The 52,157-nt window shown below is 60.8% G+C and overlaps 1 pseudogene; it reads right to left on the bottom strand.

The window, feature by feature from the left end:
• Positions 1-13,694: 13,694 nt before the first annotated feature.
• On the bottom strand, positions 13,695-23,923 carry LOC100484792 (annotated as a pseudogene).
• Between the last annotated feature and the right edge of the window lie 28,234 nt (positions 23,924-52,157).

Raw genomic sequence — 52,157 nt, 5'->3', positions numbered from 1 at the left:
AAGGAGTGAGGGGAGTGAGGGGGAGGGGGGAGGGGTTGTAGGTTTTTTGGACGCCGCTGCTATAACCCGGACAGTAAGGCACAGTCCTCCCTCCCAGAGCCAAGTTTGATGGCTTCTGCCTGGACAGGCCTAGAGGGGGTTCAGGGGGCTTCTCCGCAGGGCACAGCCCCTCCCCCCCACCGGCTGCATTCCCACCAGGCACCTGCCAAAGCTGGGACTTGCCTGCCCTGGGGCCTGATTTATAGGGTGTCTTGCTCTAGGTCGTTGCTTTCTCCGAAGGCTGCAGAAATCTAATTGCTCTTTGAAGGGGAGAAAATGCTCTAAATAAAGCAGTTAATTGCAAGCACACGGCTCCTCTAATGGGCAGTGTTATCAGCCTTGAGGTGAGCACGCACGCGTGCGTGGGCCGCCGCCCAGTGGGAGGGCCAGGGAGGCCTGGCGGGAAGTGCTGCAGGTCCGCGGGAGTGGGCAGGGCAGCTGCGGGGTGACGCTGGGGTGCAGACCTCACCAGAGCGCCCCTCTGGCCAGCGGTTAATTGGAATAACAAAGTCAATACTGGGGCTGCTGTGGGACACAATCTTCATTTGATCTCTCTCCTGGGCAGATTAATTAAGTTTTATCAATTAATGGCCCCGGTTAAAGAGGACACCGTGTGAGTCACTTTCACAGGCAATATCGGGCCTCCGGGGCCTGGTGGGCAGCCAGAAATACCTTGATGCCAGACTCACTTTGCCTGAGAAAGCAGGGGTCTGAGGGCAGTGCAGGGTGCGCTGGGCAGAGAGGGAGAACCAAGCCAGGACCAGGGGCTGGGCTCAGTGATGTGGGACAATGAGGGGGACCTTAGCACCCCACCACAAACTGTCACTGGGTCCCCAGCCCCTTCGTGCTGGCCAGGGGCCTCTCCACAGGGATTAAATGTAGCTGGGTGTGCTATTAGCCCCAGACCACCAGCCTGGCCCAGGAGTCCAGGCCCTAGGAAGGACATGCCCTTCCCCTCCAATCTGTAGATGCCACTCATTGCTGAGGGCATGCGGGCCATCCCACAGGAGCAGGGCTGTGACTGAGGAGGCCCTGAGCACCCTGAGCTGCACGGGTCCTGAGCGGAGCCGGGTGGGTGCTTCCCATGGAACAGGGCAAGGCGTCCCTGCTGGGGTTGACTGGCTAAGGGGCCAGATGGTCCCGCTTTCTCCAAGTCACTGCCTCTCACCCCACCTCCAGCAGCCTCTTCCCTTGAGGTGACGCTGTCACCTTCAGCATCACTGGACACTGAACAGCATGTTAAAGCTGGGATGCTGCGATGAGGGTCTGCCGTGGGCACCACTGCTGACTCAGGGCTCTGGCTCCCAGGCCTTCCAGGGAGACTGGAGCTTGGGCGGTGAGGAGTAGGGTTGCTGGAACACAGTCTCAGGGAAGCCGTGCTCAAGGACTCAAGGATCAGGGGATCAGGCTGGGGAGGAGCCCCTCCTGACCAGCCCCACCTTTCCTACCTCTCTCTGCTGGGCCCAGCCTTGGCCATTCCCTTCCCCCTTGGGCCAAAGAGCCCTCTCAGGAAGAGGGCCGGTGGCCCTGTCCTAGGCCTTGGAGGGGATTCAGGATGCATTGGAATTAGATGTGGCCTCCAGTCTAGTCTTTGCCATTGGTTAGCTAGCTAGCGCTGAGCTGTGGCTCCTTTTGCTGAGTCCCAGTGTCCTTATTTTCAGGCATCGTTCTGATTAAGAGAACAGATGTGAAAAGTGCTATGGACCAGGAAGAAATGATGGTGGTGATGGTGGTGATCGTGGCAATGATAATGGTAGTGATAATGATGGTGGTGGTGGTGATGATGGTGATGATGATGGTGATGGTGGTGATGATGGTGGTGATGATGGTGATGGTGGTGATGATGATGATGGTGATAATGATGGTGATGATAATGGTGGTGATAATGATGGTGGTGGTGGTGATGATGGTGATGATGGTAATGATGGTGGTGATGATGGTAATGATGGTGATGATGATGGTGGTGGTAGTGGTGATGATGGTGATGATGGTGATGATGATGGTGGTGGTAGTGGTGATGATGGTGGTGATGATGGTGATGATGGTGATGGTGGTGATGATGGTAATGATGGTGGTGATGATGGTGATGATGGTGGTGGTGGTAGTGGTGATGATGGTGATGATGGTAATGATGATGGTGATGATGGTGGTGATGGTGATAATGATGGTGGTGATCATGGCGATGATAATGGTAGTGATAATGATGGTGGTGGTGGTGATGATGGTGATGATGGTGGTGATGATGGTAATGATGGTGGTGATGATGGTGATGGTGATGATGGTGATGATGGTGATGATAATGGTGGTGATAATGATGGTGATGATGGTGATGATGATGGTGATGATGGTGATGATGGTGGTGGTGATGATGGTGATGATAATGGTGGTGATAATGATGGTGATGATGGTGATGACGGTGGTGATGTTGGTGATGGAGAAAAACAAACATTAGTGTCTTACAGTTTCTGAAAGCCAGGAGTCTGACAGGGGCTTAGCTGGGTGGTTCTGGCTCAGGGTTCCTCGTGAGGCTGCACACTGTCAGCCAGGATTGTAGGCATCTCAAAGGTTGGTTGGAGTGGGTTTGTTTCCAAGATCGCTCCAGGCTTTGGCAGGCCTTGGATCCTCACTGACTGTTGGTACAACCAGGCAGCTGGCATTCCCCAGAACAAATGGTGAAAGAGAGATGGGGCAGGAAGAGAAGGGAGGACAAGGGTGAGCAACCAAGACAGAAGCCACCATCGTTTTATAACCTAATCTCAGAAGTGGCATCCTACCCCTTCTGCCACCCCACTTGGAAACAAGTCACAGGTCCAGCCCCGTAGGGAGGTTCACAGGGTGTGAACCCCAGGAGGGAGTCGGTGGCATCTTGGAGGCTGCCTGCCACAGTGATGGCAAGGCTGGGAAGAAGCAGCCCAGGGTATCTGCTGGCTTGAGTGCCCCCTGCCAGAACGAAGGCCAGAGCATGAGACCAGAGAGTGTCTGTGGATCCAGGTCTTGTATCTTCCTTACAAAGAGGAACATTTCGCATCAGGCACTGGGGTTCTTATGATTTGCCTCTTACCGCTCGGGCCAGAGTTCCTCTGAAATGTTCTATGAGTTGTGAACAAAGACCCCTCCTCCTTTTATTCTGCATAAAACCAGAGTCAGGGTATCCTGGCTGGGGGTCCCAAAGGAGCAGCAGAGGCCCTGAGAGTCCCCAGGGCCAGCTTGTGGGTGCTCGTCCTAGCCCAGGCCTCCTGACCCCAGCCCCCCAAGTCACCTTGCCCCCAGCCCCTTCACTGGGACCACCCCCCCAGGTCAGCCTGCCCCGGCTCCTCACTGGGCCCAGCCCCCTGGGGATAAATCCTCCCCTGGCACCTCCTGTGGCAGCCGGGTCTCTGAGGAATGAACACAGTGTCCCATAATTTCCCAGGCGCTTGCCCGATGGGACAGTTTGTAATAAAATTGCTTCTAAAAACATATTTGCAAGTTGCCACCACATTTTTTAAGCAGAACAATCTTTCACGGTGGCTCTTCGTCTCCATGATTAAGTAGCCGACTTTCTTACATGTATTTTGTTATATGCGTTTTAACCAGGCTGAGAAAGTGCTTTCTCTGTAAGGGCCTCCCTTAAAAAAATACTGTTTTGATGTGTGATTTACGGGGTTATCTGATGAATCCCTCCCTGGAGCTGGTGACAGGCTCAGCCTGCGTGATAAGGTGAAGGAGGGGGTGGCCTGCCTGGGCTGCTCCTCCCTGCCAGGGAGCCCAGGACTGGGGCAGAGGGGGCGGGCCACCTGGGGTGACAGTATTTCCCCAAAGCCTCCGGGGTGGGGAGGAGGCTGGGTGGGGGGCACAGTGTGCGTGGCAGTAAGACCCACAGTTCTCAGCGCCCAAGCTGGCCTCCCCTCTGCCCAGCCCCAGACCACCCAACTCAGGGAATCTGTACCTCAGTTTGGTGGTGGGGGCAGTCAGGGTCTCCCATCCAGGAGGACAGCCTGGCCCAGTGACATGCAGGCCTCAGATGGTGGCTATGACCCTGGAGCAGGACTGGAAGCAGGTCCTTCCCCGTCCGTCAGGGGGCCACCCTGAGCAGGGGCCAGCAGAGGGTGTCGGGGGGCACCTTGGCCACACCGGAGGCTGTCCTGGGCATCAGGGAGAGGTGCCCCCCAACAGGTTCACAACTTGCTGGCCCAGGGGAGTGATAACTGGGGTCCCTTAGAGGCAAGGCCACTCCCTCCAGAGCCCCAGCCAGGTTGCCAGGGACACCCCCCACCTGTAACTGGGTCACTGATCTTTCCCTCTAGTTCAGGTGGCCATGGCGAAGTGTGTCCCCTGCCCCACCCATACGATCACCTCCACTCCCTCCCTCAGCGCTCCTTCGAGACGAAGCCCGCTCCTTAAGATCAGCCCCCAAGCCCCAGCTGTGTCAGGGCTGCTTCAGAAATCGTCCTCTCTTTGCAAGGACGTGAGTGCTCTGAGATCCGTCCGGGTCTCTCAGTGTGGACTGCACGCCGGCCCCAGCCTGTCACGGAGTGGGAGGGTGGGGGTGCCCCAGGTGTGCAGGAGGCCTGCAGAGCTTCTGCAGTGTGGACACTGAGCAGGCCAGCCCACGCCTCCCCCAGGCCCCCCGACCGGCTACACAGCCCTGCCTGATGGCCTGGGCGTGCTCTGGCCGGGAAGCCGTGGCTGCAGGCGGGCTCCGGCCTCCCCAGGGCGAGGGGAGGGGCTTCACTTCTGTCTCGTCTCTGTACCCCCACGATCCCTCCAAGCCCTGCCCATGCGTGTGCATCTGCGCACGCATCCACATGCGTCCACACGGGTGCAAGCGTGTGCAGGCACTGGGAGTGTGTGCGTCCAGGTGCCAACAGACCTCGGGAGCCACGGGGTAGCCACAGGTGGAAACCAGCCTCACGTCCCTCGGCGGATGAGTGCGTGAACAACCGTGGCGGGGTGCGCACCCAACCTCACGCAGACGTGCCGGGGAAGGGCGCGCCGGCCCGTGTGACCGCAGGGACAGGCCCGAGGCCAAGACGTGGGCCGGAACAGCAGGCACAGAGGGAGCAGTGCCGCATGGTATGTCCAGAAGAGGCACATCTATGGAAGCAGCAGCTGGGCCAGTGGCGGTCAGAGCCTGGGAGGGGACCCGGGGGCGCCAGCGCGAGGGCTGACCGTGGTGACGGGCTGCCCGTCCGCACGCACTGAAGAGACAGCAGATTGCGTGCTTTAAGTGGTGTGTGAGTTATAGCTCAATAAAGCTGTTTAAATGGAAAAGAATAAAATTTGGGGCCAAAAGAAGCATTCAGGCGACAGCGTGGTGGGCCCTGGGCTTGGAGCTGGGCCAGCCCCCACCACCGCCACCCCTCCACGTGGGGCCTGGGCTCCAGCCCTCGGACACCTCCTTGCCCAGGGTTGCTGTGAAGCCTCGAGGGGACCAGGCCTGGGCTGGGGGCTGCGGCCTTCTCCACAGAGTCGGGGGTCGGTAGGGCAAGTGGCAAGCAGCCAGCCCGGGCGTCTGTGTCCTTGAGAGAGGACCGTGAAGGCAGACCTGGGTCTGCACAAACCGCAGCAGGGCCGGCCGGCAGGGGTCAGCCCTGGCTCAGCTCTGTAATCCAGCCCCAGGGCTCTCGAGCCTCCTGCGTGGACGCCTCATTCCCCCTGCTTGGCCATGGGCCAGTGGGCCTACTGGAGCACCAGGACACCCGTGGGCCTGGGGGTGGAAGCCCCTGCCCTTACCCACGCTGGGGGGCTGCCAGCCATGGGGCATGGCCTCAGGGGAGGACAAGCTGCCCACTGGAAGGAGGTGTGGTTCTCACCCCCTCAGGGGTCCTGCATGCGGGAAGGCAGCCCCACTGCCCTGCCCTCGCCCACCTGCCTGACACGGAGCCCACTGGGCAGCCACATGCCCTCAAGCCCAGGTCTGGTTGGAAGACAGTCCAGGGGTGGATCTTGAAGATGAGGGAGAAGTCCATGCAGAACCCTCCCTGAACCCCAGATGTGGACGAGGCTCCCGGACATGGAAGCAACGGGAGCCGCGACCCCAGCCCGGTGGACCTCTCCCCTGCTGCCCTTCTCCCCGGGGTAGAAATGGTTAGAGATATATTAATTATATTTCTTTCCCTAATGGGCTGCTTACTTTATGATGTGGGGACACAAAAGTAAATTTTAAAATCAATTATACAATTACATATGTAGTAATAACAGAGTACACAGCTCATCTCCACTGGGTCAGGACTGCAACCTTCCAATAATGCAGGTTTCATTAGTGGAAAGGCTGTTATTGCCAAGAGTTACAGAAATAATGGGAGTGGGTGTATTCAGCGAGAAGTAACAAATGAGGCTGCCGGTGAGATAAGACGCAGAGCCGGCTGCTCGCGGAGAGCCCGTGGAGGCCGAGGACATCCGCGGGTCACCTGCACCTGCTTCAGGAGCAAGAGTTAATTTTAGAAGTTTTCTGGGGCCTGGCAGGCAGGGGCTTCTGCCCAGGGAGCTGTGGCCATCCCTGCTGGGGGGCAAGGGGCCGGCAGTGGAGGGAGGGTCCCCGGCCCCCTTCGTCTCCGTGCCTCTGGTGCTGGCGGGTCCGTGGGTCCACGAGCCCCACGGGCGGGCAAGTTCCTGCCCCATTGTCCCCTCTCTCTGCTCTGGCTGATGGCTGCGCACTGCTGGTCCCCAAGCGGCCGGCCTCGTCCTGCTGGGCCTCTGGAGCCTTCCAGGTCCCCAGGGGCCATTTCTCACCACTGCCGGGGTCGCTGGGAACCAGGCTTCTCCCGCTCCTGCCCTGGTTTCTGACGGACAGAAAAGCAGAACCCCAGGGTGCCTAGGAACGTGTGCAGAGTAAGAATGAGACTCCGAGCGGGGGTTGGAGGGCTCTTCTCTGCCCTGTGCCCTGGCTGGGGCTGTTTGCTTGCACCCGCAGGCCCCAGAGCTCGTTTTGGGGGTGGGGGTGGGGTGGGGGTTGCCAAGAGGTGACGTGATATGTGTTAGAACAGAGAGCAGGGGCCAGAATGGCTGAAGGGGAAAGCAGGAGGGGTGGGTCCTCGGCACCTCCAGGGGGATCCCGGCCTAGGACTGCTGGCTCCCAGAAACTGAAGAGGGGATTTTACAAAGACATCCCCATTTCACCTGCAGGAGCAGAGCTGGACCATGTTGTCTGTGCAGAGAGAAAGTGAAGCCCAAGGTCACAGCCCCCAGGGGTCCCAGGGGTCCCAGGGTCTGCCAGACCAGGCTTCTCCCTGCCGCTAGGGTTTGGGGGGGCGGCGAGGCCTGGCCCCTGCGAAGGAGTGGGTCCTGCAGCCTCGGGGCCGCCGGCAGTTCTGGGAAGCGCTCTAGCAGCACGGAGGGCCCCGTGTCGAAGGCTCAGAGCTATGTTGTGTCTTGTCTTTGGAGCTGGGGAGCAGCAGCCCTGCTGTCTCCTAGTGATGTGGGCCCCGAGGCTTCCCGGTGACACCCCACAGGGGCAGGTGCAGAACTCCTGCTCAGGATGGCACAGTGCCCACTGCCAGCCTCGCGGCCTGGTTCAGGCCCTGCCCTCCATGCTGGGTGTGGCCCCCAGAGCCGGCATGGATGGCACGGGAGCAGCCACACACCTGGCTGGGACAGGAGGGCTCGGCGAAGGAGGGGCACCACCAGACTCCCGGTTCTGTCCTCCTGGATTGGGGCCTTCTAGAAGTTCTGCTTTAGGACAGAGCTGAGAGGTGGGGACTGGTAGTCACGGGCAGGACCTGGGGAGGGGACTGGACAGCAGCATGGTATTTCGGGGGAAATGGGCACCAAGCACATGCCTGGGGGTGGGGCCCGAGGGGCAAGTCTCCTGCCTGCTGACCATGCATCCTTCATGTTGAGGGCCGGGAGGACGAGGCTGGGCAGCCAAGCCCCCTGTACCTGGGTCCCATTTGACGTGGCTGTTGTGGGTCCATGGGACACTGGGAAAATCTGAATTTCACTCAGTTCAAGAGGGCTCTTTCTTCCGCCACCTGTTGGGGGGGTCCACGGGAGCCCAGCAGGGTTGGGGTGAGCCCTCTCTGTAAACGGTTCGGAACTGTTCATTCCACGTGAACTCCGGGCTGCCAAAGGCCCGTGGCCCAGCCTGGCGGTGGTGGCAGTGCCCCGCAGTGGCCGGGAGACGGGCAGGACAGGATGGCCCAAGTGCATTGAATCCCAGAGTGATTGCGGCCGTGGATTACCACGCATGCAAATGAGCTGCGCGACGCCAGGGTCGGCCTTCTCTTTCTGCGCCTGCAAATAGACTCCGATAAGGGGATCTTTGTAATTACATGGAGCTACACTGGTCAATTCTGACTTTTAAATACCACAGGGCCCTAGAAAGGAGAAGAAAGCGCTGAACACATGTTCTCCTGGGCAATAGCAGCGGCTTCCTTTTGAATCCCGCCGGCTCGCCCAGAGCCCGGCCGGCCGCGCGGCTGCCCGCCTCCTTTGTGAGCCCTATCGTTCCATCACGGCGCGAGATCATTTCCAAATTAAATTTTATGGTCCATTACTTACCGCTCCGACACTGGTCTAATGGAATCTTAAACGGAACTGACTTGATCTGTGTGGGGCTGGCCTCTCGGTTAAGATGTTATTTGGTTCTAATTATCAGATAATGAACTCGGGAAATTTAATTTTTAATATTTGTATGTCAAAAGTCCATTGTGTTTTGCCTGGAGACTTTAAATTAAAAGTTGACACGGGTCCAGCACCAGTCCCAGAGCGTGCTCCGGACGGCTGAGGTCCCCCCCGCAAAGCCCCTACTGTGCACACGGTCTGCAGCCAGAACCGACCCCGCGGGCCCAACGGGCAGGAGCGGGTGCAGGGCTGCGTGGAGCCGAGCATATGCGCAGGAGGCCCGCGGAGGCCGCCCCCACCCCTGCCGGAGCGCTTGGGCTGGAGTCACACGCGGCTGCAGGTGCCTCCCGCCCAAGCCCACGGCGGCCACTCCGGAGCCGAAGATCCAGCGACACGGTGGGTCCATGTCTGTGGCGGCTCGATGGCTCTCAGCAGCTACTAGGGCCCCAGGGTCAGCAGGAACAGACAAAATGCAGAAGCACAGCCCCCAGCCCCGTGTCCCACGCTCCTGCACGTCCCGGACTAACGGACACGGGGCTACGCACAGGGAGGAGGCAGGCCGCGCACTGTGTGTGGGTACGCGGCAGGAGAGCCTCCTCTGGGGCAGAAACGACCGGCGTCCCGACCCGGGTCAGCCGCGTTGCCCACCGGCTCCTGGTCCCTGGCTCTCCCTGACCTTCTTCACACCCCCGACGGGGACACGCAGGGGCTCTGGTGGGGGTGTGGGGCCAGCCCCTCACCGAAAGCTTTGGGCCAGGGCAGGCTGGGCTCGTGCACTCCCCCCACCCCGTGCAGGCTCGGCCCCCAGGCTGGAAGGCCCCCAACTCCGTCCTGTGCCGGGGCCCACTTGTACCTCTCGTGGGGAGCTGACGTCTGGGACACCGTTCAACCCTTTCCAGCGTTGGCCAGACACAGGGAGAGGAGGGAGCCTCCTCTCTGCTCTGAGCGAGGTGAGGCAACTAGTGGGGTAGGGTTCAGGGTGCTTCCACAGGAGACCACCAGGAGGGCTTCCTGGAGGAGGGAGTGACAGCAGGGGACCTGGAGGGTGGTGAGATTTGGCAATGGACAGGGTTGCAGATGGGGGCAGGGCATGGGATTTGGGGACAGGGTGAAAGGGAGGATGAGGTTGGGTAGGAAGCTGGCGTGGGCTGTGTGAGGAGGCTGCAGGGCTGGACCCAGGGGCCTGGGGCAGACAGGCCAGCCTGATGCCCCTGGACCCAGTGTCTGCCACTCAGACCGGCACTGGCCCAGCAGGACGCACCTCTGCTCTGGTCACAAGGTCACCTGGAGTTGCAGGGGCGGGCAGTGGGGGCTGGGCGTGGCTGGCTGCCCAGTGATGGACGGCCAGCAGCCCTCCCTGCTGAACACTGTGCGGGTCTCCCCGCCCTGGTCTGCAGTGAAAAATGACAGCCAGGCACCGTGTTCATCACCAGGTTGTCTTGCCCAAGGGGTTGGGCTGTGAGTGTGTGCCTGAGCTATCTCTCGGCAGCCCCTCCTGCACCACCTGGGGGGCCCTCAGCCGTGTCAGGCTCACGCATGCGGGGCAGGGACGATACTGTCTGTCTGTGGTCCTCAGCACCGGGAGGCAGGCCTTCCCCAGCAGCTAGGGAGCCGCACCCAAAACCCTTAGCGTCCGTTCTGCCCGAGAACCCGCACTATGGGCGGGGACAAGCCGGCAGCCGTCCCGGCTCCTCTTGGTGCCCCTGGGTGGACGGAGGGCTGTGGCTACAGTCGCTGGAGGCCCTTGGCGCAGTGCCAGGGGTTCACGCTGGGCTGGGACCTCGGCGGCGCGTGGCCTGTGCGTGGCCTGTGCGTGGCCTGCACTCCTCCTAGCACGGTGCCTGGTTCCGGGCCCGCGACCAGCGGAGAGCCCCGAGGGTGTTGAATCACCTTTTATGACCCGGGCTAGCGAGTCAGCCCGCCCTCCTGCCCCATCGTTCAGGGGAGGGAGTCACGCCACCGCTGATGGGGAAAGGTTAAGGACGTGGGCTGGTGGTTTCCGCTGCCCATGGCTGGGTCACATGCAAACTGTCTTCACGCAGCATGCAGTGGGCTTCCTCTCAGCAGGCAGAGCCCTGCCCCCAGCCCCCCCAGGCCCCCACAGCCTCCTCCCTGCTGCGCCTCCCCTCAAGCTGCACTGTGCCCCCCATGGCCCCATGTCGCTCCTCAGGGGACTCCCGGAGCAGGCGCTTAGCCCACGTCCTTGCAGCAGATGCCTGAAGCCAGTTCTCAAAGGGGCTTGGAGCCCCTGGATGTGGGGGGTCCCTGCGCACTCCCGCCTGCCCCGCACCGCCAGCCGAGCGGCTGGTTTTGGCCGTCTGTCCTGACAGCCGTCTGGCTGGCCCCCACCCACCCCACGCCCTCCATGACCTGAAAGTCTGGTGTCCCCACGTTCCACCCTGTTTTCAAATTTATGTTTCCCAACACAGATTTCTCTCATCATTGAAGTCAAGTGCAGAAGAATAACTCTTATCCTTTTGAGTAAGAGGCGGCCACGCTGGGGAGTGACCAGGTAGGCCCTGGGCTGACCCACTGGCCCCTCCAGCACCGTGCTTCTGGGTCATACTCTGAACCACGAGATGGCGTGTCCCCAGGCCAGGGCTCTGACTTACACGGGAGGCATTGCCTTGTTCATCCACCAGCCAGCTGCAGATTGTGCCACCTGCCGCGTGGCCCTGCGCCAGTCGCCCGTCCGCTCATTCGCTCAGAGGTAGGCACGTCTTGTGCTTCCTTCCTGCCCCGCTGGCGTGAAGATTTTCTCCCCCTTAACATGGGAACCAGCCCCCGAAGCCCTCCCACCCTCACCTGTATCTCTGTGCAGCCCACCTGCGGCGCCTGTGAGTGACCACCTGCTCCCCGCCATGCCCGTCACAGAGCCCGGCCGGCCCTGAGACCCCAGGCCAGGTCTGACCCAGCCAGACCAGGGCCGAGCAGCCCCCTCCCTCAGCCCGAGGACACCAGAGCTCCTTCCCTCTTACAGTTACTCCTTTTCGACGCTGGTCATTCTGCACGTTAAACTTCCCGGTTTGACGCTGGGCGGTGCTGTCTCCTGGCTGGACCCAGACCGATAGACTCTCTTCTCGTTTGTTTTCATCTTTCTTCATCGTGGTGAAATGGACATGCCATAGAACTTAGCAAAGGTGCTAAGACGCCGTTCACATGTTCAGTTCAGCGGTGTTAGGTAGGCTCACATTGTTGGGCGCCACTCCGTCATCCCCAGAATCTGAAACTCGGTCCCCACTAAACACCAGCCCCCCCAGCCCCATCTTCACCCTTTCCTTCATCCTCTGTGAATCTGACTACTCTGGATACTTCATTGGAGTAGAATGGCATGGGATTTGTGTTTCTGCAACTGGCTCATTTCACGGAGCATTGTGTCCTCAAGATTCATCCCTGGGGAGGCAGGTGGCAGGATGTCCTTCCTTGTAGGGCTGAATGACATTCCCTTGCATGGATGGACCACATTTTGCTTACCATTCATCCACTGATGGACACTTGGGTTGCTTCCACATTTTAACTGTTGAGGCTAATGCTGCTGTGAACGTGGGATGGAGGCAGCTCTTCAATTCTTCTGGAGGTACCCAGACATGGAATAGCGGGGTCATATGGTCATTCTCTCTTTAGCTTTGCAAGGAAACCCCACGCTGTTTCCACAGCAGCGGCACCAGTTTGCACTCCCCCCGACAGTGCACAGAATTCTGGTTTTCCCCACATCCTCGCCAGCACGTGGTATTTTGGTGTTTTGTTTTGTTTGATAGTAGCCATGTTGATGGCTGGTGGTATCTGATTGTGGTTTTGATTTGCATTTCTCTGACGCTTAGTGGTGTGAGCATCTTCTCCCGGCTTGTTGGCCATCTGTAAATAATCCTTGAAGAAATGCCTGTTCAAGTTCTTTGACCATTTTTAATCAGGTTGGTCTTTTTTTGTTGTTTGTTTGTTGTTTCATTATTGTAGAGTTTTAGGAGTTCTCTACATACTCTGGATATTAGTCCCTTATCAGATAAATAATTTACAAATCTTTTCTCCTCCTCGATGGGCTGCCTTTCCACTCTGTGGGCCACGTCCTTTGATGCACACAAGTTTTTGATCTTGATTAAGTCCAACTTATTTTTTTCTTGCATGTGCTTTTGATGTCATATCAAAGAAATCATTGCCAAATCCAAAATCATGAAGTTTTCCCCCATGTTTACCTCTAACAGTTTTATAGTTTAGCTCTTACTTTAGGTTTTTGATCTATTTTGAGTTAGCGTTTGTGTATGTCATACTTTTGCATGGGGTTGCACAGTTTCCCCAGCACCATTTGTAGGGAGACTGTCCTTTCCTTTTCCCTTGTTGACAGTCATTTGACCACATGTATGAGGGTTTATACCCAGGCTCTCTACTCTAGTCCATTAGTCTTCATGTCTGTCTTTATGCCAGTACCACACTATTTTGATTAGTGTGGCTTTGTAGTCAGTTTTGAATTTAGGAACTCTGAGTCTTCCTGCTTTGTTCTCTTTCTCGAGATTGTTTTGGCTACTGAGATTCCATATAAATTTTAGGATGGATTGTTCTATTTCTGCCAAATGCCTTGTTGAGATTTTCATACAGATTGCATTTAATCTGTACATTGCTTTTGGTAGTGTTGTCGTCTCAGTGATATTACATCTTCCAGTTCATGAACACGGGATGTCTTTCCGTTATGTCTTTGTTAATTTCTTTCAGCAATGATTTGTTATTTTCAATGCATAAATCTTTCACTTCCTTGGTTAAGTTTATTCCTAAGTATTTTATTCATTTTGCTGTTGTTACAAATGGGATTGTTTTCTTAATTTCTTTTTTGGATTCTTCTTTTTTAGTGTATAAAAATCTTCATGATTTTTCACATGCTTTAAAATCGAACCATAGTCCACATGCAGAAAGGGGCATAGAACATGAACGTACCACCCAACTATCACAAAAGGAAATTTGTGTGTCAAGAAATAAGGGTCTCCCCAGCCCACCTGGTGCCACCTCCCAGGCACTTCTCTTCCCCCCAGAGGTAATCATTATCCTCATTTCTTCCTTCTTTTTTTTTTTTTGGACTGTCCTAAATTGTTTATTAGGTAGGAACTTTACAAACATTACTTATATTAGTGGTAAGGGTAGAGCTGGAGGAGAGCATTGCGTCTTCTCCACGCCACATGCAAAAACCACCAATAGTGTGGTGGAACTTGTGACCCTTTCCAAGGCCATGTTCTCACCGCCTGCAGATGTTGGTCTTCGCATCTCCCTGTGCTTGTGTGGTTTGGTGATCCATTGGGTGCCAGGATTTCTTCTGATAGCTTTATGGAATGGATCAATATAACCTCAAAGAATTTGTACGTGGAATCTTTGCCAACCCAGTAATAATTCAAGACTCTCAGAGCCCCACAGTGGCTTCCGGCTGGCTCCTCTGCCACAGACTGTGGGCTCTGGTCACACTTGAGCCAGTTAGCGCCATGATGGACAGGCTTGTTGTAGGTCACACCCTTAGGAACTGGGTGTTTGCAACCACCACGACACACATGAATCTGATATATGACATAACCTGGCTTGGCCTTGTGCTCCAGTCTGTGCACTTTATTAGGGTGGGCTGGGCAGGGGGCTCATGGAGCCCAGAGAGCTGGCGGTCCTGCCAGCGTGCGCCCTGAGAAGAGAGCACGTCACACTGGACTGCTTCTGCCTCCACAGCTCCTGGATGTACCTGTTTGAGTACCTTTCAGCTGATGGCTGCCGCTGGATGGAAGGGCCCTTTAACCCGATTTCTAACTCCACAAATTCATCCTGCCTGTTTGGAACTTCACATAGAGGAATCACGCAGCTGAGCATCTGTGTCTGACTGCCCTGATCAACACTGTGTGCAGAAAGGTCATTCGTGGTGCTGGGTGAAGCGGTGGGCTCTTTGTCTCCTCTGTAGACTGTGTCATTGCGTGGATAGACAACCCCCCGTCGTTGGTGGCCATCTGGGTATTTTCTAGTTTGGTGCTGTTCCAGCTAGCACTGCTAATGACAGTCTCGTACATACCTTTTGGTGAACATATGTGTGTGTTTCTGTTTGGGGATGCACCTGGGGGTGGAATTTCGAGGAGTGCCATATGTTTAGCTTTTGTAGATATTGCCAAATCATTTTCCAGCACACCTCTGCCAATTCACACAGCCGCTAGCCACGTGTGGGAGTCCTGGCTTCCCGAAGTGGTGGCTGGGGCTGGCTCACAGAGGCTCGCAGAGCTCCTTGCACACATCTTTCTCCGCTCTGCTGGTAGCAAGTGACGCAGCACCTTGCCATCAGCCACATGGGGGTTATTTACACCACTGCAACGGGCCGGCGGTGCAGGTCAGGGTTCCTGGCACTCTGGAAAGGGGCTCCTTGAACGTTGACCAGCATGTCTCTGCTCCACTCCTTGCCACCTGGTGTCCCCCGTCTTCTGTGCAGCCCCCCCATGGGTGTGTAACGCTATCTCATGAGGCTTTTATGGGCCAGTCCGGCTCACAAATGACGCACCGAGCACTTTTTGTGTGTTTATGGGCCATTAGTGTCCACTTCTGTGAAATGCCTATTCAAGGTTTCTTGTAGGCTTTTAACTATGTTTTATGTGTTGTGATTGCACAGCCGTGTGATGATGACTTGAGGGCAAATATCTTTTCCTGCAGTCTGAGTGGTGTTTTTGATGAATAAAAGCCTTGAATTTCTAAAAACTGTTTACTGTTAGTCCATAATGTTGTACTATTTAAGAGATATTTTCTTATCCTGAGACCATGAAGAGTTTTTTGCATGGGGTCAACTTTGGCTTTTTCCATAGAGATATCAGTTTACTGAGCACCGAGTACCTATTGAAAATATCATTAAAAATATGCCTAATTTTAAGTACTTTTATTATTAGTAATTTCACCTGGGATGAAAAGTTTGCTTCCTCTCTCTCTCATATATATATTTTCTCCGCTCTGAGTCATTTGAGAGGAAGTTGCAGACATATTGTCCCCTACGTCCTTCAGAGGTAATTCCTGAAACAAGGACAGTCTCTTATGTCACTACAATACAGTCGTCAAAGTCAGGAAATTCCGTCTAACCTACGGACATTCAGATTTTGTCACTTGCCCCACTAATGTTCTTTATGAGTGTGTGAGTTTGCACACACACTCACGCACACACACAGCTCCTAGACTGTACACTGCCACTCACAGAGTCCATGCTACCCGCACAGCAACAGGCACCCATGGCCCGCAGACCTGGGCTCTAAACCCTGCCCCAGAGCCGGAGAAGTGGCAGCTTCCAGGGCTCAGCAGGGAGGTCAAAGAGGAGTAAGACAAGCTACAAACGGGTAACACGGAGAGGGAGAACTATTTCATTTTACAAAAAATCGTGATTAGCAGTAAAAATTTAGGGAGCCCTGCTTTGGAGGGTTCCTGTTTCTCAGGCACACAAGTCCCACAGTCGTGCTCCGTGTCACCATTGCCACGAGCCCAGGACACTCTCCGTCCTCGACCTGGACGTTGCCGTCCACTGACCATCTTTTTCCTCCCTTGAGATTGGGTTGAGATTGGTTGTGTCTCTGTCTGCTCCCGGGCGGGTCTCGGTGAAGAGCTCACGTCTTGATGTGAGCTATGTTCCTCAGTGTTCTCCTTCGTGGTTACTGCTTCTGGGATCTTATTTAAGACATGGGGGGCGCCTGGGTGGCTCCGTCGGTTAAGCGTCTGGCGCTTGGTTTCAGCTCAGGTCATGATCTCAGGGTCATGGGTTGGAGCCTGGCTCAGCAGGGAGGCTGCTTCTCCCTCTCCCTCAATCCCGCCCCCTGCTCCCATGCTCTCTCTGTGTTTCTCTACAAATAGATGAATAAATCTTTAAAAAAAAAAAAGATGGAAGAAATCATTTATTCCGTCTGGGCCACGGAGATCAACCCCCACATTTTCTTCTTTTATTCATATGAAAATGACTTTTGTGGCATTAAAATCAACAGATACAGCTACTGCCTGTGGGGCTAACTCCCGGGAGTAAGTATGATGCTCGACACGCTGCCTGTGGGCAGGAGGCAGGCACAGGCCGCTCCTGCAAAGGGTGTGGGCCAGGTTCAAAGTCCAGTTTCCCTGAGAGAAGCAGGAGGTGGACGCAGGGGTCACTAGGCTGCCTCTGTGTCAGAGTCTAAGTCACATTGTCCTCCGGGGCCCTGCCTCGCAGAGCGGGGACCGAGGAGAGCACAGCCCGGGCCCCTGCAGGGCGTGTCTGTGGCAGCCCAGACCCACTGCGCCTGTGCCAAGCTTTGGGCCACAGGAAGCCCCACACTCGCTGTTTGTGACCCTCCAGGGAGCTGGAGCCCCAGAGAGTCAGATGGCAGGAAACAAGGTGGAGGGTCTCAGGTGGGGCTGGGGTGTTGGAGCGGTTCGAGCAGGGCTGGGGACAGGCTGGGGACTTGGTGCTGCCTGCACCCTGGCCACCGTGGTCTTGCTGCTTCACACTGCTCCCTGGAGCACAGGGAGGGCCAGACCCTGGACACCAGCAGCAGCAGGCTGAGCCCCCTGGTGGGGCAGGGGGACTGTGGCGGCTGAGCAAGGGGCAGGATGGGGGTCTGGGGGTCAGTGGGAGTCAGAGGAGAAAGCCACAGGAACCAAGGTCTGAGGCAGGGCCAGGTGGGTGGGGGGCTGCCCCAAGCTAGTGGGGTCCACACCGGCCCTGGAGTGCGCTTAGCAAAGGATGCCCTGGTCTTCCCGGGGCAGCTCCGCTCACACCACCGTCTCTATCCGTGGGATCCCACCGCTCAGGTCCAGCCTGCCAGCAAATGCAGGAAGAACCCGCCTGGTGGGTGCAGTCTCCCCGGGGCTGCCCCCCGCTCCGCCCACAGCGCGGCCTTTGTCCCGCTGCAATTCTTGGCCAGGCCCTCACTGCCCGCCTGGGGGAACCACTCTGGCCCGTGTGGCCTCCTCCTCCCTCATGCCCCCACTCTGGCTCTGAAGACCCACTGTCCCCTGGTCGTGTGGACAAGCCTGTGTGTCCCACTGGAGGGAGCAGGCTCTCCTGCACTGAGTTGTTCTCTAGAAAGCCCCACCCCGTGCCCACGGGCGGGGGTCCTAGACTAGGAGCTGGGGAGCAGGGTTCTGCACCCCCGCTCCATGAGGCAGTGACCCTGAGCTCCATCGTGGTCCCCACCCCCAGGCCACCCTGCCCCAAGCGGGCCACAGAGCGGGCAGGTGGTAGGGTCTGTGGGCGCGGCTGGCGGGCTTGTTCCACGTCAAGGGGTCTCGATGGCGGGCTCTGCCTCGCTGGGGTGGGGGTGGGCAGGAGAAGGGAGGCTAGAGGCACCAACCAGACCCAGCAAGTGTTCTCGCCTGGAAGCCCCCGACTGTCCAGCTCATATTCATGCTCTTAATTGTAATCAGTACCCAGAAAAACAGTCGATTCTGTCCCGCGTTGTCCACTGGGACAAGGAGCGGGGAGGATTATGCAAATACGGTACAGACCAGGCTCCGCGTGCAGGTCCCCAAATGATCCGTCAGCCGCTCTCCCAATTAACAGGCGGCAGCCACCGCCGTCCTCCTAAATCACCCCGGCCGCGGCGGCCAGCCCCCTGGCCAGCATCAATCACGTTCTTATTGCCACCACGTGCAGGCGCCGGCTCTTCCGTGAGGACCGGTGTGACTGTCCCCTAAACTCCGAGGCTGGTGATTGATGCCACCTGCTTCGCACATGCCAAAGCCGCCATCTGCTCACAGGGAAGCATAAACTTGGAATGCGCGTGTCCTGCTGATTTTAACTGGGCTAATTTATTGCTCACGCGCAGAGGAGCGGGGTTTGCCGCGAGCTCTCCAGCCACCCGGGAGCCCGCGGCCCAGCCCTCGTGCCTGCGATCGCGGCTGATAAGGGCCGCGACAACTACGGGAGCAGTTAACACCGTCGCCAGCCCCCCAAAGGCACAGGGGAAGGAGCCCCGGCAAGGCACCTCCTGTGGGGGATTTATTTCTGAATTAAGCACTCCCGGCCCCAACGGAGGCCTATTCATTTCCACAATCAGCTTTCCTCCCAGTTGTAAACAGACTCTTTCTAAAACTTGTGCACGATTTTAATTACAGATAAGTTTCTCTTTAAAGGACGGGCATTCATGCCTGGGTTGCTAAGCTGAATTCGATACATCTCTATGTTCCTGGGGTCCTGCTGACGTGCTGGCCGGGAGAGACATACACCTGGCCGGTGCCCGGACAGCTCCTGGGTCCTGGATGCTTCTTGGCCCAGAGGCGCTAGGGGCCCACCAGCCCCCACTGCCTCGCAGTGACCGATAGAGCAAGCGTCACGGGGCTGAGGCACCCAGACTCTCTAGAATGTGCCCCACACCCGGTGGGCAGGGATGTGGTGCGGCTGGGCCCTTGTGCCCCCACTCGATGGGCAGGGGTGGGTGCAGCAGGGCCCTTGCTGCCAGCACAGGAGGCAGCTTCAGGCTTTGAGAACTGGCCGGCTGGGCACAGAGACATGCAGGTGGCCGGGCCTTCAGGGTTAGCCCTGGAACCAGCTCTGGACCACCACCTCCTCCGAGAAGGCCCCCGGACCCAGGCTTTCCCAGCTCCTCCGGGGGGTCCCTGCTGCTGATGGCGGAGCCTCTCACTTCAGTCATGTCCCTGGACTGTCCCATCACCGCCCCTGGGTGGGGATCTGCTCCATAGTGGAGGGGCACTGAGGGCCCCGCGTGGAGCCCCAGGCAGGGCATGAAGCCGGGTGCAGAGGAAGGCATTTGACAGAAGGAGGGACTGTTCTCAGTGTTGGCTGGCACCTGTGATGGTGTTGAGGACCCTGGGGTGCCACGAGGCCTCTCGGCACCTCTACCAGGGAGCATCGGCCGTGAGGGACCAGGGCCTGCCTCCGGGGACGGCGGCGTGAGTCTGTGAGGTGCGCCGGTGGGAGCCCAGGCACGCGTGCAGGGCTCCGGGCTTCCCACTGAGGCAGGGCAGGAAAGCTCCCCACCTGCACAGTCCCAGGCAGCGTGTGCACACATGCAGGGGCACGCACGTTCACGCGTGCTCGGGGACACGTTCGGGTGCTGCTCGCACGTGTGTGTGTGTGTGTGTGTGTGTGCATGGAGCTGGAGGCCGCCCACGGGCTTGGCTTTCCTGTGAGCTCCTCTGGTTTGGAGAGGCATCCTTCTGTTTGTGGAGAAAGGGCCCGGAGGTCTCTGTGGGGCGCTCGGGGGCCAGGTCCTGGCGGAGCCTGCCGTGGTCAGGCCCGGAGATTTCTCAGCAATGGATGAAACTGCTCTGTTGTTGTGGCTTCGCCTGCCCCAACTTGAAATCCCATCATGATCGCCTCATCTTACAGCGTGCTCTGGCCCTGGGATCAGTAGATCAATAGACCGGTTACCATCTGGCTCCGCACCCTGCCTGCTCACACTGCCCTGCTGGGCACGGGGGCCCCTTGAAGCCGAGGCCCAGACAGTCACCCTGCAGTGCTTGCCTTTGAACTCTGGGAGCCATGCCAGCAAGCCCCAGGGGTCTCTGCCGTCCCCTGGCCACTCACTTGCAGCCTTACAGAGAGCACGTGGGGTCCTGCCAAGGCCATTCACGCGAGGACCAGTGCAGACCTTGACCCTGGCACCCCTCTTCCTCATGATTCCCGTGCCTGATGGGACCCTCAGGGTGAGGGAGGCCCGCTGCTGGGCCCCCGGGCTCCATGCACCCTGCCCACATCCTCTCAGGGCAGGCAGGCTGGGACCCCGTCTCGAGAGCCAGCTGGTGGCGGGGCGGTGAAGCTGGGATGGCGGGCTTGGGCCCCAGAATCTCCTGGGGGCTCATAGCGCAGCAGGCCAACAGTGGCAGCAGCTAAGTGCCAGCTCCAGTTTTGCTGTATTCACCAGGAGATGCCGACTTTCTCCTGTCTCCGAGGTCTCATCAGGGGACAGGGATGCTGGGAGACACTGGCTTCTTACAGAACCAAGCCTACTCTCGTTGTGCGGTCCAGCAGTCATGTTCCGCGGTGCTCACCCCAATTACCCGAAACCTCGCGTCCACACCAAAACCTGCCCACGGATGCTGATAGCAGCTTTATTCATAATCGCCGAAACCTGAAAACACCCAAGACGTCCTTCAGTGTGTGCGTGGAGAGATGACCTGTCTTCCACCCGGACGACAGACGATCACTCGTGCTCACGGGAAAGGACGCCCAAGCCATGAGGAGACATGGAGGAGCCTTAAACGACGTGACGAAGGGAAAGACGCAATAGGGTTCCCGTGGTGGGACGTTCCGGAAAAGGCAGAACTGCCAGACAGTAACAAGATCAGCGGTTGTCAGGGGTTGGGGGGAGGGGGGATGAACAGGTGGAGCACGGGGATTCGGGGACTGGCCGTGGGCACCTGTCCTGATGCCTTCGTCCAAACCCACAGAACATGCACCACCAGGTGTGGCCCCGACGTCGTCTGTGGACTCTGGGTGATGATGGCGTGTCAGTGGAGGCTCGTCCTCCGTAACAGACGTCCCACTCCGGTGTGGATGTGGCTGGTGGGGGGACGGGGGCGCATGGGAGATCTCTCTCTGAACCTCCCTCTCAGTGCTGCTCTCACCCCCAAACTGCTCTAAAAAAATTAAGCTTACTCATTTAAAAATGCAAACCAGTGCTATGAAATGGCGATTTTCTTCCATTTCGGAGGCCCGGCCACATCATGGGGTGACAGGACGGCTCAGGCATGGGCACTCCCCGTGCCCCCCAGAGGCCCACGTACACAGTTGGCAAAGTCTTGGCACGCCAGCGGCTTCTGGAGCAGGAAGCCAGGGCTTGCCCCAGCAGGAGGCGGACGTCAAAGCAAAGAAAGCAGAACGTGGTGGAGCGAGCTGGGAAGGGAGCTCGCGCCCCACGCAGCGCGAGACCTCAGACCCATGGCAGAGACACACGCGTGTGCACATGGCACGCACACCGGCTTGTGTCTGTCTGTGTGCGCGTGCACAACCCCACACACGCCCCACATGTAGGCCCACAGCTGCCCCACACCCACAAACGTACCCCAGCTGCAGGTGTGGGCCTAGGGACACAGGGAACCACACACCTGGAGCCCGTGCATGGCTACACCGGGGCGGACCGCAGCGCCCCCTTCCTTCCCTGGGTTTCTGGGTCTGGGGGCACGGCCTCCAACCAACAGCCCCAGGGGAGCCCCACGGTGTGCGTCCCATCCCAGAGGCCAGGCCAGAGGCAGTCAGCAGGGCTGCTGCAGTAGGGGGATGGGGGGCTGCCCCTACCCCCCCGTGCCCACTCTGCTCTCGGGGCTCTTGATATCTTGGTCCTCCATCCTGCCCAGGTTTCTGATACTGGCTTCCACAGCCCCCTAGGACTCATTTGGGGTCAGCAGCGTTTGGAAGGCCAGTCCAGGAAGGAGCTGACTTCACAAGTGGGGAGACCCAGGCCTGAAGGCGTGGTGAGCGGCTGGCTGGTGGGTCACACGGGGGGTAGCGGGTGCTTGCCTCCCCTGCCACGACGTAGCTTCCGCTCGTGGGGCTGCGGGAGGGCAGGGTCTGACCCGATATGGAGACACTCTGAGCCAAGGCCAGCATGACCAGGGCCCATCCAGCGCCCTGCACCCCCCGCCCCTGCGTGCTTGGGGTGGTGGGGAGGGGCCACCCACCTCTGCACAGGCAGTGAAGGGGCAGGAGATGGGCCTGGTGTTGGGACGCATGGGTCCCGCGGCCGGGAGAAGTCTGGGGTGCGGCAGGAGGCTGCACAGCGGAGGGGAGGCCTGGTCACAGGAAGTTTTACCCTGCGTGTCCCATCTGGGGCGGGTCCATGCTGGGGGTGCCCACAACCTGTTTTCTGTAGGAGGCCAGAGGGCAGCCTGAGACCCACCCAGGGAGGCTCCGCCTCAAGAGGCCCTCAGGCCCAACCAAGGAGGGGCCTAGACCAGCCTCCAGTCCGGAGAGGAGGGGGCCCCTGAGGGGTGGAGAGAGGTGTGGGGGGTGGGCTGCCTGGGCGGCAGGAAGCTCCTTGAAGCCCCCATGAGCTTCCTGAGCAGGGTCAGGGTCCCACCCTTCTGAGCTGTGGGGAGGGGCGCAGGGACCCAAGCCCACCCTGCCCCCTGAGGCAGTGCTGGGCCTGGACCCCAGAGGGCAGGGCCCCAGGGCGGGCTCACGCACCTCACTCACACTCCTGCTTGGCTCTGGCTCCAATGGACAGACGGACGCGTGGCCCCCTCCCACGGGCCCCACCCCTCCGCAGCCGCCTTCAGTGATTTGGAAGTGTAGAAAATGGGATTATCCAGGAACAGATGTGCACAAAAGGGGTGAAATGGAAAGTGCTAGCGTGGCCGCCTGCCTCTGATTACCTCTGACGGCCTCGGCGTCCACAGCCCCCCCAGCGGGGCCGGGCCAGACCCCGCGAGCCCTGCAACGCGGCTCATTGAAATTGAATTGATACTTTGTGGACTTCATTTGTGAATAATGTGATCTGACAGGGACAAATGTGACGGGGAATTGTTTTCAGACCTCCTCCAAACGAAGCTTATGATGGGTAAATGCGGACGCCTTTGCCTGCGCCCCGCCTTTGCCTGCGCCCCGCCCGCCGCCTGCATAAGCAGCACCCCCCATAATTGAATTGCGGGCGGGGAGGGCGGGCGGGCGGAGGCCTCCCCAGGCCAGGGGTCCGGGCCCTGGGCCGCCCAGCCCCGCGCCCACCGGCGGCCCTGCGGCCGCGCCGGGCCTCAGATGTCCTACATATTAATTCCCTTTGCCGAACACTTGCCCGGCGCGCTCAAACCCAGTTAGCTGGATTGATGAAAGCGGCAAGAGGATCCGACGCTCGCTGATTCCGCCTTTTCAGCTTCGATTAGCTCAGCCCGCGTGACTCCCGTCAGAGCTCCATCACGCGGCGCGGACCCCAGGGAGGGCCGTGTGGTCACGGGGCCCAGGAAGGCTTCCGTGCGGGCCATTACCTCACAGGAGTCCCCGCAGAATGCGGTGGGCGGGCGCGGACACAGGGCCTGGCTCCAGGGCTCGCTCATCCACTCCCGGGTCGTGACACCTCGGCCGAGCCTCACCCGCCGCTGGGGCCCCGCTCCCCCGCACCACGTGCGCTGCCCGCTCGGTCTCACACCTCTCCTGTAGCTGGCAGGACAACACCACGGAGGGACGGCACGCTAACCTACGTTTTCCAGAGGAGGAAACTGAGTCCCAGGCCTCGCATTCCTCCTCCTGGCCACCATCATCGGGAAGCATCCTTCACCAGTTAAGGGCTGGGGGCGTCTGTCCTCTGTCCCAAGACCCAGAAGGAAGGGACCACAGCATTCCTGCAATGACCGTGATGAGGACGAGGGGCAGATGAGGGCTCAGGGGCAGGTGCACAGTGCCAGCAAGGCGATGCCAGTGCTAGGACCTCACCCCGGGCTCCATGGCGGTTGTGGGACTCCCTGGGTCCTGAAAGCCCCAACCCCCCCGTGTCCCCACCACCAAGGCCTGGAAGAGGGTCATACAGCCTGGCTCCCGTAACCCAGATTGACTTGGGGCCCTTCCTATGGGTTTTTCATGAAGCCAGTAGCCCTGAGGTCCCTCTGTGCCCCCTGAAACACCGAGGGTGCAAAGCCCAGGACACTGGGGGGTCTCTGGGTTTGCAATGTGGGGCCACAGTCTCCTGAGTCTGAGCGGCCACGCTCCCACTTGCCAGACCTGGGGCCAGAGCCACTGAGGCCCCGACTGCGTCTCCCGTGGGTGCGACGGCGAGTCAGCAGGGAGTGGTGCTTGGGAAGGCGGCTGGGCCGGGGGTATTCCCCCCAGAGGCCCCCTCTCCTTTCAGCTCCTGGCCCCTTCCTCCGGGAGAGGACACAGATAAAGACTGACCAACTTTGATCCCAAGGGGGTACCGACCCCCAGAGGACACCCAGGGCCCCATGGGGCCGCCCCAGACCTGCTTGGCCCCCGGCTGATGGCCTCAGCCTGGGGTAATGCCCTTGAGAGGCACCTGAGCCCAGAGCAAATCTCCAAACAGCAGCATCTCCCGCCCAGCCTCCCTGCAAACCCAGGGGAACCCACACGCGGCTCTGAGACCTTCCAGTGATGTTGGCGCATCCCCCTTCCCTCCCTGTCACCTCGCCTCCTGTTTTCATGGTCTCCAGACCAAGTTATTTATTTCACTTATTTATTTTGTTAATTCAAGTGAAATTCACATAACTAAAATTAGTCATCTTAAACTGTGCATTTTAGTGGCACTGACCCCTTCACAAGGTCATGCCACCCGGCCCCTAACTCCACCACACCCCCGCCCACCAGCAGTCACTATCCTCTCCAGCCGGTCTGTCTGCTTTGCTGCTCTGGACGCCGCATGGAGGCAGCCTTCACGTCTGGCTGCTCTCATGGACAGCCGGCTCCGAGGCTTGTCCACACTGCAGGTGTGGTGTGGTTCACTCCCTCTCATGGCTGTACGCCACTCTTGTGTGTGTGTGGACCAGACGCATTACACATCTACCAGCTGGAGGCCCCCGGGCTGCTCCAGCCCAGAACTGCTGTCAGGGCTCAAGTACAGAGTGTGGTGGCCGCCTGGGTGCCCGTGTTCCCCTCCTTTCCCCTCAAAGCCCGGGTGAGACCCCTGGGCCCCTTCCGGAAGCCCTAGAGACCTGGGTCTCGACCATGGCAGCCCCTGGCCTATAAGCTCTCCAGGTAAGCCTCTCCAGCTGCCCTCTCCCACCCACGGGCAGCAGCGTTCCCTGTTCCCAGCACCAGCCCCACCCTGCTAAGCAGGTCCGGCAACCTCACTTGAAACCCACCTGTGTTTTGCTGACTCTGGTTGGACTGAGGGGTCCTTGGCTTACATCTGTCTTAGGATGGAAGGGCTTTGGTCAAAGAAACTCCCCCAGGTTTCATGGAAAATGCTGCCCCAGGACAAGCAGGAGGCCCTGGAAAGCAACCTGGCTGGTCACACACCCACCCACCGACTCTGCCCGGCCCTCCTCCAGCCTGACCAGCCCCCAGGGGGCCTGGCTGCAAGCACCCCCCATGCTGAGGACCCCTGGCAGCTGGGGCATTTTGCGACACTGGCAGAACCGGGGGGAGCAAATGGAACAGTTTTTACGGCTGCCTCCATCCTGCATGTGGGGTGTGAGGATGGGTCCGAGCAGTCAGCCGTCCGGGACGTGCTGGATCGCCGGCCGCCGTGCTGGGCTGGCCCAGCCCAGATGTCTGCGGTTTCAGCTGCCCCGCGGCCGGTCGCGGACTGTCCCCACGTGCATCCAGAGCTCCTCTGGGCCAGACCCACAGTCTCAGAACATGATTAGTTTTTGTTTTGACCACGGGGACATGGGTGGTGAGGGTGAGGGCCTGGGCTGGGGTGGGCACAGGGGGACCCCTGCCTCGTGGTGGGTTTCCCTGGGGTTCTGTGGCCCACGATGCCCCTGCAGGGCTGGAGCTCCCAGATGCCCTCTTGGCGCTGCTCGCCGCTCACTACCATGGGTGCCACCGGCGGGTCTCGCCCCGGGTCTGCTGGCGAGACCCTGGGCTCCAGTGGGGGCTGCTTTTCCACCATGTGCCCAGGCCCCAGAACGGTTCCCTGTGGCCAGTCTACACGCTCGTGGGTGAGGGTTCTGTTGGCCGGGAGGTCCAATTTCACCTCCCGTTCAATAAACATCTCTTGCCAGTCCCGCCAAGGGAGTTGTGAGTGGTGTGTGTACATGGCAGGCGGGGAATGGGGATTTACCGTGGGAGCAGAGTGGCCTCGAGGTGCGGACAGTGGGCGGCAAGGCTCAGCACTCCATGGCCAAGGTTGATCCCACTCTTTGGATAAAATTGTCTCCAGGACCAAACACTCCAGCTCCGGGGGCAGGGGGCTGTCCGTCCCTTTGCAGATGTGGGGGGTGGGGCCTGGCGGCCGCCGGGAACCAGGCACCAGGGGAACTCCAGGGTGGACGGCCTGTTCACTGGGTCATCTGCCCGGAGCAGCAGTGTCAGCAGCGGGGCCATTACGGAGGTGCGTCAGCCCAGCTCGCTGCTCTGACCGCCCATGACTTTCTGGTTCATAACACAGAATCGTGCTTTTCATCAGGAAGCTCATATTCTCTAGATGATTCAAAAATTCACAGAGCAAATCCAACACTGAGTGCTCCTTTCCAACGTCTTTTCTTTAACCCCAAACATGGTTTCCTGCAATTCCTCGGTGGCGTCCAGAGCGGCCCTGGGGGAGGGGCTGGGTGGCACTGGGCGCTGCAGCCACATCCTGACGCTCCAGGGCTGCTGGCCACGCCACGTGCCCGTGTGAGGGAACGGCCGCGCACGCCACGTCCTGGGCCAGTGCCCGCCCCGCCCACAGTCCCCGCAGGCCTTCGTGATATGGCCTTCGTGATACTCAGTTTCCCCGTCACACCAGATTACTGTAACATGTGCAGTCAGTGGCCGACGTTTCCTGAGCTCTCCCTGTGCCAAGCACCGGCCGGACGCTGCAAGTGAACCAAATGTTCTCACTCACCTACTCGTGGCCCTAGGGCGGCCCTAGGGCTGGATCGCTGCCCATCTTTCAGGGAAAGCTCCAGGCCACCTGGCCCAGGTGAGCGCTGCAGCGGGGCCGACGGCCGCGAACACACTGTCACCCGCAGTGATCAGGGGTGTTGGGAAGCTGGGATAGGGCAGGGGCCTGGGGACTTGGACATCAGCATCCCCTCTGGGGCACGAGCCCGTGGCGGGCTAGGACCGTCCCATTGATGTTCATGCAACTGTCTTCTTCCCCAAACAGAGAGCGCTTCCTGGAGAGTCAGGGTGAACAACTCACCCCGCTTTTAGCCCTGAACGCCCCACATCTGGGACCCCATCTTCCTGGGTTGACACGCACAGAATCCAAACTTGACCCAGGCCCAGGTGGAGGCCTGGTGCCCACGGGCTGTGGGGGAAACGGTGGCGGGCGCCTGCGGGGTGTTGGCATTCATGTCCGCGAGCGGACATGCAGAGAAGCGCGGGCTTCAAAAGCTGCTCTTGAAGGCATTTCTGGTTTTCCATTTATAAAGCAGAGCGAGGTTATAAATCAGAAAAGTATTTATAGGCACTCCCAGCCGGCAGGAACAGGTTCGAGGGGCCAGTGCGTCCTGTGACGATTTCATCTTCCACGCTAACTTCAACACAAGAAGAAAAGGCTTTCCAGGCTGGGCCGGCCGCGCGGCTGCAGGGACTGAGTGCGTTGGTAATAATTCATAGCCTTCTCCCTTTCTCTTCCCGCTGCTCCGCAATCGCGCTCCACTATTGAAATGCACTGTGGCCGCCTGGCCGGTGGGGTCCCCACTTGTTCCCAGGAGGCAAAGCAGGGCTGCGGGGCAGGGCTCGGTGTGGCCGCCCCAGCACTGCCCCTGCTGGACATGCCGCACACTGCAGCCGCCCTGCTCTGCACGCAGTGCTGGGTGCCAGGAGGAACAGACCGGAGCCAGCTTTGCCTCTTCCAAGGCAGGCCTGCAGCCGGCCCCTAAGGAACCCTCCTGCTCTCAGGATGCTGCCTGGGGGTGCACTGCCCCCATCTTGGGGAGCACCCAATCTCACGATCAGGTGAGGCCTAGGTTCAGGGGCCTGGGGAGCGGGGTGGGGATGGGGGGCTGCCGGCAGGAGCCTGAGATGCAGGAGTGGAGGAGAGGGCCAGCATCTTCCTGGACTTGCCATTACAGGAGCCAATGGGCTCTACTTGCCTTCACCAAACTCCCCACCAACTGGCAGGACTCCCTCCACCTTCGCGGACCCCACCAGGCAGCCGGCTGACCGCCAATGAGGCCTATGGATGCAGACAGCCTGAGAGGCACACCTGGCCTGAGGGGTGGGCAGAGGCCCCAGCCCTGGTCCCTGCGGTCTGCACATGTGTGCTGCCTTCTCCTGGGCGTGGGGCTGGGGGGCACCCTCCCTGTGGAAGCCAAGGCCGGGGACAGGCTCCCTACCCTGCAGGAGCCCAGCCTTGAGAGTGGGTGAGCTGGACAGGGAGGCCAAGAGCAGGCGTGGCAGCCGGTCCCCGACAGCAGAGGACAGTGACAAGCCTGGGGGGGCTGCTGGTGGGGGGGGAAGCTCCAACAGATGTGAGTTTCGGGGAGAACAAGAAGGGCAGTAGAGGCAGCCTGGGGGTTTGCCAGGGAGAAGGAGCACCTGTGCCACCCATGGGAAAGCCAGGCCCAGCGCCACCTGCCCAGCAGTGACCTGAGTCGACGACCTCTGCTCTGAGCTCCACCAGGCTTGGGAGTGGTCACTCTGCCCCTGTGACCTTCTTGTCTCCTCCAATGCTGGCAGCATCGCAGGCAGAGACCCCGAGGTCACCAAGGACACTGCTGGAGCAGTGAAGAACTCACCACTGAACAAGTCCAGACCCTCCCCAGTGTCCCGCCAGGTGCCCACCACCTGGCCCTCACTCACATCTCCACCCTGGGCATCTCTGCTCCCGTGGCCATCCGCAAGGGCTGGAGGGCAAGGTGTGTGAGTTACGCCCAATCGGGGGCGCTGAAGCGTTCTGTTGCAAATTGTCACCCATCCCGACCCCCAGCCCTCCTCATGTGCACCCACCCGGTGGGCTCTGGGGAGGCCGCCCGGAGCAGGGTCCCAGCGCCCCCAGCACCGTCCCCGCTCAGTACCATCCTGAGCCCGCGGCAGCGTCACCGGCTCAGAGAACTCTCCGGAAGCTCCAGTGAGCCGAGGAAATAATTGCGGGCAGCAGCGCCAGCGTGTGCTAAGGAGCAGGGTGGACGAGAGCCTCGTGAGCACCGAGGACCGCTTTGTTTCTCCTCTCCTTATCACCATTGGCCATTTCACGGGAGAGAGATACAGAGTAGCCCCTGTGCCAGGAGCCGTTAAACTGTCGTTGGCACAGCTGTGCATGAAGAGGCGTCAGATAACAGTCGGGGCCCGGCCAAGCGTGAGCCCCGCCGCTGTGTCGCGGGGAGAGGCCCGCCGGCCCTGCACTGGCCCCGCACCAGCCCTGCCAGCTCCGGGGGGCGGGACTGCCCTGAGCGCCCCACCTGAAGGCTGTGGACAGCCCAAGGCAAGTCCAGGCCAGGAGGCAGGCAGGGCGTTCGCAGGGACGGAGGGCTCCAGCCGCGGGAGGCCTGCTCCTACTCTGCCAGGGCAGCCCCGAGGGGAGGACCCGAGGCAGGCAGCCCAGTGCCCCTCTGCCCCAGCTGCACTTCAGACCAATTCAGTGGGGAACAGAAGTGCATGCAGGCCCCTGTGCTGATGGGGACACTGAGGCTGGGAGTAGGGCAGCAGAGGTGAGGCAGGCCTAAGCCCCAGCCCACTCCTCCCCTGTACGTGTCCAGCAGTGTGGGGGCGGCGAACCCGCAGAGGGAATGGAGGCGTCCCCAAGGGACATGGCTGCACTGAGCTCCTGAAACTCCAAGGCCAGGTGGGAGCTTCTCTGGGCTCCCGGGGTCCCCCTACCTGGCCCCACCCAGGCCCCAGGTGCTCAGGCCCTGGGTTGGTAGAGGTGAGTGGGGGTCAGGACGGGGTGCAGGAGGGTCAGCTGTGGTCTGAGCAGGACAAAGGCATCTGGTGGGAGGGCAGACCCTGTCTGAGCAGAGCGTGTGGGAGAGTGAGCCCACAAATGTGAGCTTGCTGTGGCCAGCTCCCGTGCGTGGTCAGCTCACGTGCGTGGCCTCAGGCTGGACTGCTGGGTCAGGCGGCGGCCAGGGAGGAGAACAGTTTGAGGGTGTGGCCTCCCCGAAATAGAAGGTCCCCCGCTCACCCAGAAGATACCCCCAGACAGAGGCTCCCCCAGACTCACCCAGCAGACACCCCAGCACCCACCTGTGGCTGGAAGCCGAGGGGCTCAGGTCCAGGGCAAGATGGGAGGACAGCAGGTGCAGAAGGGTCCTCCTGGGCACCCAGGGCCCGCCACATGCTCACTGCACACCTGCCCTGGGGGTGACCAGCCCCGGCTGCCAGGCCTGGGGACAGAGGCCGCCCTCCAAACAACTTGGTCTGCCTGTCTGTCCTTCTTCTCTCCTGCCTGGAGGTGGCGGGAGGCAAGGGGAGATGGGCTGGGAGCCAGATGGCAGGGCTCCTCCGAAAGGGACGAGGGCCGCCTGGCCAGGCCACTGCGGGGAGCTTTGGTTGAGGCCCAGGATGGGCGCAGACGGAGCATAGCGCGGAGATGTGCGTTCATCGGGTGCCCCTCGCGGGCTCGAACTGGGGCTAGGAGTGTCCCAGACAAGCCACCGGGCTCCTTGGGGGCCGTCCGGGACTTTGAGAGCACAACGCGAGAGGAGCCCGGCGGGAGCCTTTTCCACAGGGCTGCGTTAAATAGGCATGAAAGGCGTGCGATCCAAAGATGTTCTCCGGAATATTGATACTGCGATCCCCGCTCCAACCTGGCGCTGTGCGGCAGGCGGCTCAGAAATACGGTATTCGCAGGGTCTTTTTCATAAAGGTCTTTATGGGTTTGGAAATTTAAACACCACAGAGTCTGAGTTGAATTGGAAAGCAAAAGTCTCTAAGCTTGTACATCTTAGAGGGAAAAAAATTCAATTAAGTGGGATTTTAGCTGTTTCAATAAAATTGGACTCTCCCTTTTCAAGATAAGAGCTCTCCAGCGCAGAGCAACCTTTACGAGCCAGAAGCCCCCACTTCTCCAAGCGTAATCCCCGCTCAGGACACAATACCCACAACAGGAAATCAATGTATAGTCGAATCAATTTGAAAATATAAAATAAACTAATATATGAGTGGAAAATTCACTTCCTATGGATTAAAAGCAGCACAAATAGCAGAAAAATCTAGCTTTTTTAGCAGGAGGAAGTGGTTCAGGGCAGGGGCTCCGGAGGGCCCGGTGGAGCCCCGGTCGCTGGGGGGGCCTCTGGGACCACACCATCACCTGACCCCCCGGTTCCACCCCCACCTGGAGGTCCCCACACCTTCTCTCCCACCCACCCCTGCAGGCACACCCCAGGGCCACATGCTCCCTGGCGGCTGGGTCTGCCTCCTCCAAGCCTGTAGACCCTGAGCCCTACAGCTGACAACTGCCCCTTTGGGTTTTGTTTCCAAGCAGCACCTCCAGGTCCTAGTGTCCTTTGCCCTGCAAAGGGGGAGGGTCAAGAAAGGCTCTGGAAAAGCTCTGGGGAGCAAGCATTCTTGCCCCTCCCATCTCCCACTGGGCAGGCCCTCCACCCTCCACCCATCTATCTGCTAAACTACCGTCCACGAACTCACCCAGAAAGCCGCCGAACCACGTGTGCAGCACGTACCCATCTCTGCACCCGCTGACGAGCGCGCATGTCCAGCCCCTCCGCTCTTCCTTCCCTGAGCGTACCCACCTCTAGTCTAGCACCCAGCCAGCCTCTGACCTACCTGCACCCACTCACGCACCCGCCAACCCGTATACTAACTCACTCATCAAACCCTCCACAGTCCGCCAGTTCACCACTTGCCCACTGAATCACAAACCCACACTCACACAAGGGCATCCACCCACCCAAATACCCATCCACCTACCCTCGCTCCCATCCAGCCAGCAATCACCCATCATCCTCTCACCCATTACTCATCTGTTCGTCCAACCACCAGCCCGCCAGGGCACCCCACGCCCGCACATACACCCGACAGCCATTCCCCACACCGCGCTGCCACGTATCCACCTGTCTACCAAACCCACAGCCAGCACACCCTGGCAGCCATGTGGCCGGCATCACGTCCCAGCCATCCGACCATCCGTCCACTTACTCCATGACCACCAGATCTCAGTGGCTACGTCCGCGCAGGGCCCATCCTGCCAGGGTATCGCCATCCCCGTGACCCTCATGTGGTCCCAGCCCTCCGTGTGCCCTCCCGCTCCATTCCCTTGGCAAACCACTGCGAGCCTGGAAGAGGAAATCGTGATAGGGAAGCAGCCCTCGTGACCAGGGCCCAGGTGCAGGTCCAGGCGCGGGTCCAAGCACCACCCCGTGTGCATAGTGTCAGTGGTGACAAAAGTAGTAAGACAGAAGCCAGGCCAGCAACTCCACGTGCTGACCCACCACCAGCTCTCAGCCGAGCACTGGTCCAGCCCTCGGGCAAAGCGGACCCCCATCCGCCGGAGCAGTGACATTCTAGAGGGAGACAGGCATCCAACAAGCAAACAGAGAAAGAAACAAAGTCACTTCACACAGTGACAGCGCCCAAGAAGACCACGCAGCCAGGCTTTGTTGGGGAAGGGTCTCTGTACCAGGCGCCAGGCTGGCATCGGGTCTCTCACAGGGATGCTGCCTTTGAATCCTGGCCAAGACCCCGGGACAGGGCCCCCGTTGGCCCCTTTATAGAAGGGCTGACTAAGCCCCCCGCCGGCCCTCCTGCCCCCTCCTGGCCTGGTCAGGCCCCTGTTCACCGTGCCTGGACTGCCCTTCGCCATCTCCTGAAAGCAGGCCCCTCACGTCCACCCCTGCCTGGACCCCCAGTGGTTCCCAGGCCATGCACCTCACCCGGTGCGTGTGGTTTCTGGGGTTGCTGCAGCCTGGTCAGCGGGCTCAGATGGGCAGGCCGGGGCAGAGCCGGCGGACATGCGCAAACGGGCTCGCAAGCAGAGCTCACTGTCCAGCACAATGAGGGGAAAAGCTCAATTTGTAAACTCTCGGTCAATATGAATTAATGCCATCAGGATAGATTTTGGACTAAATTGGACAATCACGTTGGTTGCACCCAAGGCCCGGGCACAATAGGTAAATTAGACCGTCATTAAATTATCATGAAGGAAAAATGCATAATCGGCAGTGGGGCCGGTAGAAAGATTATGGTTATTTACAAAAACCGTGCTGTTTGCAAATTTGTGCAAAATTATTTGTTCCTGGCGGAGTTTTATGGAGCTATCTACACATTATCTCCGCCTGAGCTTCCCGGCCCTGCATATTAACTAATGTCGCGGTTTAATTGGAAATAGAACAGCCAAATTGTAAATCGCTTTTCTGTCATCTGTCTCGTGTCCACACCGTTCCCAGGAGTAGGGGACTTGGAGTGAGCCCTCCTGCCCACTGGGTGGCTGCCTCGCCTGGACCTGCCCTGACCCCCTCGGCCAATTCTGATCCCCAGCACGGGCCAGGCCAGTGTGGGGACCAGCGCCTCTGTCTGCAGACCCACAGACGCGGTGCATGGGGCTGTGAGTGGGAGGGAAGTGGGGCGGGAGTAGGTGTTTGCAGACCTACAAAACTGAAGAAAACACGGGGCTGTGTTTGGCAAATGGGTCTTCTCTTCAGCTGGACCATCCGAGCAAGGACAGCATCACCTCCTGTGGAATGAAAGGCCACTGTGGGGCCCACCCAGCCCTCAGACTTGCTCACCGGGAGGGCGGCAGGATGCGCCGGACCCCACTCGGGCTGGCCCTGCACCTGCTGGTCTGGAGTGTGGGTGGAGGGACCCTGAGGGCCTAGAGATGCCCCCTCCCCGCTCCCGCCGCCAACCCTCAGAACAGATGGAGTGGGGACAGACAGTGCCAGCCAGAGGTGCCAGAGAGCAGGTGGGGCTGCCGCCTGTGGTTTGGGCCGAGCTTTCCGGGCTCTCCATCAGTGACAGCATCTCCAGGACCCCGGGGTGCACCTGCAGGCTTATGGGGTTGGAACACCTGGGAGGTGCGAGCAGCCTGTGCCTTGGCCGATGCCCGCATGGGTGCAGCGGGTTCTCTCTAACTGGGCAACACTGTCTCCTTTAATTGGTTTATTTGTCTTATCACAGTAGTATTTGTATGGGTAAAATGAGGAGAGAGCAGAGAGCCCGAACAGCCCGAGAGCCCGGGAGCTGCTCCACAACGCGCCTTTGCCTGCAGCCGGGGAAGACCAGACCCAAGTCACCCACGGTGAGGGCCAGGAGCCTGAGGAGGGGCGCGGCCTGCAGGGAGAGGGCCCGAGGACACGGGGCCACCCTGACACCGTGCATTCCCGAGGCCCCTGCAGCTGCCCCCGTCAGCTCCTTGCTGTCGTCCCCATGCCACTCCCGGTCCTGCCCACATAAAGTCGCAGCAGGCCACACACCCCCAGTGCAGGTACCAGACCCCCAGAAGGACAGCGAGGACGGGCCATGAGGAGGACAGGGGGCAGGGGGCAGGGAAGAGGTGTGCGTGTGGATTCGAGGTGTCACGCTTGCGGGACAGGACGCTGCCCAGGACCCCGGACTTCACCTTCCTGCCCACGCAGCTGAGGGGCCCTGCGAGCTCATGCAGACCCACGGCAGCTGAAATGCCACGACCTCCCGGCCACAGCGCTGAGTGGCCGGAGAAGTCGGGCTGCAGGGCTCTCTGAGGGCTCGGGGAGCAGGAGTGCTAGAGGGCAATGTGGCCTCAGGAGCGGAGCAGGGGCAAAGCCCCTGGAGCTTGCAGGTTTGCCGCGTTGGCCTCTGCCCTGTGCTTACGGCTTCTATCTCTGTGGTTGCCTTCTTGGCTTTCAGTTCCAGAACGTGCAAGCAATGCCACGATGGAGGAGCCCGCGTCATGGATCCACCCTCTGGGGAGGGACAGGGCGCCCGCCGGTGCACGCGACGGGAGACGGTACCGGTCAGCTGTCACCTCTGGACACACACACACCCTCAGACCCCCTCCATCCCCCGACCGCCAGCCTCCACTGCGTTCCGCCTCGAGGCCCGGAGCGCAGAGCCCCTGGGAGCTTGTCTCTGCCACCGCAGGGGTGGCTCCTACTGTCTGGCCCTCCGTCCTCCCACTCCCATGTGACCACCTCTCCTGTCCCCTCTGCTGCCTGTGTGTTTGTTCTCTTATTTCTTGAATTACTCATTTTTAACATCACGTGTGTGTCCTTTTCTCCACGTGAGGACTCCCCTTATGTCCATTCCCCTCCCCTCCGCCCAGTGTCTCATGACTATTTCAATCATCTTATTGACAAAGAGGGTCCAGCCGCTGCTGTGTCTCCGTGGGCAGCGTTTCCTGGACCCCGCCGGGTAAACGGAATACACTAGAGGTCCCGCTCATTGGCCTAACTTGCCCGAGCAACCCCTGGGTGTCGGGCCCTGTGCTGGGGACAGAAGTCCCCTCCCGTGGGGCCTCCGTGCTAGTGGGTTGGGGGCAAGGCCCACAGGAGACTCTCCTCCCTCACCCTGGAGAAGGGGAAACAAGGTGGCGGACGGGCTGCTGTTGACCGCAGAGGAAGAAGGGAGGGTCACACGGTCCCAAGCAGAGGAGCAGCGGGAGCGAAGGCCCTGGGTGGGTTCTGGAGGCAGAACTAGGGGCCAGCGTGGCCAGGGAGGGGGAGCACGGAGGTCAAGGTCAGAGAGGCCCGGGCAATCCTGGCCGTGTAGGACTCTGCTCTCTGTGGGCAGAAATGCCACTGTAGCAGGGTGACCCTGGCCACTGGTGGGCAATGGACTCTAGGGACACAGGGCAGACGTGGGGAGGCCAGCGGCTGGGGAGGTGGAGTCGGCTGGCCCAGGGCAGCTTGACGAAGATGGCAGGGACCCTGGGGAGTGCACCCCGGGAAGGCTGGCCGCCCCTCACTGGTGGTCAAGGGGCAGGGGCAGGGGTGGGATATCAAGTTTGCTTTCGGCCACGCTGGCCCCTGGTACTGGGGAGTTGTGGCTGCAGGAATCAGGTTTGCTCGCACACGTCTTGGGAAGCCAGGGACGGTGGCATCGAGGCGGGGAGAGGTCTGGGGGGCTCTGAACCCAGGTGGGGACGGACGAAAGGACAAGAGAACAGCCACGGTGCCGGAAGAGCCTCGGAAGGAGTCGGCCCTGACACCGCGCCCCCGCGCCACAGGAAGGGAAGGGCAGTCCTGTGCACGTGCCCGTTCGTGTGCCTACCGTGCGTTCTTGTGGCTGCGTCCGCGTGTGGGAGTCCACGTGTTCTGTGTCCGTGCCGCTATGTGTGCCTCCGTATGTGCACATGTCCACGTGACCGTGCCAGTGTCCCCCTCCTGCATGTCCGCACGTGCGTCTGTGTCTGTGCGGGTGCACGTGGGATGGGGGACAGGCAGCTGGGGTGGAGGCTGGGGTCAGGATCCCCGGGACCACCCAGCCTGAGCCTGTCCTGAGACGAGCAGAGCCCCGAGGGCCAAGTCAGGGTTAGAGTCACTGGGGCAGCCCCACGGAGCACGGCCTGAGGGGACCATGCTGGAAGGAATCGTCAGAGGTGACCCACGGGGCGGCTCCTGGCCGGTCGGAGGGTGCCCACGGCGGCCCCAGCTCCCTGCCCCGGGGCTGCGAGGCCCCCAGTGCAGGGCCCTGGGCTGGGCAGGGCTGAAGGGCCGAGCTGGAGCGTGAGAAGCGAAGCACCTGCCGGGGCCTCCCCTCCCCACGAGCCCAGGCAGGCGGCCTCCGAGTGTCGATTCTGCGTGACTAACTCATTGATCGCCTCGCCGGGGTTAATTAATTAATTAGGGGTGGCCGCGGAGGATGGTGGGCTGGGGCCTGGGAAGGATCTCACCACCAGGAGCTTTATTAGTACATAAAATGAGTGTTTAAAACCCACGTGGCCACGAGTGCGCTGTTGAGGCTTTTCATTAAACAAACCTATAAAATTACTTGCCTCATTATGTATTTTCGTGGCTTCCGCGGCCTCCTGCCCCGCCCACCTGCCTCCTGCACCCGCTCTAACTGCCTATTTGAAATCAATTTCTCTAATAATGGACTTAATGAGCTCATCAATTAGGGCTGCCATAACGGAATGTAGCGGTGCTCCGCGGTTATCAGTTAAACTCTGGAACTAATTTCCATGCTTCATCTATCAAGGGGGTGCCCACCACGTTCGCTGCTGCTCTGGGACGATAGGGAGACCCCCGGCCCTTCTCAGCCGGCGAGAGGGGCGTCCTGGGAGAGGACAATGGGGACAGAGCCGCCTGCCCGGCCGGGGGAGCAGCCAAGACTCCAGGCGCGGCCGAGCCAGCATAATTAGCAGTAATGGATGACACACGCGGCCGAGATAAGATGGTCGTTCCACATGGAAAATCCCATTATGCCTTTCTTACCTCTTCACACAGCCTTCAACAAGGCTGCCCTCACCCCTCACCCCCTTTAAATAACGCCCAACAGGCCGGCTGCACGGAGGCCTCCTGTGTCCCCAAATCCCAGTGCCCGCAGGCGGGGGCGGGGACCCGGAAGGAAAGCGGGACCCCTGCAGCTCAGGCCAGGGCTGGGGGTCGGCCCTGCGAGAGCACCCAGGGGCAGGTGCAGTGGGGGCGTTCCAGAAGGTGGCAGTCAGGGAGAGAGCTGGGAGGGAAGAAGGTTCCAGAAGTGGGAGCAAGGGGTGTCTGGAAGGGAAGCATCGGGCGGCAGAGCTGTTGCAGGACACAGTGATGTGAGGGACCTGGAGGGGCACCGGAGGGGGTCTCCAACCAGGCGAGACAGTGGGGGAGGGACAGGGCAGAGGGCAGAGGGGCCACAGGCCAGGGAGACCGCTCCGAGTGGGCCTGGAGCAGGAGCTGGGCATCGGGGGCACCCCAGTTCTGGGGACATTGCCTGGCGCCCAGTAGAGGCTCCGGACAGACGGATGGATGGAAGGACGGACGGCAGTCCCTGCTCTGGCTAGGAGGCTTCCTATGAAAACCTGCACCCAGAGGAGGGGGGAAGGCCGTGCCGGGGGCCCCTCAGGCCCTGGGACTCTTTGCTGCTGCCTGGCGCACCTTGACCCAAGGTGAGGAGTTGCTGCCCAAGAGGGACAAGGGGGACCAAGGTCCCAGACTCAGGATGGTCCGAATGTCTCCCTAGCTAGACACCCTCTGTGGGGAGGGGTGAGGAGATGTGTTCCTCTCCTCGGGGTGCCCTCAGGAAACCAAGGCTTCGAGCAGGTGCAACCACCCCCACCCCCCGCCAGTTCACCTCGGCCCAGCAAGGCCTGGCTCTCCCTGCTGCTCCTTCTGCTGACCAGGGAGAAGCTGTGGGCGGCTGTGCAGAGCGGGGCAGAGGGGTGTGGGGAAGGGGCTGAAGAGTAGGGGTGCTGGGGTAGCTAGGGAGCTGGGTACGGGGGAGCTTGGGGGCCGAGTTCCCGAGGGGCTGGGGCAGGGCCCCCCACCCTGGCTCTTCCCCCCAGCTGCTCTTGCACCATGCACCCCCTCCCCTGCCCCAGGCCCACCGCAGGTCCAGGTTTGGGGAGCGCAGGTCTGGAGCGGGTGGGGCAGCGGCCCCTCCTGGCGGCAGCGAGTGGGGCACGTGTCGCCGCTTAGCCGGCTGCTCCCAGCGATTTGTCATAATCAGCCCGGCTTTTCTCATTAGCAAAAAGCCATTAGCCGGCTTTATCAGCAGCTGCGAGGAATGCTGCCTTGGGCGAGGCCCTGGCTGGGCTGCGTCTCTCCGGGTGGCCCTCAGGGTGGCCCTCAGGGCTAGCCCCGCCCCTCCGGCCCCTCCCCGGCCTGCTGAAGGGCAGGTGCAGCCACCACAGGCCCGCGTGGTTGGCTGGGAGGAGAAGGGTGGGGACAGGCCGCTCGGGCCCTGGACCCTCGGCCCCAGCCCTGCTGTCCCCGGCCCCCCCGCCCTTGGGCACACCAGGGCCCAGGGCTCGGGCTGAATTGAGCCAGGGTCCCAGGATTCGCCCCAGACGTCGCTGCACTGCACAGGGAGGGACTGGGGGTCTCGCCCTGTGGAGTCCCTCCCACAGCCCAGGGGACGAAGATCTGAGGGCACTCGCTGGGTGGCCGTCCTGCCTGGTGCTGGGTGGCACTGTGGGCCCCAGACCGGTGAGGTCCAGCTGCGTTACTTGGCTTGTGGGAGGCGACTGCGGTGAACAGGAAGCAGGGACGGGCTCTGGGGCTGGGAGAGACCGCGACGCACTGGGTGGTCCCTGCCTGGCTTGGGCAGCGGGGTGGGGCCAGGTGGGCTCTGACCAGAGGGTGGGGCCGTTCCCCCCCCAGGTGCCACAGCCTCAGGCAGCGCACTGGGGGGCAGGGGGAGTGACAGTGGAGCCCACAGGTATGTGGGGGGCAAGAATGGACACCCCCAGGCTGAGTCTGGGGTACGTGGAGGTGAAGAGGTTGGGGCAGGGCAGGAAGGAGACTGGTTGGGGAAGGGGAGATGTGGGGCCTGCACAGGAGGAAGAGGTCAGTTAGGCCAGGTGACCTTGAGATGATCCCATGTGGGGGTGTAACCTGGGATCTGAGACCTGCCGTGGGATTCAGCCATGTGGATGCCCAGGGTGACCAGAGAGAAGTGTCCCCCTGAAGGCGTACTGGGAAGGGCCAGGGCGTGGGGTGAGGAACATGGGGCAGCTCCTGGGGGGAGAGGGGAGTGGGGGAGGCAGAGGGGTGTGTGGCAGGGGGGACAAGGCCAGGCTTTTGAAGATGGGAAAGGACGAGCTCCATCTGTGCCGGTGGGATGTTGGGAAGGGGTCATGATGGAACAAAGTGTGGACCCTGTGGGGTCAGTGGCCTGGGGAGGCCGGAGGGCAGGCAAGCCCCAGGGAGCCTGCAGATGCAGCCAGCGGGGCTGGACCCAGGACCAGAGATGCTCTCCACCTGCCCCTCAGCTCCCCAGGAAGCCAGGACTCCTGCAGATGAAGACCCCTCCCCACCCCAGCTTAACACCCTAGTGCAGTCCCTGTCCTTCCCCAGTCAGCTGGGTCACTGTCAGGGGCCAAGTGTGGGGCCATGCACCGCTCCAGGCCTCCCTAATTCCTAGACACCATGGCCTCCATCCCCAGGTCCCACGTGGGGCCATCCTCGGCTGCTCTCAGGGTCCCGGTGACTGGGGCCTCCCAGTGAGCACTGAGTACAGTTCAGAGCCTTCGGGACAGCTGCTCTCAGCAGGCAGGATGCATGCCTGGTCATCATGGGCTCCTCAGGCACCCAATCCCACAGGCAGAAGGTGCACACTGAGTGCCACGTGAGCGAGTGCGAGCCTGGATGGACGAGGAGCTAGTGAGGCCTGGCCAGTCACACCACTCACTCCTCAGAGAAGCACTATCAGCCTCCCAGGCAGGGCGGGCGAGGGTCCACCATAGCCGGGTCCACGGGGCCTTCCCAGCCTTGGGCTGTGTCGTCACGGCCACCCAAGTCCTGAGCCTGCCTGCTCTGTCCCCATTTGCAAGGTCGGGGTGCCACCGGGGTTAGCCCATGAGCTGGGAAGGGGGTGGTGCTAAGGCTTCACCTGGACTCTGCAGCTGACAAACTCAGGCCTTTTCCTCCTGGATGAGTGACCCCGGGCAACAGTGGGCAGCTCAGAGACTAGGGGCTCCTTAAAGTCCCTGCTCCTTGGGGTTCCTGAGAGCCGTCAGCTCATTGCTCAGTTGCTCAGAAATGGCTGCATTAACCCAGCTGGGAACGTAGGACTCAGTTGAGGCCTCTCTGCAGATGTGGGTGAGGGTCCCAGCCCTGGACCTGGGTTCCTGGCATGGTGGCCTGGAGGCCCTGCAAAGGGCCCGCAGAGTCTCTCACCACAAATCAACGCCTTACAACTAGCTTGGCTGTGATCACTTAATCGCCCCTTGGCCGGACATCTGTAGATGAACCAAAGCCCTGGTGTAGGAATATTGTTTCAGGTGTCCATCGAGATGGCCGAGACCAGCTTTGGGTTGTCTTCAGGCCTGGACTGGGCTACAGTGTGGCCCCCGTTGTGCCCTCCGTGAGGACAGAAGCCTTGCCTGCTGCCTAAGGAGCACCCACAGAGACCGAGGACGGGTCTGGGCTGCGATCTCCTGGGCAACGGATGTAGGTGTTGCCCGTGTGGGAGCTGGGTACAGGATGGCATCCTGAGTTTCCCCCAGGGGCTGAGGAGCAGTGTTCAGGGGAAGATGGGTCATCCCACTGGTACCGAGGACACCGACTGCATCTGCCCCCACTCCCAGGCAAGGGGCAGGAGCAGGACAGCTTGGGTGGAGGCTCAGGATGATGCCCAGCTTCCTGCAGGAGCCCACCTCCTGAATCTCATGTGAGTGCCTTTTCCCCCACATGGGGAGATGCCACAGCCCAGAATGCCCAAATCCAAATTCCAGCTGAACCTCTCCTTGCCTCAGTTTACCTGACTGTAGAATGGGGATGGTGAAAACACTAACTTCAGGGCTGTGGAGATCACATGAGATGATATGAATGCAGCTCTAAGCGCCACATACAGCGTAGGATGAAACTAAATAATAGTGCTGCTGTCCCTGGTGGTGATGGTGGTGATGGTGATGCTGATGGTAGTGGTGGTGATGATGGTAGTGGAGGAGGTGATGGTGGTGATGGCTGCAGTGGTGGTATGGTGGTAGCACTGGTGGAGGTGGTGGTGGTGGAGGTGATGATGCTGGTGGTGGCGGAAGTGATGGTGGGGTGGTGATGGTGGTAGAGGCGATGGTAGTAGAGATGATAGTGGAGGTGATGGTGGTGGAGATAATGGTGGAGGTGATGGTGATGGTGGAAGTGATCATGGGGGAGATGATGGTGGAGGTGATGGTGATGGTGGTGGAGGTGATGGTGGTGATGGTGGTGGGATGGTGGAGGTGATGGAAGTGATGGTGGAGGTGATGGTGGTGGTGCTTGGTAAGCACCAAGGTGAGACTTCCCAGCCCATTCACTCCCCTGGATTACAGGTGGGGGAACACTCAATGTGCATTGGTGGTTAGGCAGATGAGCGGGTAATCGGGCTGGGGTTGCTGCCCTGGGGCTTTGCTTCTCTCTCCTGGACTGTAGCCCGCAAGTAAATGAGCCCCTCCCTTGTGATGCCCAGACCACCTCACTGAGCAGGGGGCATGGCCACCGATTCCCCCAGGTGAGCACCCCTGTGCTCACCCACACGTGGTCCAGATGTGGCAGCCAGCTTCAGCCACGGCTTCCTCCTCCCCTCCTGACCCCTGTTCTTGGTGCCCCCACCGGTTCCATCTCCGCTCAGCCTCCAGTCCCTGGCTTCACAGTGCCCCCGACCCCACGGTGGGTCAGGTGGCCAGCATGTGGGGCTCCTTCCCTGTGTCCCCCACAGCAGGAGGTGGGGGTCCCAGGCTGGGACTGGTGGGAGGGAGGCTGACGCTGACCAGGAGGGCACTCAGGGGATGGAGCTGCGGTGTGGGCAGGCACTGCTCCCTCCTGGGGGTGAGGCTCTTTAGCGTAGCGCTCCGAATCAGGCCTCAGCTGGCTGTCCAGGCACTGCACTTATCTGGGTCAGACCAGCGGCCCTCCCTCCTGGTGCTGACCCCTCACTGAGACCGAACGGGAGGAGCCACTGTGTAGCCCCCAGGCCCATCTCTCCGCAGCAAGGGGCCTCTGAACCTCCCCTGGACATTTGATTAAATTTGCTGACACCACAAACCAAGCCAGGTTGGGGGGAAGGGGCAGAGAAATCCCTAATGACAGCGTAGATTTGGCTCCTCCCCAAGCCCAAAGCACACCTTTGTAATGTCCTAGAGCCAGTGGTCCCCTTGGATCTTCAATTCCAGCCGACGTCCGGAGGGTGGCTACCACAACCACAGAGAGGGTCCGCCTGAGAGCCCCAGGCCCAGGGGCTCTGGCAACCTTCCATCCCTGTCCTCCATATGTGGGTACAACGCACCGTCCAAAGCCACAGGCTCCAGGTGGGACTGGAGGGCACCGCGTCTCTAGCAGGCCTGCCAAGAAGGGCAGGGCAGCATACGGCCATCAGCCCAGGTGGCCTGGGGCAGCCAGGCCCTTGGTGCCATCACCGGCTGGGCCCCTGCCGGTGGTGGGAGACAGACCCCAGCAGCCATGGGGTGCCCGGCGAGATGAGGTGGGCTCAGGGGCTCTGTGCGGGTCTGGGCAGAGCAGCCCAGAGCAGCACGGCCAGCAGGGACAGGGTTAAGAGCATGCTGCCGGCCTCCCTCCCGCTCCTTGAAATGGATCCCTGGTTCCAGAATGACTCTGCTTCCCCTCTTAATCTGTATTTTACGAGTGAGAAGCTTTGCATTATGCAAATCGTTAGATAGGAACAGGTGACATTTCAGCAAAGAACATGAGCGGGAGCGGGCCAGCGGGCGGGCTGCTGATTTAGACATTAGTATTTGTCACTAGGGCGGCAGGGGCGGAGGGGGCTCGGCAATTCACACCTTAAGGTGGAAGTCTTGGCGGTTGGCCAGGGCCAGCCCACACCCTTTAGCAGAGGGCACCCAGCACGCGGAGGCCGTGCCCGCACCGGGCTCTGTCCCTATGCTGGGCAGCCCAATGGGCAGGGCCGGGACAGCTCCATTTTACAGATGAGGACATCAAAGGCACAGAAAGGCTATGGACCAAGCCCGAGGAACTCCAGCAGGCGCCGGGCCAGGACCCGAGCCAGACGGGCAGTCGGGGCCGTCTTCACACCCTTCCCCGTGTGCTGGGGCCCCGGGCCTGTGTCTGCTCGACAACACGATCGCGTGGGCTCTTGCTCCCATGGACCCACCCCCATGGCTGCACCCTCTGCCCACAGAGCCCCAGCACCCCTCCCTCCTCGCCTCACCCCACCCCAGCCCCTGTGAGCGCAGAGCCGATGTGAGCCATGGCCATCTGTCATCCCATTGTCAAACGCATCCACCGTCCACTTCCCAGGAAGTCGTTTGAGAGGAAATTGACGGAGAGAGAAGTGAGGGGCCACCTACTACACAGGGGCAGCGGCGCGTCCTTCATTTTCTAGCTGCCTGGCGGTGCTCGCTGCCCTCTGCGCTGCTCCTGGGCACTGAGATCCCACGGGAATTAAAGAACCGAAAGCTCCGGCCAAGGCATGCCTGCGGGCCCCAGGGATCGGGCGGGCTGGATTTCCCCGCAGGGTGTCGCAGCCCTGCGTGCGGCGGGAGCTCCCCGGCCAGCCGGCACTCTTGCTGACCGTGGGCCTGCTGCAGGCTGGCCAGGCTTCTGGCAGGGGATCTGTGGCACGCCCTGTGCGTCCTGCTAGTCACGCCGCACGGGCCCCTGGGGGGCCTGAGGCCTCGCCTGCAGGAGCAGGAGTGCCAGGCTGCATCCGGGTGTCCCCTCCACCCCTGTAGATCCTGGGTGGCCCTCCCGGGTGCTCAGAGGAGCTTTGGGAGGGTGCCCTCATGGGCCCCTTCCCAGGGCATCTCCACTGAGGGGCCTGGATCACCGGCGTTCCTCAGGTGTCCCCTGGGGCTCCTGCTCTGGGGAAAGCTTTACCCCACAGCCCAGATGAGCCCAGATGACCTCCAAGGCTTTGTAGTTCACATAGCCTTGGAAAATGGTCAGAGAAAGGGGGCCTGGGCCTAGCGTCTGGACAGCAGCCCCCACCCCAGTCACTGAGACAGTCTTCCTCCATGGCACTGATTTGGAGATGATGAGTGGCTTGGGGGAGGGAATACCCATCACCATCCAGGGGTCCCCTCAATGCCCTGTGGGCAAGGCCGGCCCCACGTGGCACGGTCCTTGGTACCGACACCCAGGCATCTCCCCGCTCCCACCACCAAGCCAGGTTTCTCCGCAGAGCTCACTGCACTGTCGTGACGGTGCACCTGGCTCGGGGACCTGTGGGACCCGCCGGGGGGCACCTGCCTGGCCCGAGGCTGGGAGGGCACTCGGTGGATGAGAGCTGGTCTGGGCGCCCCGCCACATGAGGCTCCCGCCCGAGCCAGGGGTTAAACAGGGCCTCTTGCGGCGTGGGACATGGTTCGTCCAGCGGGTCCTGCCCACACACCCACAGGACACAGGGCTGTCACTCAGCACACGGTGGGAGTGCAGGCAGTGGCACCAGGGGGAGGGCCAGGCTGCCCTGTGGCGGAGGACCTGCCGCAGGCCCCACATGGGGCGTGGCCCACCTTCAGAGTCAGGCCAGAGCCAGCAGGGCAGAGACAGGCCCGCGGGGGCTGAGCAGGTGTGGGTCTTCGCGGGGGGGCCCCAGAGGTTCCACCCCCTTCCACCCCTGCAGCCAGCTGTAGGGCTCCCCTCTGTCTACTTTTCCAAGTGCGGGTCCCTGAGCATCCTGGGGTCCCTGAGACCCCTTCTGCACTCCAGGTGTCAGGCAGAAGTGACACCCCCACCCCTCCCTCGGGGGAGGGCCTTTGGCCTTGGAGGGTAGACAGAGCGAAGCACAGAAACAGACCCGAGTAAACCCGCAGGGCTGCCCAGGGGACCCTGTCAGGTTGCAGAGATGCCCTGAGGACGGAGATGCTCCAGGATGGGGAGGGGCAGCCCACACAGAGCTTGGCAGGTTCGAGGTGCAAAAAGGAGGCCTGGCGGGGGGAACGTGGCATAGAGAAAGGAGGGAGTGGACACCGTGGAGAGGCCTCCAGGACCAGATTTGCGCAGCTTTCGACAAAAGCTGAGGCTGTGTTTGCAGGGGTGATATGAGGCAGGCGGGCTGCCCCAAAGCACGTGCGAGCCCCGGGGGGGAGGAGAGGCCAAGAGGGAGCCTTATTGGGTGGCAGGGCTCCTGCAGCCCCAGCAACCTGGTCCCGGACCCTCCAGGCAGTCCCTGATAATCTCATTGTTCCCACACCTCCCTCGGCTTGATGCCAACCTCGGGGGGGGGGGGTCCTCTCTGGCCAGGGTCAGCAGGTGAACCCGGCCCAGAGCGAGGCTGGTCGCTGCTGAGGGCCTGAATCAGGAGCAGAGGAGCGGGCTGCCTCAGCGGGTCTGCCTCCCATGGCACTCCTCCCTCCCGAGCTCCAGCGGCGTCCTTGCGGTTGGGGCAGGCGAGGAGAGGGGCGTCCATGCCAGCTTTTCATCTCCTGTGCCCCCACACGCACCGCGCACAGCACCCCGCAGAGCCGGGCACCTCCGCCAGCCTGCGACTCGGAGCGAGCCTCCTGCTGACCCCAGGAGAGCTTGGCGAGGGGGATGACCGGGGGCCCAGGGCGGCAGCCACCTCTGCTCACCCCCAGGGACAGATTGGTATGCAGTAGGTGCTCAAGGAACACGGACTAAACAAAGACACAGAAAAGGGCATTTCGTTTTATTTGTATTTGAAAGCACTGGGTGCTGCGGAAGCCAGGCACGCTGGGAAGACCGGGGGTCCCGCCCTTCTGCCCACTGCCCCGCCACCGCCGCCCCAGGCCTGTCCTGGCACCTCTTTCCCAAGAGCACCCTGCACTGGATGACAGTGAAGATGCAAAGGAGGGCAGCTGTCCCGTGAGTGTGGGGTTTGAAATTAGCATCAGAAAAGGGAGCAGTGTCCTTATCACTCGGGGTCCTAACGGCTCCCTTCCCCAGCGCACCATTGTCCATCGTCAATAATCACTTACCTTCAGGCTCATCAGTGTGGCTCTTGGGTTCTCCTAAACAGCCCGCTCCCTTTGTAAATTAGCCGGTAGAGCTATTTATGGGTTTCTATTACGCGCGATGAGTGGGGCAGGTCACAGGAGGGACATCAGCGGCGGTGGGCACCCAGTCCGAGCCCAGAGAAGGGAGAGGCGCAGGGAGGAGGCACAGCGGGAGCCCAAAGCCCCCCAGCCTGGCCACCCACCAGCCCCCGGGGCACAGCCTAGGTGTGGGAGGGGGCCTGCTGCCAGGCTTGAAAGCTGCCAGAGATTTCAGTGTGGGGCGTCACCAGCCCCAGAGGAGGTGGTCAGACCCCCACTCACTCCTGGGAGCCTGAAACCCGAGCCCCCATCTGCAAAGGTCTCCCCAAGCCTCAGGGGCGGGTGTCGGACCAGGGACGGCTCCTCACAGGGGGGGAATCACGGACACACACGAACACACACGACACACATATGTGCACACACACACACACACACACACACACACGGGAGGCACAGAACACACTCACANCTCCCTTTCCCCTCCACCCGTCCTCCTCCCCCTCCCTCTCCCCTCCCCCAGCAGCCACTCCACACTGGAGTGGGAGAGATTTTCTCCTAACTTTAATCTGGGGACAATGTTAGATTCAGAGAAGAGTCGCAAAGCTAAGACAGACAATTCCCACACACCTGCCCGGGACCCCGCCCGGCATCGTCATCAGGAGGCGAGTGTGCCACAACTAGGAGCCCAACATGGGCACATTACCCTCAAGTAAACCCCAGGCTTGGTCAATTTCCCACTATCCACCATGTCCTTTCTCTGGCCCGGGACCCCTCCTGGAACCCCAAGGTGCCGCCTCCCGAGGCCTCAGTCTCTCCTGGCCTTGCTCAGCCTTGACGGCGTGCGGGCCTGGTGTCTTGTACGATGTCCCGCTTGGCTCTGTCTGGTCTCGGTCTCATCGTGCCCCAGTCCCTCCTACCAGGGGCAGCGGCTCTGCCAGGTGGCCCACGGGGCAGGGGTGGACACTCTCTCCCCTCCAGACCCCGTGCCTGGCCCACCTGGGGAGGTCTAGTACAGTTCAGAGATGCCCACCAGTGCCCCCACCCATACCCTTTGTCCCCCAGAACCCTGTGGCCTTAGGGTCATCCCTCACGAGCCCCATTCCCATCCCTCCTCACTCCCTGCTGAGCCGGCCCCACTCCTGCTCTGGGGTCCCTGCCCCAGCCAGGCGTCCTTGGCCACCCCCCCACCCCCAAGATGGCCCACCTGCTCCCTCGTCTGTGTCTGCCCTGTGGAGCGACAGGGACTGTCCCGCTCACTGCTGGCCCCTGCACCAGGCTCCGCGCCACCAAGGGCGTGGCTGTCACTCTGCGTGCACGCCCAGTGCTGACCCTGGAGCTCTATGGGAAGTGTGGCAGGCAGCCCTGGTGGCTGGCGCAGGGGGCACAGAAGGTGGCCCGCATGTCACAGAGGCTCCGAGCAGCTGGGCGACAGAGAAGAACTGCACACACCAGCTCTACTCCAAGCACAGCAGGTTGGGGAGAGGGGCAGCTGGATGGCAAGGGCGGGGCCGCCCGAGGCTCAGACTACGTGGGCCCTTTGGCCACCGTGAGATTTCATCACCTCCCTGAAGTCTCAAAAAACCCCACCCAAGAGGTGAAAAATGTGTGATACAGACATACATGGACACGTTGCTGGCTGGCTCCCCAGAAAGCTGTCCGTGGGGGGCTCCGAAACGGCAGCCTCTTAGCCAGACTCTGCTTTTTAACAGACAGGCTTCGACGGCCTCCCCCACACTGTGATGGGGCCCAGCCCCCTGGCAAGAGGAACAGGGTGCAGAGCAGCCAGGCAGCCACTGGGCACCCTGTCCCTCACAGAGGAGACAGAGCCCCAGGCCCTGCGGGGCACGGGACAAGAGTGTGGCCCCACGACACTGTCACTGGGGAGCCGTGCCGAGAAGAGGTGAGAATGGTGCTCACCAGTGGACAGGCTGTCCCGAGGGCACTAAGGGAAAGGGGTATGCTGGGTGCTGACCCAGGGGTCCCCAGAGCAGCTGTGGTGGTCGGCTGGGGGTGGGGGAGGCAGGATGCTGGAGGCTGGGCCTGACACTGGGGCCCACCTGTCTCCTTGGGAGCTGGAGGAGGGCCCATGCAGTCCATTTCCTGTGCCCACCCAGGTCGTGACTTGGCATTCTCGGGTCCTAAATGAACCACCTCCCTCCCTGCCAGGTGTGTTCGTGGGAAGCTGGGGGGCCAAGGGTGGGCTGGGAGCAGGTGGGAGTGCAGCAGTCCCCCCCAGCAACCCCAGGCCTGGACGACCCCGCCTGCCTGCAGCCCTGGGGCAGCTGGAAGTGCCCCCCCATCCCCGTGCAGGTCTGAAGCCTCCGCCTGCCACGCCTCTCCCGCGACGCATCCCCGATTCCACCTTAAATGGGTTTGATCAGCCCGCGCACCGGTGAGCGCATGCTAATATCAGCGCCAATAAAGAGCAAATCAGGGCCCGAGTCTGCTCTCCTCCCCACACAGTCAGGACCCACGGCTGCAGAAGTCATAAAGATCTCATTTAATCTCGCGTCTATCTATCACCGCGGACGTCTTCGCCCTCTTTGTGCCGGGGTAATATGTGCTCATTATGAAAGCAAAACAGATCTGGCATGAATAAACGCGGGTGAAGCGCTCACGGGGATGTGACAGCATGATCGGTGGCGGCAGTAATCTGGAGAACCCAGGGCTAAATTATTCCATAACCGTGATTTGAGGGGACAGCCCGGAGCACCCCACAGCTGCCTGTTCAGCGGCGATGGGTCCTGATAAAACATCCTTCCCAATTTACGGGGCGCGCTTGACCAGTCTGCCGCCGCGCGCTGTCTAATCACGCCATCAGCGCCGCGAGAAGGGGCTCAATTGGGACTCCAATGAAGGGAGATTGGAAAAGTACTCTCAATTGAAATTACATTTGTAAATGAGGCAGGGTTTTCTGTTCGGAGTGTGAACGTCATGGTAAATCTGCCTGAGGAGTCACGGAAGGAGCGCCTGGCGGCGGGCAGGGGTGGCTTGGGGGCGGCAGGGGCCTGCCCGTGCCAGGGGAACGGTGTGGGCCCCGCGGGGCAGCGTCAGAAAGAAGTCCGCCGTGATGGGCCCTGGGCAGGTCGCGGTAGCCCACTTCCAGTCTCTGAGATGGGGTGCGGAGTGGCCTTGTCATGACAGGCGGGGCAGGACCTGAGACACCGGAGTTTCGGGGGGCAGGGCAGGGCAGTTCACACTTGCCTCCCATTCTCCCCTCTGTACCTGTGTCTCTGGCCCCGTCCCTATAGCCCTTCTCTGTCTGCCTGTCTGTCTGCATGTCCCCCATGGTCCTCCCTGAGACGGAGGAGTGGGGTCACATCGGACCCCAGGGGGTGGGTCTGGGGACTGCACTCAGAGGGGGCAGCATGGAGGGGTGGACACAGCCCAACTCGGGGGTTGGAAGCAAGAGGCCCACACCAGCCTGACCGGCCATGTGTCCCATGACCTTGGCATGTCCCCAGGTCCAGGCACACTCAGCAGGGACACTCTGAACAAGGACAGACATGCACGAGCTGGGAGAGAGGCAGGGAGGGGAGGGCTGGCCTCAAAGGTGCCCATGACCCCCCACGAGAACCACACAGCCAGGCTGGCACTGAAGGAGGCCGTGAAGCTGCTGGCCCTCATTCCCCAGATGGGGCCAGGGCCCGGGAAGAAGACGTGCAGGTGCAGAGCAGAGAGCGCCGTCCAGCAGGCTGGCCTGGCCTGGGGGCGGCGGGAGGCCTCGTGAGCGCAATCCAGAGCGCGGTCACTCTGGGCAGCACTCTGGGCTCAGGGTTGGCCTTGGGGTCCCCAGCCAGTTGAGGGGGCCCTGGACAGCTGGGGGTCCAGCCGGGCTCCGTGCCACCCCGTGGCCCTGCCCTGCCATGTGGCCCAGAGCAGGGAGGTGGGCCAGCGCCTCCTCCAGCCCTTTATGTAAATCAAGTCCTAATTACCCCATCCGGCATTTGTGTAGAATATCATTTTTTTAATTACCGGCCCTGGGCAGGTTTGGCTGCTGCCTGTTGTGGGCCAATTACCATAAATCCCCCGGTAACAATTAACAACGTTGGAGCCAAGCTGCATGTATTTCCAATGTTATAATTATGCTCTGCGCTCTTGTTAATTGGCCTATCTGACTCTTTACTTTTTATGCTGCTCATCTGCTCATTACCGCAGCCATTTAATTCAATTAGCACCTTAATTAGAGGAACAGTCTTGTCCAATGTCGGGCCTTGTCAGGGAGCCGGCTTGATGAGCAGACAAACATGCGGGCGCCACCAGCCCTGGGAGGCACTGGAGGCCCGGGGGGCCTGGGGATGCTGCCCGTGGGGTGTGGCCAGGCTGCCCACGGAGCCCTCCACCCTCGGAGACCCTGTGCCAGGAGGCTACGGAGAGATTCCTGCCCCCCTCAGCTCCCCCCACCATGACCTTCCCACGTCTCTGCAGGTCTGCCCCTCCTGCCGCCAACTCCCTCAGGACCAGCCCCCGCGAGCTGCGCAAGCTGGACGCAGCCCCAGGCTGGCAGTGTCCAGGCTGGGTTTTGTTTTGTGCCACTCTATTGAAATCACTATTCCCTGACTATTAATTCTCCTAATTAGAATTAAATGAAGCATGCTAAATTGCTAGATTAACCAATAATTAAGCAGCCACCACACTAAAACTGAATACCCCAGTGGCCCGCTGGCCCCCCTGCCTCCGTGCACCGGGGGCTGGGCCACGCCAGTCAGGCAGGGGGAGGGCCTGGGGGACGCCGCCCAGATGCAGGGCGGTGGGACGGGTCACCACAACCCTCGCCCAGCCCCTCCCTGGGCTGCAGCGGGTGACCCCGCGGGCAGGGTGGCTGTGAGGGTGCGGCAAGTTGAGCCTATGGTTGTGCGCTTGCGGGAGCTGAGGGTGATGCCGGCGATGTGCCCGTGTGGAGGCAGGAGCTGCGGCCATGTGTCTCGGCATGGGGCTGGCTGCCGACGTCTGTGTGTGTGTGATGAGTGTGTGAATGCACACGTGTCCGCGTGTGTGAGGTGTGTAAATGGGCGTGTGATGGACACGGCATACTCTGGCAGTCCCTGAGAAACATACTGGAGTTCCGGGGGGGCCCGCAGGGTGACGCCCCCACCCCACCACCGCGGGATCCAGGCGACATAACAGCTCAAGGGAAAAACCAACCGGGAGTTGGGGCTGGGGCTCTGGGAAAACGACCGGAGGGGCGGCCCTGGGGGCCTGGGATAGGGCACCAGACCCACCTGCATCCCAGGCCTGCTCGGGTCCTCTGCTCCGGCCGGGAGCGCACACCCGGCCCACACGTGGGCCTCGCAGGCTCAGGACCCAAACCCCGCTCGCTGCAGAGGAGGCAAAACGCGGGGCACAGACCGGTAGGAAGGGGCCAAAGCCGCACGCCCCCACCCTCCCCAACAAGAAGGAAGGAAGCCGGTGCCGGCAGGAAAAGGAGAGAAGGGGGCGCGGAAAAGAGAGGGGAGGAGAGTGGGAGGCCTTCCCACCACCCCCAACAAGGAGCGCACAGGCAGGTGCCGGGGGCGTCACTACCCCTCCAATACCCTCTGCCCCTCCCACCCGGGCCGGGCCCTCCTCCTCCTTCCGCCCCCACCCACCTGCGGTCGG

Source organism: Ailuropoda melanoleuca, chromosome 11 (genome assembly GCF_002007445.2).
Source record: "Ailuropoda melanoleuca isolate Jingjing chromosome 11, ASM200744v2, whole genome shotgun sequence".
Lineage (NCBI taxonomy): Eukaryota > Metazoa > Chordata > Mammalia > Carnivora > Ursidae > Ailuropoda > Ailuropoda melanoleuca.
This window is presented reverse-complemented; position numbering and strand designations above follow the sequence as displayed.